The following is a 63,256-nucleotide window of genomic DNA, read 5'->3' on the forward strand; positions in this document are numbered from 1 at the left end:
AGGAGCCTCGTTGCATGTTTTTCAGAGATACTTAGTGCCCATGGCTCCCATTGCTCTCAGAACTGGATACGCTTAGGCCCTCTGAAAATTATAGTAGTACATAATGGAGAGGTGAAATGCTTGCTCTGAGGTACCTCTTCAGCACCTCCTATTGACCAGAGGCTGGTGCAGCAGGCACCAGCACCTGCATACAGATTGCACAGCAGTACGGTAGAAAATCCAGCACAGTAAGTTGGCAAACTAAGTCCACTTTCCCTGTGTGTCACCTGCCCAGCAAGCAAGGGCAAGCAGAGCTAGGAGATGTCAGCTCCAGAGACCGGAGATAATGGTAGGTTTCATTTGCTGAGGGTGGGCCAGTCTACATAGCCTCTTAGAGGGGCCACATGGGTTAGCCTGGAGTGATCACAAGTGCTCAGGTTATTATTCTGTAGGGCTTGGGAAGCCATTTGATGACGTACCCCCTTGAGGGAGATCTACAGGATGGGTTTGTTACCCTTTAAACAAAAATCATCCTGGCAAGCAGCTGTGCTCATTTCTAAACGTGGCTTAAACACCTCAGAGCTCAGCCCCATTTTAAAGCTGGATTTGTTGCTATAATAAGTAGCATAATCCTGCTCTGGTTAAACCCACACCAGCAACCATCCCACATGGGGTAGTTGGATGCAACAAAAACCCCTCAGCCCTGTACAGAATGTCAGTGGTAAGATCCAAAAGGATTTCCCCCCTCTATAAAGAGTGGACTACATGTACTTGGGTAGGGTTAGAGGTGGTGGTTGTCAGCTGCCTCACTCCAAAAAACACAAGTAGATTTATTGCACTCTTTTATTCATCATGGAGAACTAGTGTTTGGCCCAGCAATGAAATTTTGGACTGCGATGCAGTGAATGCAATTAACTGCAATTACAAGAGTGGTGCACAAGTTTTCACACTAGCCTACAGCAAATCAAAGCCATCATCTCAGGCCAAGGGGTATGACTGAGCTCTGCTGTAGAAGAAGTAGGTTGCACTCGAAGAGTAACTGTGACATGTATGAAAAATGAAAGACTGTTTAAATAAGAAACAGCTCACTTGACTGAGGTTTTGCATTGACCCCGCCCGCTGCTGGAGAAAAATCCCTAACACCGAGCAAAATAAAAAACAGCTGCTTATTTTTGGATGGCTAATTTTCACTGTTACATTCAAGCCAACTTCTGTCTCTCTGTCCTTCTTGGTGAGCAATTAACACATTAGCAGCACCACACCAGAAGAGGGATGTGGATCCAGCAGTGCTACGCCATTTGCAGCATGTTAAAAACAGCACTGGCTGGACCCTGCTGAACGGTGGACTGTGATTCAAGCCAGGGAAAATAAATACAGTGTCCCCTGGTCAGAATCCACCTTATTTCATAACAAACTGGCCTTTGATTGGCTGAAACACACACTAGGCCAAATACAGCTCTAGCATAACCTCACTGATTGCGATGGAGTTGTGCATGCTTGCTTGAGTGTGGAATTTAACCCCATCAGCTTATTGCCTGAATCAAGTTCATAATAGGGCAGCAACTACCTCACTTTGCACCACCAATGTCCCCCAGACCCCATGAGAGTAACAAAAGCCACCCTCTTGCAGTCCAAAACAGCAGAGTTGTTATAGTCCAACACTGAGGGACCTGATCTTCAACTGATGTATGTGGGCAAATATGGCCCATTCATGGCAGCTGAGGAGCTAGCCCTGTAACAGGCTCAATGATTCTTGATTTGAAACTGTCATGGCTCTTCCTTGACATTTATGGTCCAGCTGTACCTCAGCATTTGCAGCATCAGAGGCGACATACACTACAACATGATGGGCATAATCTAATCTCTTCTGAAAAGACTCCTTTGAATGTGTGTGTGTGTGAGGTGGGGTGGGGGGTGTAAAATGGAAGCTAGAAGGAAATATGAGTGGATATTTATCAAGCAGGCACCAGATACTAGGTGATCTATGTCTATGGCCTAATTTATCAGAAGTGACTAATCAGTTAGGGTGCCCAATCTGAGATGGTACAAGGCACAGGGGCCTGATTGTGAGAAAATGGCAAAACCCTCTGACAGGTCCCTTTAAGATGTGTCAAATTAAGCACCCAGTCACTTTGAGGCCATGTGCAGCCAAGGCTAGAGCCAGAGTTTGTCACATACCATCTTGTCAAGGTTAATTTAAATAATTTATGAGAAAGATACTTGATCCCTGCTGAGTCTTAGTTATTGCTCAAAGCCTGGCATATTTTAGTGGAGAATTTAAACTCTTCCTGGACCTTTAATTCAGATTAATTGGATTTGTAGAAGTTAGCATGTTCTTTCCTCCACTCAACATTTACAGCATCTCCTGTGAATATACTGAACAAAGAATGAGGAGATATAATGCAAGGACAACTCCAAAAAAAAGGTAGAGTGTTTTCATGAAGTGTAACCCTGTGCCTGTGGAGAGTCATGCAGGGAACTCCAGGATTTTGCAACGTCAGCTAGTGTTCTAAATTCCTCCTCTTTCCAGTTAAAAAAATATCAGCCATGTGGGCTACAATCCAAGGACCAGTACTGGGAATGGTTTCACTGGCAGTTGTGTATAGTCTAAATGCCACACCAATGTAATTTATTCTCTCCAGTATAATGATTGGCATCAGGACGCATAAGTGTATTGCTCAGTCTCAATGGTCAAAGCTCCACTTCTGGTTACTGAATGTTTCATCAGATGTTCTTCTAATCTACCTTTTAACGTGGAGCATCTCTCTTTCTCCAGACTAATTTTCCTTACTATTCAAAAGACAAGTTAAATGCTGTGAATTATGTAGCCTTCACACTACTAGTATTTTCTGGACTACTCGCCCAATTAATGCTTAGGAGGACACTATGGCTCCAGAGAATTGAAAATATAATAGCGCTAGGCCAAATTAAAAATACCTATACAAATGGGTCAGTGGTTGGTCTATGTAAAGGAGAAGACAATGAAAGTAAAGAGCTAAGAGTCTGACAAGAATAGCCTTCCTCAACTCATAGTCTTCCTCCCTTCCCAAACAACCCCAAACCCTTCTACTGAAATCAATCGGAGCATTCTTTCATGGGATCCCACTGGACAGGGAGATGGAGAGAGAGTTGACAGCCCTGTATACCACATGAGCAGGAGACGACGTGATTGTAAGTGGTAAGGTGATAGCATTAAGGGTCAGCTTCCGAAAAGCATGTGCAGCACTTAACATGCTGAGCTCTGTGGGAAAATCTGGCCCCATCGCTGGGTTCAGAGCACATGAAAATCTGGCCTTGCAGCTGTAGCTCAGTTACATTCAGGTGTTGCTTGGCACGGATTACACACTGTGGTATTTGAACCTTAAGATACATCCATTACAAGGTTTAAAAAGGCATCTGAAGTCATGTTAGCCATGAGGCACAAGGTGGCACTCTATGGCCAGTGAGATGTTTGCTCACCCTGAGAAAAGTAGCTAGTCTTGTTCTCCTACACATTGATTAACACTTCCACCTTAACAGAAGGCTTCAAGAAGAGTGATCACAGTTCCTTCCCTTGGGGACCTTCAAGTCCCAGCATTCTCCTCTTCTACCCTCCCCTCTCAAAATCACTCTGGCATTGGATTGTTGTAAAGCTACAGCATGTGTGCCTGTCCAAGGCTATTAAAAGCCCTGGAGAGTGAATCCGCTCAAGTTTATTCTACTTCTTCCTCGTCCAATAATCCCAAGGCATGTTCCTGCAACAGAAGAAAAGAGAAGGACTTGGTAAAATAGGAAGTGTGACCATACCCCTTTTCAAATGCTGTCAATGTGTGCATCACAACAATGGATTTCTCCACTGCTGACCTGTGAGGCCATCAGCCACACAGCCCTGCATACCAGCGATCTGAATTGATGTAGAGCAGTGGTGGGCAACCCGCAGCTCCCATTGATTGGGAACGGCAAACCGTAGCCACTGGGAGCTGCGGGTGGACATGCTTGCAGACGGTCAATGTAAACACACTATCTTGCGGCCTGCCAGCGGATTACCTTGATGGGCCATGTATGGGCTGCAGGTTGCCTACCACTGACGTAGAGTCTAGAGCTGCAACATATTTATACAGCATCACAGCTGACCACACTACTTTGCAGAACACAGAACAACAAGGTCTTTTGCCTGAGGAGCTTGCAATCAAATTCAGGCAAATGAGGTGTGGGTCAGCAGATTGGGGGCGCAAAAAGGCTAGGGTTACAGTACATCCATATTTTCCCGAACATGTCGGGCTTTTTGGTTCTTAAATTGCCATCTGCCAGGAATTTTTAAATATCTAAAAATGTCTGGGATTTTGCCATTATCATTTTTCCCCAAAGAAGAGTTGATCATTCAAAAAAGAGTGAACGTTGATCACTCTTTCCTCCCTAGCTCCCAGCGCGTGCACCACGAAACAGCTGTTTCGCGCAGCTGGGATGGAGGGGAAACATGGTGCACTCAGGGGAGGAGGCGGGACCGGGTCCAATGGGGCAGGGAGGAGGCAGAGTTGGCACGAGCAAACTTCCCCCCCCCGGGAGTGTCCTCTTTTTTGAATGTTCAAATATGGTAACCTTAACAGAGGCATTGCTGGGAAGGGAATCGGCCTGGGAGGACTTTTCAAAGGTGAGCTCTAAGGAGACAGCTGAAAGAGGAGAGATGCTGTTGGGGGCACGGAAGTGGGAATGCATTCCATAAGGGACAGCATGGAAGAGGGCATAAACTTGAGACCTAAAACAGACTAAGGAAGCTTTCAGGACAGAAGAAGATGTAGAGAACTGGGACTCTGCATGGTCAAAAGAGGGCCATGCTAGTGGGTTACATTACAGGATTAAAGGACTATGGCCCAGATCCTCAAAAGGTATATAGGCTCCTAACTCCCACAGATTTTAATGGGAGTTAGGAGCCTATATACTTGTGAGGATCTGGGCCTCTATGTGCAAAGACTGAGATGTCTTGTGTCAGGGGATCACAAGATAGCACCTCAGGAGCCTAATTGCATGTTTTTCAGAGATACTTAGTGCCCATGGCTCTCATTGCTCTCAGAACTGGATACGTTTAGGCCCTCTATATGTTGTTGAATGTACAGTCATGTAATATAGTCCCTGACCACTCTCATCCTCTAAAAGAGATATTTAAGCTGTACAATTTTCTAATATCTGTTTTCAATCCAAAAGGATGTTCATTGCATAGAGGTGTGCTAGCCTATCATTCTAAAGAAACAAGTCTCATACCCATCCACCATGGTTCTGAATCCAAGGGCTAAAATTTTCTTTGAGGTATTTTACTCCAAACCCAAGGACCATGTTCATAGGATGGTTGTCCACGGCTGTAAGTCTGGTTGTAACTTCCATCACAAAGGCAGCTTTGGTGCACTGTATTTTGCCTTCTGTCTCCCTGGTAGAATCTCCTGGGACTTCCTCCAGGTACTGATCAGTGAGTTTCTTGAAGAAGGCATAGGAGAGCATCTTTGTGACGCAGTGATAGAAAGTGCTGTCCCTTTTTATCTGAAAAAGGAGCATAACTATTAATCCATTAAAGCCATGGTCATAAATACAGAGTTTTACTGAGGGGGAATCTAGTGCTTGGAAAAGTGAAATCCACCCTAGCGTCTCCATGGAGTCTGCATTCAACAACATATTCGTTATTAGATCTAGAGATGTGCTCTCATGTATGAAGTCTGCATTTTCAGGCTTAGGGCCTGATCCTGCAAACTTACCCATGAGAGTTATCAAACGTACACACAGGAGTTACTTTACTCACACAGTCCTACTGACTTCAGTGGGGATTACTTGCATGAGTAAAGTGTGTGTAGGATTGTACTCTCAGTGACGTGTCTGTGTATGTGAAATCTATTGGTTCAGGGTTTAACATGTCCTCCCTCTAGTGGTTGGTCTATGTAGAGACCAAGAATCTACTATCACTACCAGCTCCAGGAGTTAAGTACAGTAATAGAGACCTATGCTTTCAGTGCTGAAAATCCCAGCCTCAGCTCCAACTAATGAATTCATGCAGGGGGCAATTTATATAAGCTCAGGGTAGAATTTTCAAACATTAACTCTTAATTCAAAAGATTTCCCCTTCAAAGTTACAGAGAGAGTTTAACCTCCCTGGGCAGGGCCACATTTAGGGGCAGGCGATCACTTGGGGTGCCAGGCTCCAGGTGCTGCTTTTGTTGTTAGCGACAAAAGGGAAAATAGAATGTTTGAAGTAAAGTGTTTCAGGTTTTTATAGTACATTTCAGTTATTCTTAAAATTAAAAAGTTTCTACAAGCTTAGAGGAAACAAGTTTTTATTTGCTTTTGTACGGCATGAATAGATACAGATTTACAGATCTAGCGTGAAAGTGTATTGTTTTATATGACGGGGATAAATCATGCATGCACATGATGCACCAAAGTCATGAAATGGGATACAAATGCAATAAAAAATAAGGTATTCAAAAGTTTAACAATTGGAAGGGGGGGCGGCACTGAAGATGCTCCTCACCTGGGGCACCTTTTGGTTTAGGGCGGTCCCTGAAAACTACTCATGGGCCAAGCTTAATGCTGAAAGGGGGAGATTTTCAGAAGCCCAAAAGGCAGTTAGGTGTCCAACTCCCATTGAAACTGAATAGCGGCCAGGCAACTACTTTCTTTTGTGCCTTTGAAAATCTTAAAGCCCAAATCTTAAGATGCGAGGCCTAGCACAGAAAAATCTCAGCCCAAATAATGAAAGTTTCAGAAAGTTCTAAATGTGTGAAAAAGGATCAGAATAGAAACGGTTTTGCAATCTTAATCATAGCATTCACTGCTGGCAAACGTATAATGAAACGTACACAGAGCAGACTGTTCATTTAAAAAATAAAGTGTATATTACCGTTTCTTCCAGTTTATCCCCAGATTGTCTTAACAATGCAACTATCGTTTCTATTATCCTCTCTTCTTCATCTGGAGTTGGGGGGGGAAAGAAACAATTACTTTCTTCTAGCAGGATCCAGGTAGCAGACTTAAAGGAACTAGCTCATTGTCTACACCACAGAGAATGATCAGCTTTGTAAGAAAGCAACTCCCATTTTGTGGCTTGAACCAGGTAAAATATACGACAGACCTGCATGTAGGTTTTAGGCAGACGTTTGTAGCACACTCTGGAATACGAGATGTTCTTTGTCCATTACGAGTGCCAGTCATTTATTATGCCCTTATAGAGTTTTGCTCTAGTCAGGGAGTGGGACTGGGGTTTAATCCCTGTTATTCTTGCTTTCTTCAAGGAGTATCTGATATTGGAGGCAAGACCCTGAAGTGGCTAGTGGGAGTACAAGGCTCCACCCCGCCACTCAGGAGCAACATCTGCTAGTGGCAGCTCTGGCAAGCTATGAGGCGTCCGCTTGCCAAACAACCAGAGCAAGGAACATGCTACCATGTCTGGTGGCCCTCCTCTGAATGAAAAGAGTCCTGAAAACCTCACACCAAAAGAGAAAGAAATCCCCACTGAGCCTGTGAAAAACAAAATGATCCAGATATATAGTGTAGCCAGTGGATCATGCAGTCAGTGCAGTCACCTTGCAGAAGGAGAAAGCAAGTCACAAAGGCAGCATAGTCCAGTGAATAAGGCACTGGGCTTGGCATCAGAAGACTACGGATTTATTCCTGGCTCTGCCTTCAGCATGACCCTTGGCAAGTCATTTCATCTACCTGTGCCTCTGCTTCCCCACCCAGGCTCTCTGTCACATTCAATTCAGACTTCAAGATTCTCATGAGCTTTATTAATTATTTGTACCACAGTAGCACCCAGAGGCCCCAACTGAGAGCAGGGCTCTACTGTGCTAGCCTCTGTGTGCCACTAAGTGTTTGTGCAGGAGCTAGCACAGTGCGGTCCTGATTTCAGCTGGTGCCGCTAAGTGCTACTGCAATACAAATTAACAACAGTAGTAGGAGGGGTACCTGGAACCTGAATAACCAGAAAATGAGCTAGTTTCTTCAGCACAAGCCTACCCCAATTACAGTTGTATAGCTCTAAGCATAGTATCATACACTGAGTAGTTGATGCATCTGACGAAGTGGGTTTTTTTACCCCACAAAAGCTTATGCCGAAATAAACCTGTTAGTCTTTAAGGTGCCACCGGACTCCTTGTTGTTTTTGAGTAGTTTTACTGCGCTCTCTCAGTCAGTCAATCTTACCTTTTTCACCTCCCTCTTGCTGAGGGAATTTGAGCTGTCCACCATCTGCCTCTAGACTTGGAGTGCGCTCTAGTGCTCTGAAACCCACTCCCTGGGGAGCTGAGTGCGACTTGGCATTAACTATCTTAGCAAGTCTGTCTGCAACGTGGAGGAAACCCTCTGCCTCACCTGGAAAAAAGAAATCCTGCTGGTTAGTCCCTCAAGCAGGCTCAACACATTAGCATTCACAGAACCCTGAGGAGGAAGAACAGGACAAGATCAAGAGGCACATTTCCCGATCACAGAGCCTTGCTGCTCTTTGGGCTCAGGTGGCTGTAATTAGGAATGGAAGGGAATGCTACACACCCATGATGCACCACAAACTTTTCTCATTATCTGAGCAGTAGCTCTCCAGTGGAAGATAGTATGTAATGTTCACTGGTTACTGCATGCCTTTGTACCTCTGGAGACGATTGCACATTAGAAGATGAGATTGCTTTGCTCTTTAGGTAGGGTGACCAGACAGCAAGTGTGAAAAATCAGGACGGGGGTGGGGAGTGATAGGCGCCTATATAAGACAAAGCCCTGAAAATCAGGATATCTGGTCACCCTATCCTCAGGATTGCAGCTTTCAGAGCTGGTTGTATTGGGATATTGTAAATGGTTGGTTCATCTATGCCCAATTGTATAAAACACCGTGGTGATACGTTTTAATAAAAGACAATCTCTCCCAGGCTGGGAGTTCTCTGTGTTCCTCTTGTATGGCAAGAGGCTGGAGCGGACATGACCATGAACAGAGCCCTTTAATCCAGTGGCCGAGCTTGCTGTATGCCATACACACACACACACACCCCCCCTCCTCCCCTGCAGCTAAGACTCTATCCAGGACCTTTGTGATCTACAAACTGATGGTCAGTCAGCCAAAACGGAGGATCTCTCATACCAACCAAGTGAGCGGGAGATTGCTGCCGAGCTTGTCCGAGCTGGAAGTTGCTCTTTCCTGCACTAAGTCCCTGGGAGCTTGGGACCTGAACTCTGATCCCGCAAGGGACAACTCCTGTGTTGACCAGCAGACAGCCAGACCAGCTCCTGGATGACCCAGCTCTGAAGGGAGCTCCCTTTATATCATTTTGCAGATCTTGTCTGAGAGCTGCTGTCTGCTCAGCCTTTGGCGGTGGAGTTTGCAGGGTGGAAATCAGGTCATTTATTCCAGTGCCTAAACATGAATCTAGAAGCCTAACATTAGGCATCCAGGTTTGGAAATGCGGGCCCCAGAGTTCATAGCTGAGCTAATGTCTGATCTAGGAAGACTATCTGTGGCTGACATACAAATGATCACAGCAAGCACCCCCCTTTCCTGAAGGATGCCTGCATCCCACACTGACACAAGTAGCAGGTTCCCCTGCAAATGTGAGTTCACTGTTTTAGGGCTTGGGAGGGTGATCTGCTACCGTATTGCTAAAGCCTGGTTTTAGGACCAAACCCTACCTCTAACAGTACTGATGGGGGAAACAGCATTCGTAGTTGAGCTCAGACTGCCACCTGCTGGTTGGTTTATGGTACATTGAAAGGAATGTCAGATTACTAAAACAAGCCAGTGTCACCTTCCTTAATAATGTCTGGGCAGGAAATTAAAAAGTATGTGGTCGGAATGGCATCTGGAGGTGGGCAAATGATTTTTGCCAATGGAAGAGTCTGGTTAGGCCCACTTATCCACAAGGGTGGGAGGAGTAGGCAGAGATCTTGTATCGATAGATGTAACCAGCTTTGACAGCTGGGAGGATGACTGCTTGGGTGGCTTGTCCTAGATGCTTGGGAGGGTTTAGAAGCTGGTGGGGTGACTGGATTGGAGATGTGAGTTATGGGTTGTTTTAGGAGGCCCTGTGAATATAGCAAAGGGGGAGAAGGCAATGACTACCACCACAGGATGTAATTCGGCCAATAATACTGAAGATGGGACAAGTGTCTTATTCTGAGTAGAACACTGGGGCCACCTTGCAAGCAGTGGATACACCTGGTAAACCAGGCCATTCTATCACCTATCTTGACCCTTGTGCTCTAGGGCAGGAGCTAGTTGCCTGTGGAGACCTGGTGGAGTCTCAGCCATGACACAGCACCTTATCTAAGAGATAGCCTTTGGATACTGGGTGTATGATAAATCACTGATAATGGGCCAGAGAGTGGCCCGCTAAATCTGAGCATGGAGATAAGCACCCTCCACATGCAGCTTTCCTGCCTACTGGTCAGAGGAGGGTAGGCTCCGCCACTTCCGTGGCACTGTTCCCTCTTCTCAAGACTCCATGGAGAGCTCTCTGTAGGGTTGGGATCCCTGGGCCAGGTGGTAGGCCTGCACTGGATGGGGGTGGGGCTGGGAACGTGACCCATATCTTTCTGGGGTCCCATGGAGATTCCTCAGGAGAAGGCACCCAGCTGGGGGCTGTGTTACCTTGCCCTCCCTCTTCAGTAGGGAACCCCTTTTAAGAGGGATCCTGTAGTAATGGTGGCTGTTGTGGGAGAAGTTAGAAACACTGTACCAAGGCTTTTCTATTTCAACTATGATGCCAGGGAGTAGAGGACACTGGGGGTGCAGAGCCAGCAAAATTACCTTTGCAAATGAACTTAGATAGAGCTACAACAAGATGGGTGCATAAGTGGTTGGAAAATCGTTCCCAGAGAGTAGTTATCAGTGGTTCACAGTCATGCTGGAAGGGCATACCAAGTGAGGTCCTACAGGGATTGGTTCTGGGTCTGGTTCTGTTCAATATCTTCATCAGTGATTTAGATAATGGCAGAGAGTCCTTTTATAAAGTTTGCGGAGGATACCAAGCTGGGAGGGGTTGCAAGTGGTCTGGAGGATAGGATTAAAATTCAAAATGATCTGAACAAACTGGAGAAATGGTCTGAAGAAAATAGGATGACATTCAATAAAGGACAAATGCAAAGTACTCCGCTTAGGAAGGAACAATCAATTGCACACAGAAAATGGGAAATGACGGCCTAGGATAGATGCTGCAGAAGATGATCTGGGGGTCACAGTGGATCACAAACTAAATGAGTTAACAATATAACGCTGCAAAAACAAACCAAAAAAACCACCCAAAAACAAAAACACACCACACGCAAATATCATTCTGGGATGTATTAGCAGGAGTGTTGCAAGCAAGACACAAGTAATAATTCTTCTGCTCTACTCTGTGCTGATTAGGCCTCAACTGGACTAGTGTGTCCAGTTCCGGGCGCTACATTTCAGGAAAGATGTGGACAAATTGGAGAGTTCAAAGAAGAACAAAAATTATTAAAAGGTCTAGAAAACATGACCTATGAGGAAAGACTGAAAATATTGGGTTTGTTTAGTCTGGAGAAGAGAAGACAGAGGGGACATGATAACAGTTTTCAAGTACATAAAAGGTTGTTACAAGAAGGAGGGAGAAAAATTGTTCTCCTGAACCTCTGAGGATAGGACAAGGAGCAATGGGCTTAAATTGCAGCAAGAGAGATTTAGATTGGACATTCGGAAAAACTTCCGAACTGTCAGGGTGGTTAAGCATTGGAATAAATTGCCCAGTGAGGTTGTGGACTCTCCTTCGTCGGAGATTTTTAAGAGCAGGTTAGACAAACACCTGCCACAGATGGCCAAATACTTAGTCCTGCCATGAGTGTAGGCGACTAGACTAGATGACCCCTTCCAATCCTATGATTCTATGAGGAAAACTGCTTGAGTAGACCCCTTGGATGAGTCCCTCTCAGCCCTCTCTTTGCTGATTTTACCATAGGAGACTGTAGTCTGGCCCACATCTATTGTTTTTCTTAAACTACTCTTCATTACATTCTTTAGCCAAGTTCAGGGAACAATAAACTAGTGCTTGGAAAAGCAAATCTGTGCAATTGTACAATTATGGCAGGATATTCATGGCCAGTGTATAGGTTCAGTGTGGAGACTAAAAGGTATATTACAAGCATGAATCTACTCTTTTTTATTTAGGGACCAGGACTGGCAATTTTATTCCCACAGCTGGCATGAAAGAATATATTAACAAGTAAAGGAGAAAGGCAGCATTATCAGCCATCAATAAGCTATTTAGGAGAGAAACAGAAACCAGAATGAAAAAGGTACTGGAGACAGAAAGAGAAACTATTCAGGCACCCACCTTCTGACTCTGGAGAAGAGGTCTGGAGTGCCATCTGCAACTTTAAGCCATACCCATTCACAGTGTCTTGGTTTGTGGCTAGCTCCTGTGGGCCCTTCTCCTTCTCTCCTCTGGCACAGGAGAAAAGCAGCAGGCATCTCTGCATGAACTTTTTCTTCCTTTGCTTTTTATGTTGGGCAGCGGGCCCTTTGTCCTGGACTGACAATTCTTGGTGTGTCTCACCCTTATTGGCTTGAGGGATCCCTTCCCTTTCCCCTCTCTCTGTAGATGATCCTTTCAAGGTCTTCGCCTCCCTTTCCAGAAGTTGCCCGTATTTACTCACAGAGAGACGCCGCTGGGCATAGGCCATAAGAACTTTGTATTCCACGGTGTCTCTGTCCTCATCCTCCAGAGAGATCTCTTCCATGTTGGCGTCACTGGTTGACTTCATCTTGCCCCTAAAAGGACATATTCCTTGTTAGTCTTAATGGCTTAGGGAGCACACCAATTTTGTTAATTCTGAATAATACTAGAGAGCCTTTCACCAAAGCACTTACAAACTTCAATGACTTAAGCCTCACAGCACCTGTGAGCCAGGGGAGTATTATTTTACAGAGTGGTTGAGTGGCTTGTCCAAGCAACTTCCTAGAGCTGGAAGAACGGATCCCAGGGGGCAAGGAGCCACTACAGCATGCTCCCTCTCTCTCATTTTTTTATGTTGGCTTGAATTGGATTTGGCTACCCTAACATGGTCCCTGGAATATCATTCAGGCAAGGGGATGTTTTTGCCAGAAACTTTCTGCATGTTATTTTTCTAAGTTGATGCAAATGTACATGGTGCTTTACAGGAGGTAACATTTGCCACATTTCTGGGATAGCATTCCAATGGGAGCAAACAACCTCACTAGTTTTGACATAGAGCTTGATAAGTTTATTTAATGGGCTTAAAAAGATAGAGTTGTCTGTGTTAGCACAGGATTGGACTTAATGACCTAGGAAGCCCCTTCTAATCCTATGCAATATAGGAATATTTCTATGCTAGGTAGGGTCCCTGATGCAAAGATCTTACCGTCTAAAGGCACAAATAAATAGTTACAGTATAGTGAACAAGCAAAGTGGCACATGGTCATTGTTGAGAGGATGCTCCTTGGAACAGCTGAATTTTCAGAACTATTGTGGAGGAGGAGGAGAAAGGAACTTTGTGTATGTCAAACTGGGTGGCAATTCCTAGCATGGGTGGCTTGGAGATGGGTGCGAGAGATACCAGATGCAATTGGGAAGCTGTTAACTTTGGGTAGAATGCAGGAAACAGGAAAGGTTGTTATATTAATACTGATTCTCACAAGGATGTGATGGAAGAAAAGATTTCAGTTAACTAAAGCACATCCTATGTGCAAATTTCACTAAATTCACATTACCTCCACTCTCTGCTGGGTTCCATCAGCCCCTCCTCAACTATAAAACTTTGCAGTGTTGCCAACTCTTATGATGTTAATGCGAGCCTCATGGTATTTGGAGTTCCCGAGCTCCTGGATTCATCAAGTGATACAAGAATCTCAGTTTTTTTTTTTTAAATGGAAGCTTCTAGCTGCCATGTTTGTAATAAGGCTGTTGATTAATCAGAGTTAACTCATGCTATTAACTCAAAAAAATTAATCGTGATTAATCGCACTGTTAAATAGAATACCAATTAAAAATTAAATATTGTAGATGTTTTTCTACATTTTCGTGTATATTGTATTGTGTTGTAATTGAAATCAAAGCGTATATTAATTACAAATATTTGCACTGTGAAAGTGATAAAATAGTATTTTTCAATTCATCTCATACAAGTACTGCAATCTTTGTTGTGAAAGTGCAGCTTACAAATGTAGATTTGTGTGTGTAACATAACTGCACTCAAAAACAATATAAAACGTCATAGTCTACAAGTTCACTCAGTCCTACTTCTTGTTCAGCCAATCGCTAAGTTTGTTTACATTTACAGGATATAATACTGCCCGCGTCTTATTTACAATGTCACCAGAAAGTGAGAAGAGGCATTTGCATGGCACTTTTGTAGCTGGCATTGCAAGGTATTTATGTGCCAGATATGCTAAACATTCTTATGGCCCTTCATGCTTTGGCCACAATTCCAGAGAACATGCTTCCATGCTGATGACTCTCGTTAAAAAAAAAAAAAAGCGTTAATTTGTGACTGAACTACTTGGGGGAGAATTGTATGGCCCCTGCACTGTTTTACCCGTATTCTGCCATGTATTTCATGTTATAGCAGTCTCGGACAATGACCCAGCACATTTTGTTCATTTTAAGAACACTTTGCGTTTTGTGAAATCTACAGTGAAAGAAGGTACCAATGTGAGATTTCTAAAGATAGCTACAACACTCGACCCAAGGTTTAAGAATCTGAAGTGCATTCCAAAATCTGAGAGGGACGAGGTGTGGAGCATGCTTTCAGAAGTCTGAAAAGAGCAACACTCCGATGCGGAAACTACAGAACCTGAAACAAAAAAGAAAAATCTACCTTCTGCTGGTGGCATCTGACTCAGATGATGAAAATGAACATGTGTTGGTCTGCACTACTTTGGACTGTTATCAAGCAGAACCTGTCATCAGCATGGACGCATGTCCTCTGGAATTGTGGTTGAAGCATCAAGGGACATATGAATCTTTAGCACTTCTGCCATGTAAATATCTTGTGACACTGGCTACAACAGTGCCCTGAGAATACCTGTTCTCACTTTCAAAGGACATTGAAAACAAGAAGCGGGCAGCATTATCTCCTGCAAATATAAACAAACTTGTTTGTCTGAGTGATTGGCTGAACAAGAAGTAGGACTGAGTGGACTTGCAGGCTCTAAAATTTTACATTAAAAATAAAAGTTTTTTTGAAATAATTTTACATTTGTAAGTTCAACTTTAATGATAAAAAGAGATTCCATCACAGTACTCGTATTAGGTGAACTGAAAAAAACCTCTTGATTTTTTACAGTGCAAAATACTTGTAATAAAAAATATAAAATGAGCACTGTATACTTTGTATTCTGTGTTGTAATTGAAATCAATATATTTGAAAGAGTAGAAAACACCAAAATATTTAAATAAATGGTATTCTATTATTGTTTAACAGTGCAATTAATCACAATTATTTTTTTTTAATCACTTGACAGCCCTAGTTTGTAGAGAAAGGTCTGAAAATGTAAACTCTAAAGGCTCCAGCCAGGAAGGCAAATAAAATATGAACCCCATATTTGTTAGTTTTTAAAATCATGATTTTTGAATGGCTGATACAGTGGTGCCTAGTTATTGTATCCTCTCCTCTGTTGGGGAACTGGTGCAGCTAGACACACACACTGCCGGCGGTCTTTCAGCTGCTCTATCCATTGTTGTTTATCATTCTATCATCCCTTTCAGCATGAAACACTCCATTACTTGTGCTTGTCACTGGGCTCGTTTCCCTCCTGACCTCTATAAACCCAGAGCAACAACAGGAACGAATGGAAGCAAGTGACTGAACAGCTGCCCCGCAGAAAGCCATATGAAAATTTCTATCATCCCCCCAATTACTTGGCTAGGGTGTTCAGCTGGAACACTGGAGGGGAAGTTCTATGAAGTGAGCCTCTCGCTTGCATAGGCACTATTATGGCTGGGTCACACAATGGCACTGTTACACAGAGTCTTGCAAGATTTTAGCGTACAAGCAAGTTTTCAGATTTGGAAAAATGCCGCATTGTTGTTGGTTTACTGTTGTGGTTTCCATGTGGCTGCTGTAGAGAAGCAGCAAAGAAGTTTGCTTCCTGTTTTAATCTCTCTAACTAAAGTCAAATCCTGAGAAAAAGATGTTCCTTGGGAGGTGGGCATTGGTTCCTGGGATGATTTCTCTGGAAAAAGGGGGCTAGCCTCATGCTGGTTGTGACCACCTCTGTCCAAGGACTGCTATATATAGCATTAATTATGCAAAGTTATACATACTCTATACCCTGGCCTCACATCACAGATTTCCTCTCCCCTGGGAAGCTGATCTGCAAAGGCCTTGGACATCTGCTACTTCTGCAGGGGAGTGATGTGTCCATATTCAGATAACAATATGGAACTTAAATTCAAGTTAGTCCTTTCCAACTGCCAGGCCTTTCATGTTGGCATCTAACTATTCCCTCCTTTTTATTCAATATTAGTGCTACTGTGTTCCCACTACGATATCTAACTCCAACATTGGATGTTCATTAGGGCACCATTGGCAAAAGCCACACAAAGTGCTAACTGCCAGGGAGAGTCAACGGGAGTGAGGCAGCTAACTCCCTTAGGCTCTTTTGAAACTCCTACCCTTTGGGCACAAGCCAGTCTATTATGTGCCTCTCCATTTAGCAGTGAAGTGTGTGATTAGGATGTCCTGTTTTGGTACTACCATGTGTAATCAAATGGACATTCGTTTTTCAGTCAGTTGTGATCTTTGGAAAACTTTTTGACCTCAGGTCAATACAGCCTGAGATTTAAATAATAATAGTAAATAATAATAAATTGATGCTATAATGTGTACTGAAGGCCAGATCTCCACTGGTGTAAACCAGCATAGCTCCACTGAAGACAGTGGAGCTGTGCTGATTTACATCAGCTGAATTTGTAAATCTTCAACACCTCCATTGGTAACAGGTACAGCAACCTCGCTGTGTGTGCGGGAGGGACTCAGTGGCTGGATTGCAGGCCAGAATGCTGTGCTACAAACAGAGGCCACAGTAGACCTGCTTCCAAACCCAGTTCAGGCAGACTCCAATCCTTTCTCCTTAGTGTATGGGAAAAGACCACCAGCCTCTGCATCTTTCCACTCAGTAATGGCAGATGGGTGCAGGTGCTGCCTGGGACACATGCTTAGAAAAGATCCTGAAAGCATTTGTATTAGTCTGTCGATTGTGCTTCTCTGCCCTGGTAAGTCAGAGAACATGAGGTATAATAGCAAACTTATCACCTAATGTACTGCATTATTTCCACCGCCTCCTCCCCCCCCCCCCGCCATACTTTTATCATCAACCTTTAACTAACTAAAAACGTAGCAAAGAAAGTTAGCAGATTAACTTTAATATCTTGTCTGTGATGCCTCTCCCAGGAAAAATGTCTGATACACTGTTTGAATTCCACGCTACTGCTGATATGCTAATAATTTCCTATTCAAGAGGTCCTACAATTGCCCACTGAAGTTAAACAAGCTTCCTTCATACAACTTCGGTGGTTGACTCCTCATTGGCATGTGAAGTGTCCTTGGAAATCCACGAGTCTCAGCTTTCCAATGACCTATAACAGCCACCTCTGCACCTAGTGGCTTGCAAACTATTAGACCTTGAAACAGTCACTGGGCCTTCAGCCCAGGCAAAAATGTAGGCTATTTATCATGCAGGGCAGGATATTGCCAGAGTCCCAAGGAACTCGAAGCATTTCACTGCTGCCCACTGTTGCCTTGGAGTTTTGTCTATGCAAGAGAAGTGCAGAGTCCTCACAGTGAAATGACTGCATTGGAATAAGAAACACAGGCAACCGACCTCCACGTATTGCTCTGTTTTAGCTTTATGCACTTGCCAATGTCTTGAGCAAGGATGTCAGGTTACGGACTTGTCCAGGGGTGGGCAAACTTTTTGGCCCGAGGGCCACATTACGGTGTGAAACTGAATGGAGAGCTGGGTAGGGAAGGCTGTGCCTCCCCAAACAGCCTGGCCCCTGCCCACTACCTGCCCCCCCCACCACTTCCTGCCCCCTGCCTGCCCCCCTCAAAACCTCCCAACCCATCCCACCCCCCCTGGTCCTTGTCCCCTGACCGCCCCCTCCCGGGATCCCCACCCCTAACCCTCCCCAGGACCCCACCCCCTATCCAACCCTCCCTGTCCCCTGACTGCCCCCCCGAACCTCTGCCCTATCCTACCGCCCCCTGAGGGGGGACAGCGGGGGAGGGGCTGGGGACTAGCCTCCCGGGCGAGGAGCTCAGGGGCCGGGTAGGACGGTCCCATGGGCTGTAGTTTGCCCACCTCTGGACTAGTCAGATTTGAAAGAGGAGCAGCTTAGAAAGTACTCTGATGTTGCACTGGATTTTAAGGGTTTTTGTTGAGGCAAAACAACCTCCCCAACTACCTCTGAAGACTGGAAATATTAACAACAGAGATTGGCCTAAACCAAAACCACATATCCAAATAACCAGGAATTTCAGAGAAATGTGGGTATAGACTTTGTAACTCGGGTCCAGTTCTAGCTTACAAACCTACAGCCCCCATTACCTGTGTGTATATTGCAGCTCAAAATCATATTTCATTTTAGACCTTATGCTTTTCATCAGAGGGGAAAGACCCAATTCAGCCACTACTTCAGGAAATCACTAGAGTCTTTAAAGCTATGGAAAGAGAGGTCAGTGCTGGGCCCGAAAACATTTAAATAATAATGCAAGCCACGGAGAGAAAGAATCACAACAGTTGGGGAGGTGGGGGGTGAGGGAAGAGGGATCAGATTAAAAAAAAAAAAAAAAAAGTGTTTCCAGCCATAGTGTCTTTTATGTGTGCACATGCATGATTTCCCAGACTTCTGTGAACTAGTAAGTCATTTATATCCTACCTTCCCTAATTCTTCATGAACACCAAACACAAGAGAGACTCTGAACTATTTACTGGGCAGAGATGAGGCAGCTGGGATATAGGAAAAAGAGAGGACACTAGTCCCTATCTGCACCAAGTAGCTACTGCCCGCAGTAAATACAATGCCTACAAATGCTGCACCATAGACTCTAGGGCACTGGCTGAGCTGTTTAGAAATGGGCTCTAAAGGCTGCTCTTAAGGACATGAGCCACTGAGTTTACAATAGAAACCAATCTAAAACGCCATCAGGATAGAGGCAGAAAGACATCAGATAAGGAGCAATTAAACCAGATGGAGAGAAGGTAAGAATTGCAAACACATGTAAGAAACAGAAATGAAGGAAGGAATTCTAACTGTTGTGAGAGAGACTGAAGATGGGAAAGGAATTGGGTAGACACAAGGGCCTGGTTCTCAGTTATCCCATCCATTGCATGTGGGGCAGGGATGCAGACATGGCTTCCTCAACTGGAAGGATGCATCCTGGCTTCTGAGAATGACTGGAGCAATAAGATACGGTTAAAATGGGAGACAAGATTGCTCCCCAAGATTTGACAAGATGGGGGAAGTTTTCTCCAGGCAAAAAACTAGTTACAAAATATATTATAAATAACCCTCCTGTCAGCGGAGACAGTGAAGTTGCCATGTGTTCCTCTTAACATGAGATGGCCAGGACCTTTGTTTTACATCTCAAAGTTGGAGGATATATAATAGGCTATTTCTCCCCCCTACAGAAGGAGGGTCTAGAGAGGACCTCACTCTTTCAGATTCCTGCAAACAAGCTCGTATGCACCTAACAACTTTCATCCTGGAAGAACCCAACATGTAAAAGAATCAGCCCATTCATCAGTTCTGGGCCTGATGCAGCAGCTTTGCTTATGAGAGTAGCCCCTCTGAAGTCAACAGGACTATTTATGACGGGCCCTTTTGGCATAAAGTTGTATCAGTTTGGGGACTCTTCAGGATTATCACCATCTCACAAGGTCAGTAACAGGAGAGATCTAAGGGTCATGGAAAGGATTTCAAGAGAAGCAGCATCTTGCATTAGATGTGACCTAACACTAGGTTTCAGCACTTGGTCTCCTGAAGACAGACTCACAGACTTTAAGGCCAGAAGGGACCATCGTGATCTGGTCTCACTTCCTGCACATCGCATGTCACCAGAGCCTCACGCACCCCTGTAATAGTATCTCAGCCAGAAGTTATTTGCCTGAAGTCCTCAAATCTTGATTTAAAGATGTCGAGTTACAGTGAATACACCATTTACTCTAGCTGAAACCAGCAAGTGACTCATTCCCCATGCCGCAGAGGAAGGCGAAAAATCCTCAGGGCCTCTGCCAATCTGACCTGGGAATTTATTCCTTCCTGACATGTCCTAGCACCTAGGACAGGTCTTCACTGCAGCATTAATCTGAGTTATCTACGTTTGAGTCAGCCTTGCTTGAGTCAGACCAGACACGCTTCCAGATAACACATGAGGCGAGTCTATGCTGGTGCTGTACTCACTCGTATGTGTTGCTAGGACTTCTGGGAGGTGCATTCCATGGATCTTTGTACTGCACTAAGCTGTACTGCTCCATGAATTCTCTCTCAGTGAATTGTAGGAAAACTTGTCTGTCCTTTCTGGACATGTAGGGGGAAATATGGAAAAGTACTGGAGGACTAGCAGTGTTCACCTGTGTCCACCCTACAGAGTAGCTGTGTAAGCTGCCAACTAGTAGTGCTCACTTATGTAGTAGCTTATCTCCCCACAATTGGCCAGCCTACCTGAGTTAAAAACACCATGTCACCCAAGCATTTTGTGTGTGGATGGGACTGGAGCTGGGGTAACTCGAGTTATAACTCAGCTTAAAACAGTGAAGCCAAGCCCCGAAAGTGAGAAGCCACATTCCCTAAATTGCTTTACGCATCAAAAAAGTCACTACTGCAAGTGGCAGGGAGAGCACCTAAAGCCAGGTCTTGGCAGGTTTAAAAAAAAAAAAAAAAAAAAAAAAGGAAATAATCTATAATTAGTTTATTACACTGTTTAGCTGAAAGTGTCAAGTCAATTTGTGGTTTAGAGTTGTTGTTTACAGAATACTTCCCTCTTCATTACCATGTCACTTCTTGACCATCACAGGTGGGCTCTGAACAGAGAGCTCATCAGCCCTGTTGCATGAGAGAGCTCATTTCCTTAGGAACTGCTTTTAGATGAGAGTTTCTGAAAAGACGGCTTTTTAATGGGTGTATTTGTCTTTACTCATGCTCAGGAATCCCTGAAAGAAGCTGAAACCAGAACCGGTACATTATTCTCTAGGCTTTGCTGGAATTTAAGTATCTTGGAGGAAACAGGAAGTGTTTTTATGGAGGATGGTTTGAAGAGACCTGGTATTGGCTCATTCTCAGTCAGTCTGGCCTTGTTTTTCAAAGTTTCTGGAGTTCACAGGCATCTGAGCGGACACAATGTTTACTTCCCTCTCCTTTATTTTCCTGTAGCCCCCCCTCCTTTTTTTTTTTTTTTAATTCTGCTGAAAAAAATGTCATGTCATGTACTTTCCATGAACTGGCTGACATGTTGCCTACTCTCATGATATGAATCACAAGTCTTGTGATATCAGGTAGGTATTGTTTTAAACCCCATATGAACCTCCGCTCTTTTTTGTTTTGTTTTTTTTTAAATGTAAAAGAAGTTTCTAGCCATCACAATTACAGAGAAAAGCTTGGAAGTGTGAAGTAACTGCACACTAGAGTCTGAAAGACAAAGGAAGATGACAAAGGAAAAAAACAACCCCCCCCCACCCATCAAAAGACTCCCCACCCCCTACCCCCACTAAAATGTGTGTTATTTATAATTATTTTGGTAAGCTTGAGTTTGGCAACACTATGAATGAAATTAATGGATTCTAAGGCCAGAAGGCACCATTAAATCATGTGTTGACCACCTGCATAACCCTGGCCATAGATTTCAACTAGTTCCCCCTGTATTGAGCTCGATAACTTGTGTTTGGCTAACAGGTTTTCCAGAAAAGCATCCAGTCTTAATCTGAAGACACCAAGGGATGGAAGATCCACCACTTCCATTGGTGTTTTGTTCCAATGGTTAATCACCCTTACGGTTAAAAATTTGTGCTTTTTTAAAATTTGAGTTGTTTTGGTTTTACCTTCCCGCCATTGGTTCTTGTTAGATCGTTCTCTGCAAGATTAAAGAGCTCTTTCTTACCCAGTATTTTCTCCGCATAAAGATATTTGTGCACTTTAAACAAGTCACCTCTTGATTCTCTTTTAGATCAAGTGTAGCAAATGAAGCTCTTTAAATCTCTTGCTCCAACATATTTTTTGTAGCCCTCAAATCATGTGTGTGTCTGTCTCTGTATCCTTTCCAGTTTCTCAATATAGCTTTTAAAATGTGGACACCAGAACTGGACACAATATTCCAGTTTCAGTCTCTCCAATGCGGTAGTCAGAAGTTTAGAAAAAACAAAGCCACCACACACCTTTCTTTTCCTTCTCACTACTCCCCTCTAGGTCATGTTCCTCTGTACCAGACATGGACCAGCCACAGAGCTTGCTTATAGCCACACCAGATGTGTTCATCACAAGATCCTTTAATGCTGTGCCAGCTATGGCTGAGTTAGTTTAAATAAGGTATTTTACACATTTCCATCTAATAGCTGAACAGTATAATCGACTCTAGCATCCATTACACAATCCGTTTTGTTTGAATGGACCCAGTTCCAAAATGATCTGCACTGCTCTGTAGGACTACCTTCTCCTCATTGTTATTGATGTGGAAATGATATGTGGGCTTTGAGTCTTGCGCTGTTACTGCACTGAAGTGTCAGAATAGGATAACAAATATTTTAATTTGCCTTTCCTTTTAGTATGGTGCTGTTCTGCCTTTCCTTTATTAAAGAACAGTTCCATTTGGGAATGAAGGGTTTGTTTATTTTTCCAGAGAAAGATCCTCTATTTCTTGCATTTGTTATTTTTCCCGTATGTATCTGAATTACAGTAGCACTTTGGGGCCCCATTGTGCTAGGCGCTGTACACAGAGTTATAGACAGTCCCTAACCCAGACATAAGGTAAAAAGATAGACTAAGAAGTCCAGTTCTGATTTCTAATCTATATCTTATTGCTTCACTTCTCAGGTTATACAAGAAGCTTGGATGATTTACTGTGAAACCTGTTTTGAAAAACAAAACTTAAATAAAAGGCAGCGCAGGAAAAACTGACTAGATAACAATTTCTCTCACTGAATCATCACACGCTCACACATGCTTTTTTCTTTCATTCAGTTCCGCCGCTGTTTACATGCGGATTCACAGTCTAACGTAACTGAAAGCAGAATTGGGCATCAGAGTTTTTGTTTTGTTTTTAAAGGGGTGGGCAGTTCTTAGACTTCTTTCAGAACACTATCCCTTATAAGCCCTCCGCCCTGCCATCTTAAAAGCCCCCATAACATGCCAACATTGCTCCTGCCAGTAAAGGAGGACTGGAAGCAATGCCATTTTGTATTTCTAGAGCGCCCATCGCTGAGGTATCGAAGCACTGCTTATACAGTACCCTTCATCCAAGAATTTCAACCCACTTTACAAACATTAAGTCAGCTATAACATCCCTATGAGGTAGGCAAGCATCAGCTTCCCCTAATATGGGCACACAGTTGGTTCTGGATAGAACGCAGCAGCTTTTTAGGCCAGGAAGTTAAGGACATCTTATCTAACCCCCAACTGAAGGGGTTATTTAGAATTAACAAAAGTTGAATTTCACCAGGACACTAAAGTTAAACACTCCCATTTTTATGCAAACCTCCACTGGCTCTTTAATGAGTCAGGAGAAAAACAGACATACAACAAATCTAGGCTACAGGAACATGCTTTCAGGTATATTCCTCACAGAAGAGGAGAAATTCCCTGCCTACTTTATGGCTGTTCAGGAGACACTTCCCGTACTCAGAGCTGAAGGGAAGGTCACAGGCTATAAAGGAGACAGACAGCTTAAACGGGACATACAAATTTACTTTCAATACACTCATAACTGGTTAAGAGTTCATATTTATGCCACAGCCAATAAATCAAATCTTCAACTTCACAGTGATCGTTAATTCCATTCTGGGGCCTGGTTTAGTGATTATTACTCAGAGAGAAGAATGAATCACCACCACTACTAAGTTGCAGGATTTAAAAGATCATTTTGGTTAGAGATGGAGAAATCCCACATGCAATTATTGACCCAGCTGGAACCTGTGTAGCCTTTGAGATCTGAGCTGGTCTCACAAAACAAGGAGGTAAAGATGCACATTCTGCATGAATTCACTGGGTGAATCTTCCATTGACATGAATTAAAGTTCTACATGCAACAGGTATACACAGCATGGATTGTAGAGGAGAACTTTGCCCTCTTTAGCTAGACAAGCAGAACTAACTTTTAAAGCACACTGAGTAACGTTGTCACAAGTTTTGTAAGCCAGTTGTGTAAGAGCTCTGAATATTTTGGTTCTAATGATCCCACGGGACCTCCAGCTTTTTCCATTTCTAGCCCAATCATTTTTTTTTTAAATGACAAAGTACTGAGTTAAAAAGAACAAAATGGAACAGTTGTTTCACTAATATATTATACACAGTTACATCTCTATATGAATGAAGTTCACATTTACAACACTTGATGGTTCAGATAGTCAGAAATGGCCCAGCATAGTCTAACAGAAAACCAAGTGGAGGGGGGAAAAAAGATTAGCATAAATTATTATTTTAGCTTTGTTTTTACCTTCCGCCGAAGTTGCACCAACAGGCTTAAAGTCTCTTGAGCTGAGCACTTCCTTATGTTTTTCCGGTCACTATTTCTTTTCTGTTAAAACCAGTTGAGTCTTGTAATCTTCCTGGCTTTCCTTCAAAGAAAAGGGGGTAATGTTTTTATTTTAAAATTTCTGCCTTTTGTTAAAACATTTGCTTACATGCTTCAAATAAGGGCAGAGCTGCACTTGAGAGAGTGTCTTTCACTTCCTTATAATCAGAGGTACTCTAGAAATCTTCCAGTTTACATTAAGAGCAGCTAGGGGGTGGGGCTGATGGTGCCCATGTGACTTTCCTGAAAAAGATACAATTTACAATAGGGAAGCAAAAAGTCTATGGCAGCTACCGTTCCCTGGGGCAAACATTTGCACCCTTATCTGATTCAAGGCCATTTCTCATCAATTTAGGTCAGATTGCACCACCATGTTGATATAGTACTTTTCTTTTCATAATAATTCGGGGGATACTCCTACAAATTAAGAAAGATATGAAATAAATAATTTTTTTCTTTTTCACTTGTATTTACTCAAACGCCACAGAAGATACTGATCACTCACTCACATGATGCTCTTAACAGTGACACCATATTTCTTTACAGGCCTGGTGGTCTACACTGCTGCTATAGCTCTGAGCCCAAAGTTCTAACCCAGTTTTCAGATGTGGTTAGGTCCCCTGGACACAGAACTGTTTAACTGTGGTTATCATCAGGTCAGGGGTCTGTTGTGTTGTAACTGGGCCCCTTTACTGAAGGGTAAATGTGGGCCTAGTGCTTGTGAAAGGTGCTAGCTTGACAGCCAAGGAGAGTGAAGTCCTGCATTTATCCACAGGACAGGTACAGTGGCATTATAAGCTTTTCCTGCAGCTTTTGTGCCTCAGTTGAGATGGGTGGGGGGAGCTTTTAGGACGAAGAGTGATTGCAGACTGAATTGCTCAGCGGAGACTGTAGAATTTCAAACCCTCCAGGATTGGCCTGGAGTTTCCCGGAATTGACATCAATTTCCCAGTGACTATTGAAAGCAATCTGGGAAATTTTAATAGGATATTTTAAGAAAGTGACATCATATGTTGGGGGAAAAGATCTCCCAGAATAACTTTAGGTAGAGTTGGCAACCCTATGAGACTGTCATAAGGAAGCCAGTTCTGAGGGTAGATTTTTGTGTAGTGGTGTCTTGGGTAATATAGACTGGACTATAAACCCCACCAACTCATTTCACGTGTTTCAAGGGAATAAAACAGCTGTTGGGAGATAAACGGGAATACAGTTTAAAATGCTGCTTTGCATTTATACTGAATAGCAACTTCCAATCACAGATCTCAAAGCCCTTTACAAACATTCATTAAGTAGGTTACACAATGTGCGTTGCAGATATTTTACATATAGGGAAACTAAGGCACGGAGGATAGGTGATTTGACTAAGGTCACAAAGTAAGTCAGAGCTTGTCTATGCTTCAAACACCACAGCTGCAGCAGTGGCTCCGTAGGGCCTCAGTGTAGACACTACCTACACTGATGGGAGGAGTTCTTCCATTGGCATGGGTAATCCACTTCCCTCAGAGGTGGTAGCAGTAGTGCTGTGCACACAGGGATTTAGGTTGACTTAACACTGCTCAAGGGTGTGGATTTTTCACACCCCAACTGAGGTAGTTAAACTGACCTAATTTTTTAAGTACAGGCCTGGCCTCAGCGACAGATCTGAGAATAGAACCTACTTAACCTGACTTCTGCTCCTCTAATGACTTCATTAACCTGCTTCCCTAAGAAATGAAACTCACCATTTTTTAACCCTGCAATCTGTTTTAATCAGACTTTATACCACTGCAAGACAAGAACATTCATGTGCCAACATGTTTAGTAAGCTGTGCTAGCAAAACATTGCATATGCTGTGGCTATTATAACCTGTTGACTGCATCTGTCTCAGGGCCAGCCTTTGCTTTTTGGATCATATGTTGCCATAATTACATGGGATTTATTTAAAATACTTAAAATGCCCCTCATCACCATCTTTTGAGCACCTCATAGTGGGGTGTTTTTTCCTTCAATCTAAGAATTTGGCCTTTTCCACATTGCTCTTAACAATAAAACTGAATCTCTCCCTCAACAGACACTTACAACAGACTCACTTTGAACTTCTTGTCCACATTCTCTCTCCCTCCGTTCTTATTCCTCAGACTGAAATCAGACTAAGTTCTCTGTAGACTTTCCATCTTGCTTCTCTTGTGCCAGGTAGCTACCCACCCTCCTGCTCTTTACCTTGGTGTATGCCTGTTGGGTTTCTTGCATTTTCCGTTTGCCTTCTACCTGAGCTGACTGCTTTGCTCCAGCTGGCACTGCCCCATTCTTAAATGTATCCTGTATCTTCAGCTCAGCCAGCCAAAGAACTCCTGAGGCTGCCTCACCCACAAATCTTTAAAAGGGAGCAGCTGGTATAAATCAGGGTAGCTCTGTTCAGTTCTTGTGTTTCTCTTGGTGCTTAACTTGATTTGCTAGGACTGCAAGGGAATGTTTACTTGTATAAAAACAGGTTTCTGTGGCCATTAAAAAAAAAAAAGGCCTGAAAATATTCTGTTGATGTGTTTTTATTTATACATTTCATACACAAGGAGGGTTTTTTGTGGTAGCTTGGGGGAGTTTGAGTGCGGGAGCCTCTTCTATAACTAAGGGTATTAGATAAGTGTCCTCCTTTATCAAAGGCGAGGTTTGGGAGCACTGGCTGGGCTGTAGCCCATGGAGGTTGTTAGGTGAGAGGGGGGTTTCTCCTTGGTCAGGGGTTATTCAGATGCTTGGGCAGCTTAAGGTGGGGATGAAATCTGGCTAGTGTCCTAAGCTGGGGTGGTGTCAAGATGGCTTTTCCAGCAGCTAGCAGAAGATCAAAGTCTGTATAATTCCTTCACCTAAGTGAAATGTTTGCCTAAGAAAAATTCAGTTAAAGCCACACCTGGTGAACTCATAACAAAACTCAGTTGACAGTGAGCTCATAAAACAGTGCCAGGTTGTTTCAAATTGTTGCAATACACAAGATGCTAGTTCAGTTATAGTGAAGTCCTGCTTAGCTTGAAACGAAATCACGCCATGAAAATAATTTTACTTTAAAAATGGTCCATTCTATACAATTAAAGACACGAAAACCTTTGTCTGAGGACAATAGAAAAGTTGTACAGGTAGAACAATTCTGGTTAGGGCGGTGATATCTTCACTGAAATAGTTATATGAGCATAAAATCCTAGTGTGGATGAAGTTATAAAGGTGACTTATAGCAGTATAACTGTATCCACACTAGCTTTGTTTGGTTAGTTTTTTGGTTTGTTTTGTTGTTTTAACTATACCACTCTACCTGCGTAGTTAATGTAGCAAAAAACAAAACACCCATCAAACAAACCAAAACCCAAAATCACATATCAACTATACAACCGTGGCACAAAACAAAACACCCTAAGTGTAAGGGGACTGTTGCCCCCTTACTAACAGTCAGTGGGGGTGTTTTGGTTGGCTAGCTCCCAGTACTAAAAAGGGGAAGGGTCTATAGGAAACCAGGACCCTGAGACTGACAGCCCCCAGGAACAATGGGGAGAGGCCAATGCTCCAGGTCAGCCTGAATGACAGGGCGAGCAGGCTAATCAGGGAGTCAGGAGGCCAGGGAGGTCCCGTCCTCCGTGTGAGCAGGAATTGCCTGGGTCAGACAGAGTGGGGCCAAACTAAGGAGAAAGCAGGGGCTTGAGCTGAGCTGGGGAGCAGAGCTGTGCCAGATCCAGAGGGACCAGAAAAGCAGCCCAGAGAGAGCAGACCCGGTCCTGGGAGCAGAGCTGCAGCCCCAAAGCCAGAGGCACAGCCCAGAGAGAGCAGACTTGCCCTGGGAGCAGAGCTGCAGCAACCAGAGCCAGAGGGGCCAAGGAAGCGGCCCAGGGAGCTGGAGGCAGAGCAGCAGCGGTGCAGCGACAGAGTGGTGGAGCTGGGGCTGGAGCAATGCGGAGCTGGGTGCGGTGAACAGCTGGTGAGAGCGAGGGGGACCCTGGGAGCCCAGCGCAGGGAGACACCTCAGCCAAGAGGCTCTGCAGGCCAGGCTTGGATCGTAACCCCGACAGGGCGGGGGCGACGCTGGGAAGAAGGGTCCTACCAATTAGAGTCTGAGAGCGTGTGGCCACCACCAGAGCACGTGTCCAACCCACAGCATCCCCGCAGCACAGCCAGGGCCTGAGAAGAAGGCCTGGGACATACAAGGAACAGCCTGTGAACTGTCCTGACATTCCAGAGACCCTGTTTGTGAGGTTCCCTGCCACAGAGCGGGGTGATGTGTTTCCTTTAACCTTTCCCATTTTTCCTTCTTCTTCTTAAAATTAATTGTTGATTAAATAACTTGCATTTGCTTTAAATTGTATGTAATGGTCAGTGGGTCAGAGACGTGCCCAATGCAGAGAGAGTACCCTGGAGTGGGGACACCCTAGCCCCTGTCCTAGGTGACCACAGCAGGGTTGGGGGTCGAGCCCCCCCCCCGGAATCCTGGGCCCAGCCTTGTTGGGGTTACAAGGACTCTGCCAGACAGGAGAGTGGAAGGGGAGTCCTCAAGGGCAGGGAGGCCACTGGGTAAAGGAAGTTGGAGCGAGGACTCAGATCCTTTCGCTAGCCCACTTCACCGGGGTAGTGCAGAAGCCAGGAAAGTTCCCCACAAGAGCGGGACTATTCCCCCGCTTACATAAGGTGGACGAGGCCTCAGTTTTACAGTCTGATAGAAACAGATCAGCAATAGATTTGGATCAGCTGTGACACCTGTTGGGCAGATGGTTCTAATCCCAGTGTCCCGCAGACCCTGCTTCCCAGGGTATTGGTTACGTAATTGCTGCTACTTCATCACTTCCTACTCACGTTTTCTGGCTCCAAGGCCGACGAGCAGACAGACGGACAACCAAAAGTTTCGTATTAAAAATAAAAGCCTCCCTTCATAAATAGCTAACATAAATTAACCAATAGCCATATCCCCCGACAACCAAACTCATAAGACAAGAATGAGATTCAGTCAGCCATTGGGAAAGAATGAAACTGATCAGACATTCAGTAGAGCATCAAGAAATATTGCAATTTTATAGATGTGAGTAACACGGAGGAGGGAGAATATTTTATACCCGTGATCACAATGACTCTACTTGGCTTTTCTTAGATGTGTGGAGTGGGGGCAGGGCAGGGTCGGGGCATCAGCTTTGGAAGGACAGAAAAATAACAGACATGTTTAGTTAAAGTTTAACTGACACAGCCTGATTACAAATACACATTCCTGCACAAGTCACGAAGACGTGATGTGTAAGTGGGTAGGAGCATGGATGAGACCAAGTTTAGGTTCTGTTCCTAACTTTTGCCTCATTTTTCATTTAGGTTTTCAAAAACCGCAGTTTTTTCACAAATTCAAGTTTTTGTCATCCCTTTCTCCCTCCCCCTTCTCCCATTTTTGGCCATTGAATGATATCTGGCGTTAGGGAGAGGCTCTACTTTTTTGTCTTCTCTCTTTTCCTTTTTCCACTCTGTAACTTTTCAAAACTTCTCCACTCTGAAAAAATTACAGAGGGACATATGGCAAAATTAAGCTCTAACTTTGCCACTCTAACTTTTCAAAATTCCCTCAACTTTTCAAAAGTTACAGAGTGGGAGAAGGGGGAAGAAAGCAAGAGAAAAAGAGCGGAAAACCCATCCTGGGCATTATTCATTTTACTGCACGTCCGGGGAGGCGGGGGGGAGAAGATCCCTCAAAAAAACCCCAAAAGCTTAATTTTTTGGGGTGGGGGGAGTGTGGGAGGGGTGTCAGCTCTGTACATCATTATCTTTGGACCAGGTCCTGGGCAGCAGCACAGCTTAGAGGGGCGAGGCAAAAGTGGCTTTAAGATACCTTTGTGCTCCCCCTGTTCCTCAGACAGTCTGTATCAGGATGGACTTCTGACCCCAGCTGCCGTTTGTCCCAAGGGGGTCATTCTATTAGTTGAGAATCGCTGACACACTTCCCTTTTCCCTTGTGTCAGCTGCTGGGGGTGGAGGGCAGGGTGTGGAGTGGTATGGGAACCACAGAGGTCTCTCCCCCATCCCAGGGTCCCTCTAGGTGGGACGATTCTCCAGAGGCCTAGTGAGATGGCTTTTATTTTTAAGAAATTGAAGAAGTGTATTTTCTTTAAAAAAAACTGTTGAAGACCCCAGGTCACTAACGAAATACAGGCATGAGCTTCAGAGCACAAATAACTGTCTTTTGAAAGTCATTTCCTGCTTTACCCTGGGGCCACCAGAGCCAGTGACAAAGCTGCAGTGGCACAGGAGAAAGCCCTACATCTGCCAAAACCTGATGTCAACACCCTTGGAGTTAGCCCTGATTTTAGCCACTGGCGTAGCTGCACCAGTGCAATGCCCTAGTGGAGTTAGGGGAAACAGGGGTGAACACCAGTTAGGGTGGCCAGGTGTCCGGTTTTCAACCGGAATGCCTGGTTGAAAAGGGACTCTGGCAGCTCCGGTCAGTACCACTGACCGGGCCACTAAAAGTCCAGTAGCTGGTGCAGTGGGTCTAAGGGAACCGTGGGCAATGGGAGCTGCGGGGGTAGTGCCTGCGGGAAGGTGCAGCACGCAGAGCCCCCTGGCCCCTCCGCCTTAGAAGACGGACATGCCGGTCACTTCCAGGGGTCGCCTTAGGTAAGCGCCGCCCAGCCGGAGCCTGCACCCCTCACCCCCTCCTGCACCCCAACCCCAGCCCTGACCTCCTCCTGCACCCAAACTGCCTCCTGGAGCCCACACCCCCTCCCATACCCCAACCCCCTGCCCCAGCCCTGAGCCCCCTCCTGCACCCCAAACCCCTCATTCATGGCCCCACTTCGAGTCCACACCCCCAGCTGGAGTCCTCACCCCCTCCTATACCTCAACTCCCTGCCCCAGCCTGGAGCCCCCTGCCACACCCTGAACCCCTCATTTGTGGCCCCACCCCAGAGCCTGCAACCCCAACCGGAGCCCTCACCCCTTCCCACACCCCAACCTCCTGCCCCAGCCTGGTGAAAGTGAATGAGGGTGGGGGAGAGCGAGAGAAGGAGGGAGGGGGGAATGGAGTAAGTGGGGGGGGTGAGGCTTCAGGTCAGGGGCGGGGCATTGGGGCAGGGCATGGGGCAAGGGTGTTCAGTTTTGTGTGATTAGAAAGTTGGCAACCCTAGCACCAGTGGAGCTGATCCCAATTTCATGCAGGGATAAGCAACATCCAGGCAAATCCCAGCTTTCCTTGTCTATTCTAGGGGTTTCCTTTGGTGCAGCTACACTGAGGGCTGAAATTCCATCATGTAGAGGGAAAGCATGAGGTGGGTGCAAGAAAGTTTAGCACCAAGGGCTTACTTGATGTATAGGACTTGTGCTGGTCCCTCTGCCCACAGAGGCTTTTCATTTTGCTGAGCAACACCGATCTACACTGAGTTTGAGTCCTACCCTTGCCAGTTTTCAGACAGCATGTGTTGTGCACGTTATTTGCTCTCTGCCTAAATACATGATAAATCTCTCACCCACAGCAAAGCTTTTTCCTATGCTCCCTGCATTGCTTTAAGGCTCATGGCATCAGCAACCCTGTTTTGCTTTTGTGTACTCTCATTTTGTGCATAATAGTTTACTTCCTCCTGTTAGAACAATGGCAAAAACCGAGATACCTGTTTTTTTTTAAAATGGAACATTTTGTACAAACATTGAATAGGAGAGAGGAGTAATAATAAAAAGACATTCTTATGCACTTGACTCATTGTAGTTGATGGCTGTAAAGGCAAAAGGTTATAAAATGGGATTATAGAATTGGAGACCACAAGCTGAATGAAACCATATGAATCAAGGGGATCAGAGATTGATGCAGTACAGTTCCAGTCTGTGATGATTATTGTATACGCATGGGTCGGCGACAATAATGACTTTGGTTTGGATTTCTGCAGACTGGCTCTATTGTAGCATATTCCTAGTAAGTGAGAAATACTAATTTTCAGACCAGAGATGCTGCTCCAAGAATGAGCTGAACTGTTGCTCTTTGTGCAGGAATAGAGGGTGGAAGCCTAAATGCATGCCACAGATGGCAGACTGATAAGCCTACATCATTAATATATTCAAACTTTGTCAATTCGTATTAAATGAGGGCAATGATACCCAAAGAAATGCATGGAATAAAATCCTCAACTTCGAGGAAGGCACACAGCTGTGAAACTTTGGGATTTCTTTCTCTGCATTCCTTTGGGCATTATTGCTATAGGGTGGTTGTTGTTTTTTAAGCGTACAATAAAAGTTGCTTTTTTCATTTAAGCTAAGGCCTAACATCTGTGTGCACCAGGGCTTTTTTCTGAGATGGGAATACTGGATTTCCAATCTTCCTGGTTCTTTCAATTTATTATTCCATTAATCATAAGACTTAGCACTTACATAGAACCTTAAATCTTCAAAGCAGCATGAAGGCCTCAGTCCTGCAAGTTATTCCAAGTTACTCTTGTGCTCCTGTAGAGAGCCCTACTGAAGTCAGTGGAGCCCCTTGCAGACGTAGGGGGCCACCCGTGCAGAGTACCTTGCACGAGAGAAGGCTAATTTACTATTCTTCACAACAGAAACTTTATTATCCACATTTTAGAGCTGGGAAAACTGAGGCACAGAAGTCGTTAGTGGTAGAGCAAGGATCAGAAACTAGGGATTCATTTTGTCACAACAGATGTAAAGAGCTGTACAAGGGAAGTCATTTGCAGTGCACAACAATAGGCTTTATGGGTCTGTGACCGGGAAAGGCCACATGGCTATAGATATATTAGCTCCAGGCTGAACAAATCCCTGGTACCAGGATAAGTTAAATGGCAGCTGCTCCAGGTCAATTAAGACACCTGGGGCCAATTAAGAAAGAAGGCAGGGAGAACGCTAGGTTGATTGGGACACCTGAAGCCAGTCAGGGACTGGCTGAAACTAGTTAAAAGCCTCCCAGTTAATAAGGTGGGTGTGGATGTCAGGAGCTGTGGGAGGAAGTTGTGCTGTTGGAGAGACTGAGCAGTATACACCATATCAGGCACAAGGAAGGAGGCCCTGAGTAAGGGTGAAGGGAAGCTTGAGGAAGTGGGGGCTGCTGTCGGGAAGTAGCCCAGGGAATTGTATGTGTCATGTTTCTAAAAGGTCAGCTACCATAGCTGATACTATTAGGGTCCCTGGGCTGGAGCCCGGAGTAGAGGGTGGGCCTGGGCTTCTCCCCCCGATTAGTTACTGAGACTGGGAGACAACAGAGACTGTGCAAGGGAGGATAGCTTCTCCTCACCTCCCTCGCTGGCTTATGATGAAAATGGCGCAGTAAGCTATGACCCTTGTCTCTAGAGAGAGAAGGGTTATGTGGAGGGTCACAGTGAGCCTCTGAGGCTAGTGTAATCTGCCAGGAAATGCAGGACCCATGGAGACAAGGACAGAGCTTTGTCACAGGGCCTTATAAAAGCCAGGAGCAGTGCTAACTATTCTGGAGTGCCATCTACTGACACTGTACATAGATAAACATAACAGAGAGCACAGTTGTCATGTCTTGCTCACTGAGAGCTGGTTGGGAAAACCATTTGAATGCAAAGTGTAATTGCCACATAATGATAGTTTTCAGTGAGAAAATTTCAATTTTGCTGGAAAATTTTCTATTTTCCATTAGGAAAACCAAAATGGAATATTTTGTTTTGTTGAACTGACCTGAAGTGTTTTGTTTCAAGTCATCTCAGCATTAAACTGCATTACCCTATTATATGTTTTCAGTGTTGTTGTAGCCAGTCTTGGTCCTGGGATATGAAAGAGACAAGGTCTTCTTCAGCTCAAAAGCTTGTCGCTTTCAACTAAAGAAGCTGGTCCAATAAAAGCTATTACCTCACCCATCTTGATTTCCTATTGTAGCACATTGCCTCATGGGAGTTGTAGTTCTGCCCCTCATTCTTTCTTCATGGGAGATGTAGTCAGAACAGGGAGACTGGCCTGTAGGGGAGAATAGGGACAGCAGGCTCCCGAACTACAACTCCCATGAGGCAATGTGTCCCAATGGGGAAATGCAATTGAAGGAAACATTTCTGTTTCAGGAATGTTGAAATGTTTCATTTTGATCCAATTTTTTTTCCATGACAAATTTCAATATTTCAACTTTTCTTCCTGATTGGGGATAAAAACAAATGTTGAAATATCAGAATTCCCCATGGGACAGAGAGTCTGATTTTTGCCCAGCTCTGCTCCCAGTCCTGTGCACTATGTACTAAAACATGCAGTGCCTCATTACTTTATACACTATTCTTTTATTTAAAAAAATAATAATAATTTACATTTGTATTACCTAGCCAAGAGCTGTGTATGGGTAAGTGCACAGTCTCACCAGAGACTCCCTTCTTTGGCAAAAACTCTGGTAAATGACAACCTTTTGCTAGCTCAGTGACTTAGGGGAAAATTTTCACAAATGCCTAAGTAACTTGGGAGCCTAAGTCCCATTTTCAAAAAGGACCTAAACTCTTAAGTCACTTTTGAAAATGGAACTTGTCTCATAAGTCAGTTAGGTACTTTTGAAAGCGTTACCCCTAGTGTTTCCCTCAAAATTACTTATGTGGTGTTTCAACAGGTGTAAGGCAGTGCAGAATTCAGACCTTATCTCTATTCACAGAGGTGATCAAAGCTATTTGAGTTTCCCCCAATGAATTTCAAAACTGTTTACAAAGGTAAATTCCATTATTTTTTAAAAAGTGCGTCCACTGCTTTCTGACGGGGCCTGAATTTTTCCAGTCAAATTCAAGCGACCCTGGGCTTCTTGGTGTCATTAAAATGGCAGCCAAGTGAGACACACAATAACCCCCTTTGCTGGATGCAGATATTGAAACATTGGAAGGCATTTCGGAAAGCTGCCGTGAAAATGCCTTTTTACAGAGAGAGTATATTTTCTTATTTAGTAAATATCTATCTAGTTAAGGTCTAACTAGTCACTGCTATTTTCCTTTAAAAACAACTTCTCTTGTTTCATACATCCACTGCATTCCAGTCTGATCTGGATTTAAAAAAACATGAACAATTCAAAGCACTGTTGTTAAATGCATAGAAACAATTTATTTCCTGGGACCTGCAGTGTCCTGAATTTGATGTTGAGGCAATCTGTCGGCAGCCCTCGGGCTACAGCGAGCTTGAATATAAATATGTATTCCAGTAACACCTACCATGTACTTGGCACTACCCACACACAGTCCCTGCCTGTAAGAGCTTGCAATCTCAAAAGAAGAGTGATTCATTGAGGCAAGGGGAGAGAGAGATAAAACATACAACTTTCTGGTTTAAAAATATGTGCCCCCTCCCCTTTAATCACATCACTCAGCCATTCATTATCACCAGCTCTCATTTTAAATCTACCTCCTTTTCTCTTTAGCTAACCATTGACTTGTTTTTGTACTTTTCCCTTTCTCTAGCCCAGCAGAAAAAACAGGAGGTTGTGAATGGCTCACATTGGACCACAGCTGCATATATCCCGAAAGGGATCTTCCATTGCATTTCTTCAGCTGTGAATGAGATGGAATGCCTGGCTGTGCACTTCCAAGCTCAGTTCCAGGTGCTGGGTTCCTACTCTATCAATTTTTGTGCCAAAAGGACAGATAAGCAATGACTTGCTCATGAAAACATTTCTCCTAGTGCCTGATACGTTCTGCCTAGCAAACGGTTTGGAGATAAAGGATTTTTAAGTAATAAGATACACGTTGCCTGGGCCCCATGCAGAGTAACATAGCTGGAAATGCATTTGACAAAAAAGCCCACTGTAAACATCAGTTTCATTTAGATGCTGCTGACAATCCCCCTTGTGGTGTTATCCTGCCATTATTATTTATTTGTATTGCAATTGTGCCCAGACATCCCAACCAAGATCAAAGCCCTATGGTGATACCCAAACACATAGTAACAGGCAGTCTCTGCCCCCAGAATTTTACAGTCTAAATAGACAAGACAGACAAAGAGCAGGAGGGGGGAACAGAGAGTGAGGTGAAGTACCTTATTCAAGGTCATACAGCAGGAGAAATTTCTGCTCCTGGCATCCATCCCAGAGCCCTACCCACGAGACATACTGCTCTCACTCTGGCGCTCCCAGCCTAAGCAGGGTTGAGCAATAGTTGAATGCAGAATGTCCAGGAAATATACCAGGGTGCTGCAGGAAGGTAACTCAGTAGGATACTCTTTTTCCCTCTCAGTCAGCACTGAATCAGAGCCTTAGGCTGGCGCTAGGAAGCCTGGTCCTGCTGCAAGTCTGATGATCACCATCCCTTCTTCCACACAGCCAGTGGGCTGCTCTTCAAATAGTATTCGCAACTAGCTGTTTTCCTCCCTCCCCATTGGGCCAGTTCTTCAGATGGTTGAACCAGAGTCAACAAAGCGACTCACAATTTTTTTTCCCTGCCAGAGAATTTGTGAAGAATTTTTCCCACTGTTTAACCAGCTCTAACTCTGCCCATTTGCAGTCATTGAAGCTTCCCATGGCACTTGTCATAAGGACAAGGTTGGTCAAATTCCAGCTTAGGTAATTATCTTCCCCTTACCTTAGCCTTTCCAGCTGTTTCAATGGGTATGCTACTCATCTTCGCTTTGTCCTAAACCTGTTGTATGGAGTTTATTGGTGCTGTTAGCCGCTGTGTTTCCATGCGGAGATGGCTGCATTTGCTGGGGGTGAAATGATCTCCTGTCTGGTGGCAAGTAACCAGTGTTTTTAAAGGACTTTGAGAACCTCGGATGAAAACTTAGAGAGAGTGACCCAGCAACCAGAGAATTCCACCCAGCAACTCCCTGCAGACTGACTCAGAGGGCACCAGGGCTTTGACTCCTGGGCAGGCCTGGAGTCTGGAAGCCCTTGGTCCCAGGGCAGTATGCATGGTGGGGCTGCCTCAGACCTGCAGACCCTGGGAGCCCCCAAGAGCTCCAGACTCCTTTGTCCATGGCAGTGAGCCTGAAAGCCCCAGCTCAGGTCAGGATTCTCAGAGCTTCCAGGCTCCCTCATACAGATCCAGAAACCAAGCTCCAGTTAGAGTTGGGGCTCTCAGGCTCCCGACCCATAACAGGGAGCCTGGAAACTCTGGAAGTCCTGGCATGTCAGACTGCCCCTGAGCCGCAGACACTAGAATCACTGGGTTCCCCGGTCCTTGGGCAATCTCCTGGTAGGTCTCTGCCCTTGAGCTGTGGACCTTAGAAAAAACTGGGGTGCCCAGCAGTTCATCAGGAATCCAAGATGGGCTCTGTGGGATACCTGCTTTGGATTCGCTGAATGTTCATCCAACCCCGATGTTTTGGGCCAAAAATTTTTGGGCTCAACAAATAGGCATTTTCATTGGAAAATTTCTGACCAGTCCTAGTCTGAATGTCTTCAAGGTGAGTGGTGTCTCATTTTGGCATCTCAGGCAGGTGGAGTTTTGCCTGTGGGCAGACCCTGGGAGACCCAACACAAACTTTCTTCACAATACCTGCGGGTATTTCACAGCCCTTTGAAAAGCCATGTGTTAGATACTATCAGGGCAGTCATTGTAAGGACTGCTGAGTTCACAGCAACCTTGGGGAGTAGGAATCTTGGCAGGGCCGGCCTTATGGGTGGGCAACCACCCGGACACCATGGTGAGGGGGGTGCCATGGTCAACAGGCAATGAGCAGGGTGGGCCTGGGTGTGAGGCCATGTAATGGAGCTCATGGAATGGGGGGAGGCAATGGGGGCCAGGAGTTACGGGTGGGGAGGCAGCGGGAGCCAGGGGCAATGGGGGATGGGTGGGGGAGGTCAAGGGAGGCAGCAGGGGCCAGGGGTGATGCAGGGTGTGGGTGGGGATCCAGGGGAGGCAGCAGGGGCACCAAAATACAAGTTCACCCAGAGTGTGCCACTTTCCCTAAGGCTGGCCCTGAATCTTGGCCAAGAATTTTGTGGTTTGCTGCCTCAGATCTCTGGGAGCCTTCACTGATATACTAATGAAAATTTTTGGACAAATTTGGGTGGGAGCTATAAGTGTCCAGCCCCTCAAACTCAGGTCACTTATTTAAATGCCTAATATTAGATAACAAGTTTGAAAAATGTGACCTAAAACTCAGAACTGAGTAATACTTAGGTCTGGTCTTGGGTTGGTTTAACTATGTTGGTCAGGGGTGTGAAAAATCCACATCCCCAAGCAACGTAGTTAAGCCAACCTAAATCTCTGTAGAAGAATTCTGTTGACCTAGCTACCGTCTCTTGGGGAGGTGGATTACCTACGCTGATGGGAAACCCACTCCTGTCAGTGTAGGTAGTGTCTACACTGAAGCACTAGAGTGCAGCTGTGCTTGACATAGATAGACATTATTTATCCTTTCCATGCCCTTACCATCATGGATGGGAATAATAAAACTTGCTTATTTTACAGATGGAAAAAACTCAAGCAGAGAGGTCACACTCAGTGTGACGGGATCCCCAGGGTATGACCTAGAACTGGGGTACCACATGAGGATACCCTTTCTCACAGTCCAGAGATGCACAGTTCTAAGGAATGCTGCAATTGCTTATGCACACAACAGAACAAGGAATGTGGTTTCTGAAGCCAGAGACCTCATACTGTACTATGGGGAGCCTATTGCTTTTCCTGTGTCTTTTGTTGCCAGCTCGAATGAGTGGATAAATGAAGCCACTGGAGGGCAATGGGTGAGAAGATGTGCAATTATCTTCCATATACAGGATAATCTGCTCATCCTCTACCCCAGGTTCAGAAGCACACCCCTGAATAGCAGCTTCCATATACTGTACAGAGCATCTTTCACCTGGGAGCACCCCAAAGCTCTCTATAAACCTAGCCAATTGGTACACAAACTATGGCTTGTATGTTCCTCTCCTGCACCTGGAGAAGAACTAATGCTGATGCATCATTTCTGTTGTGGAATGGCTTGGAGGCCAGCAGTCTGGATTCAGGCCAGGACATAGAACCAAAACCCCTTTTGTAGCACTGATGGATGATCTCCTCCTGTCAATGAAGAGAGGACAGACATCCATTCTCATCCTGCTGGACCCTTCCACAGCATTTGACACCGTTGACCATGAGATTCTGCTGTCTCACCTGAGAGAGGTGGCAGGAATCTAGAGTAATGCACTAAAATGGTTTTAATCCTTCCTGGAAGGATGCTTCCAACAAGTTGTGATGGGAAATTGCACTTATACCCCTTTCTGGTGGGGTTGCACAAGGATCAATTCTCTCTCTGGTCCTTTTCAATATCTAGATGAAGCCACTAGGTGAACGGAACAGATGACATGGACTCAAGTGCCAGCTATATGCAGATGATATACAGCTCTACCTATCCTTCATCACATATGACTGCACGACTGCTACCAGGATGGTACAGTGCTTGGATGAGATCAGCTTTTAGATAAAGCTCAACCCAAGCAAGACAGAGGTGATGCTGGTGGTCAGAGGAAAGTATTTTGCAGAGCTTGCAGCCAGTGTGCAGTTGCTGTTGGTTGAAGATACATACCACAATTGGTCAATTCAGTCCACAGTCTAGGAGTACTCTTAGATTTCTGGCTGATACTGAGCTCTCACATAGCGGCATCTGTGAGTAAGGCTTTTCACCAGCTCCAGTTGGCTAAGAAACTCTTCCTCGATGACAAAGCCTTGGCATCAATTTTGCATGTCTATCACCTCTTGGCTGGATTAAAACAATGTGATATACCTGGGTATGAAGTCTTGACATTTAAAAAATGCCAGCTAGTACAGAACACCCCAGTGCATCTCCTCAGCAACATAGGCTACTGGGAACCTAAGTTCCCTCTAAGCTGTGCGGCCACGCAGAAGGCTATTAAGTGCCGCGCAGGTGCTCAGGGCTGCAGTGGTAAGAGATGCCTCTCCTCCAGCCCCAGACCTGCCGCAGATGGGGGAGAGGCACCCCTCCTCCAGTCCCAGCCCAGCCCCAGACCTGCCGTGACTGGGGGAGAGGCGCCCCTCCCCTGGCCCCAACCCAGACCTGGCCTGTGCCTGCCACAGCTGCGGGAGAGGCACCTATCCCGCATCCCCAGCCCCAGCCCCAGTGCTGCCGTGGCAGGGAGAGGCACCTCTCCCCCCAGGTCCAGGTGCTGCTGTGAGGAGAGAGAGCTGGGGGGAGTCCTCTCTCCCCACTGTAGCCCCGGGGAAGCCTGCACCCTAAACTCCACATCCCCAGCCCCACCCCTGAGCCTGCACCCCCAGCCGGAGTCCTCACCCCAACCCTCTGCACCAGCCCTGAGCCCCCTCCTACACTCCGAACCGCTCAGCCACACCCCTGCCACATGAATTTTGTTATGTGCACCAATATGGAGGTGATGTGCCACACATCACCTCCATATTGGTGCACATAACAAAATTAATTCCGCACATGGTTGGGAAAAATTAGAGGGAACACTTCTGGGAACATATCAAACCTGTGCTCAGCTCCCTACGCTGGCTTCCCATACAATATCCAGTCACATTCAAGGTCTCAGTCCTTATCTTCAAAGCACTCTGTGGTCTGGGCCCAGGGTATCTAAAAGATCATCTAAAGCTCTGGGACAAATACTATGGTTGACAACTATGCTCTTCTGGCACAATAGAACTCTCAGCAATAAAGGTGAAGTTCATCTGTGCAGGAGACAGCCCTTCCTTCAGGGGCCAGTATGAGACTGTGGAATGAAATTCCCCTGGAACTAAGGACCATCACAAACCTCAGCACTTTCCACTCCAAGTACAAGGTGTGTTTCTTCAACCTTGCCTTCTCTAGTATAAATGCACAGCAACAGGTACATTTATAGAACAAACAACCAAACAGAAGACAAACAAGACACTCCATTGCGCATGCTTCTCCCTCTGGGGAGAGGATGAGAGAACAGCCAATATGTGAAAGATATGAAGTCACGTAGCTTAATGCACTACTGGAAGGTGCTCAGATATGACAGTATAAAAATCATAGACTAGAATAGAAGCAAAACTCAGGGATTTGTAAGTGGCCAGGGCCCCAACCCTGCAAACCCCCAGCAGACCACAGGAAGCAGTGTGTTTTCTTCTCCCTACCATAGCCATGGCATCAAGTCATGCTTCCAGCCCATGACTGTATACCATGTTGTCACTGAGTGTGTGAGGAGGGTGGGGTAGGGGAAGGCATCAAAGAACATGCAGTCCAGGCCACTTTCCATTTTACTGAGATTCTTCCATCATTTTTGGGAGGGGAACGTACACCATTAACTGTGACTCCACCCCTTGTCTGCACACCTGCCTCCCCCTTTTCCCTGCCACTCACATCCCCACCAACCTGGGTTAACTGGGACCTAAGCAGAGGATCAATTGACAAGTAGGGCCACAGCTGAAGGGCTAATTAGAGAGAGAAGCAAACCCAGCAGCTGGGAGCAGATAAATAGAGAGGAGGCAAGCCCTGGAAAGGAAGGGGGTGTGGAGTTGGAAGGAAAGCAGAGCTGGCTACTGCTAATACTACTCCCCCCACCTCCCCTCCCCGAAGTAAGAGGGAGCTGACAGGGACTTGTCTGTATGTAAATAGTCCTCCAGGCAGTAGCCTGATAGAACACTATAATAAAGCACCATGGTGGTAAAGGTGGCCTGGAGTGAGTGTGGTCTGTACCTGAGGTAAGAGACTCACAGGACACCACCCCATGACACTTGCCCAGCTGCCTTTTCCCTTTCCACAGTCCCACTGCTTTTTTTTCCGTAATCTTACTCCCCTTCTTCACCGCACAGCAAGAGGGCAAGGAACACAGAGGTCTCTATAGAGCGTGATCACTTCTCCCTCTCCTGAAAGACAGCTGCTTCTGGGGTGGAAGGTAGCAGCTATTTAACAGCACACAGCAAAACAATGCAACAGGATGTAGAAACGAATCCCAGAGCCAGTGAAAATGCAGGGAGAATGTAAGTAGACAAAAATACTTAAGTTGGAATTTTGCCAGAACACCACTATGCTTCTCAAAACTGCCAGAAGCACTTTACGGCCCATAAAACACTCGGGACCTTTGATTCTACATCTCATCTGAAACACAGCTCCTCCAGCAGCAATTCCTTACAAACCTGCTGGGGTATCAGCCCAATATTCCTTCAGAGGGTACAATCACACCAGCCTCCCCTCCTAAGGTACGGGAACACGCCTTACACTTCTCCCACCCTGTTATTGTGCCAGCCAAGCCTTGCAGAGCTGACAGGCTGGCCTGGCTGCACATTTCTAATTCTTTTAGGTTCTGGGTGATATTTTCAAGAACACCTAAGTTACTTAGGAGCCTAGCTCCCATTTTCAAATGGAATTTAGGCATTTCGGAGCCTAATTCTTATGGACAGCAATAGGATATGGGTTGCTAAAGCACTCGGGCACTTTTGAAAATGTTACCCTATGTCTAAAACGTTACACAACTTTGCGTCAATGGAAACAGACTTAACTATGCAAATTACTCGTGTGACTTAGATTAAAAAAATATATAGTGCTAAGTGGCTAAGCTGCACTGAGGCAGGATAGAGATGGATGATACAGATGGGAAAATAATCTGTTATCTTTACATTAGAAAAATGATATTGCCACAAGTTTGATTCAGGGCCAATAATTTGATCATGCTCAAGGATAGTGACATATTTTACCCTCTGGACAAAATTAGGATCCCAAGTGATAACTGACCATTTGCACAGGGAAACATCATAATTTTTTTGGTGGGTGGGGGAACAAATCTGCAATGTGTGCCAGTCAGATCTGAGCTAGAATTGGGGTGAGATGGGGTGGAGGGAGATTTCTGAGATCACCAGGGGACTCAAGTTGTTATAGATCCAGAGCTCACAGGCAGTGCACAAAGCATCCCATCCCTTTCCTACTCTCTGATTATTTTTCCAAGGGGGTCTAGTTATAACTTCACTTTGTAACTTTGATTCCAAAAAGTTTCAGAGTAGCAGCCGTGTTAGTCTATAACCGTAAAAAGAAAAGGAGTACTTGTGGCACCTTAGAGACTAACAAATTTATTCGAGCATAAGCTTTCATGAGCTACAGCTCACTGCAGTGAGCTGTAGCTCATGAAAGCTTATGCTCGAATAAATTTGTTAGTCTCTAAGGTGCCACAAGTACTCCTTTTCTGATTCCAAAAAGGCTTTCTTTTCAGCCAAACTTTGGAAAAGAGGCTGGAGCTTCATTGTGGTACAATGGGAGCTTTAACAAGGATTCCTTGAGGTCCTGCTTTGGCAAACTCTCAGCACCAGATGGCGCCACATTTGCATGAGCAATCTCATCAGCTTTCAGCAGACCTTGGGTTTGCCCTCTTTGGGGACCTATTCAGAAAAGGAATAGCTCTGCTCACTCATCCTGAAAAAATGTACCATTTAATTGTGTGGCAGACAGCCACTGGATTTTCTTCTGATTCACCAAGGAAGCTTGAAGCTGACTGATGCACCAGATGAGCCGAGTTCCAGGATGTGGCTGGGCCCTGGAGGGCCAGCAGATATACAATTTTCTTCTCAAGACCCACAGTCCTGGCAGTTATCATGCTTATGCCAGCAGCTGTGTTTCAAGGAGTTATTAGACAATTAAAGGCCATGCCCAGAAAATAATCTTTCTCTCTCCCACCTTTCTGCCACGCCAGCAACCTCTTTTCAGCATAGATTCACAAGTTTCCTGAAAGTTACATTCCTCCTTCGCACCCCAAATTCCAGACATTACTCTCAAGCCATTCACCCCCGCTCCCATACCACTGTTATTACTTGGCAATATGGCAGAAAAGGAGGGGAAGTAGATAACTTTCATACTCATGTTAACTTGTGAGCTGCGGGGCTGACACGTAACAAAGGTGTGGTAGCTGCTGTCCTCTAAAATGTTATTAGCTAGAAAGGGTAGAATTATCAATAATGCAGAAAAGGCAGAAGTTTTTAATAAATATTTTGTTCTGCATTTGGGAAAAAACAGATGATTTAGTCATATCATATGATAGCACTCTTTCCATTTGACTAGTATCTCAGGAGGCTCTTAAACTGTAGCTGCTAAAGTTAGTCATTTTAAAATCAGCATCCAAGAGTTTCTAAAGAGCTGTCTGAGAATATTGCAAGACCATCAATGTTGATTTTTAATAAGTCTTGAAGCACTGGGGAAGTTCCAAAGGACTAGAAGAAAGGTAATATGCAATATTTTAAAAGGGTAAATGGATGATGCAGGTAAATATAAGCCTGTCACTCTGACATCAATCCTGACTAGCAAAATGGAGAGGCTGACAAGGGACTTGATTAATAAACAATTAAAGGAGGGTAATATAATTAATGTCAATCAACACAGGTTTATGAAAAAAACAGATCCTGTCAAACTAACTTGATATCTTTTTTTATGATATTACAAGCTTGGTTGGTAAAGTAACAGTATTGATGTAATATACATAGACTTCTATAAGGCATTTGTCTTGATACCACATGACATTTTTATTTAAAAAAACTAGAAAGGCACACTTTAAATGGATTAAAACTGGCTAATGAATAGGTCTCAAATGTAATTGTAAACAGGGAAATCATAACTGAACGGGTGTGTTTCTAGTGGGGTTCTGCAGGGATCAATTCTTGGCCCTACACTATTTAACATTTTTATCAATAACTTGGAAGAAAACATAAAATCACCACTTTTGCAGATGACACAAAAATCAGGGGGTAGTGTTAAATAATGAAGACAGGTCACTTGATACAGACCAATCTGGTTCACTTGGTAAACCAGGTGGCAAGCAAACAATATATGTTTTAATATGGCCAAATGGAAATGTATACATCTAGGAACAAAGAATGTAGGCCATAATTACAGGATGTAGGACTATCCTGGGAAGCAGTGATTATGAAAAAGATTTGGGAGTCACGGTGGATAATCAGGTCCCAATATGACACTGTTGCCAAAAGGGCTAATGCTATGCTTGGCTGCATAAACAGGGGAATCTTGTATAGGAGTAGAATGGTTATTTTGCCTCTGTATTTGGCACTGGTGCAACAACTTCCGGAACACTGCATTCAGTTCTGGTTCTCCACAATTCAAGGAGGTTGATAAATGGGAGAGGGTTCAGAAAAGAGCCATGGGCATGATTAAAGGATTAGAAAACATGCCTTCAAGTGATAGACCCAAGGAGCTCAGTCTATTAACAAACAGAAGGTTAAGGGGTGACTTGATTACAGTCTACGTGGAAAACAAATATGTAATAACAGGCTTTTCTGTCTAGCAGAGAACCGATCCAAAGGCTGGAAGCTGAAGCTAGACAAATGCAGACTGGAAATAAGGTGCACATTTTTAACAGAGAGAAGCCATGTTGCTATGGAGAAGTTTGCTTTTCCATAATCCTGTATGTAGCCATCGGAATGCCAAACCACTTGGACAGTCCATTAGCAGCAGCAATTTTTTCCTTTGCTTCCTACCCACCCTCCTTTCACTTGTCCTTAAGGAGACTTTCCACCCCCTCAGGACCCACAATGTCTTGTTCACCTACAGGGACAGAGTGATTTTGGCTTATTTTTGCAAGCAGAAATCCAAAGCTCAGGGAAGAGGAGATGGGCCTGGGCATCCCTTTGCCTTCTAAAGCAGGAAATCATCATAAAACAGGCTCTTAGCGTAAGGTGTTCTTTTACATAGGGCCTGAGCTAAGTCACATCAGGCTCGAGGATTCTGGGTCTAGAAGAAGGAGCTACGGCGGTGGTGGCTCTCTGAGGCCTCTGCCCAGGGGAGCAAACTTCTCTTCTGCTCCCTAGCCCAGCTGACAGCCTTTCGTTCGGCAACAGGGTAGGGATGTGGAGGTATCTGCTGAGGGGTGGGTGGCATTGTAGGTGGCAGCAACAGCTGAAGGCACGAAGACTGCCACCCAGCACCTCACCTGAATGACTGGAGAAGAGGACCAGTGAAGCTCTAGCTTGCAAAGGGCCGCACCCACAAAGCTCCTGATTGGAGGAGGTGTCCCGCCCCACTGGTTGGCTGGAAAGCTCTACCTAAATCAGAAAGAGGCACTGGAACAGGAAGTTGTCCGAGCATCTAGAGGAATCCCTGGGTGGCTGCTGCTATGGACCTTGCCTACTTACTTGCCTGACTTCTGAGCTTCATGTCTGAGCCTGTACCTCTCCTCCTTCTCCCAGACCCTCTCCCCCCTGACGGTTCCCAGTTCCTGCTTTTCTGCCTTGCTCCTGTTCCCAGCTCTTATGCCCTACCCCTTACGCTGACTTTGGCTCTTGACTGCGTGTTTTGTTGCGCTGTCATTGATTTTTGTTTTAAAGCCTGACTCCCCAAACCTCGAGGTTAAATTCTACTCTCACAGGCATGCACACTAGCCCAAAGTCAGTGGGATCCCCAGGGCAGAGATTGGCCAGCCGAGCCCTATGATTTCTGTACTTCAAAATCCTTAAAAATAGAAGACTTTGTTTCTCCACTCTGCTAGACCAGCATAATAATGGTGTACTAAAGTGGAAAAGAAGTCCAATGGGATTTGGGCACCTAACTCCTTAAGCTTCTCTGTAAAGCCTAACCAAAATTACAACACACATAATGTGCAGAGACAATCACTTTGTATGTCCCAGTTTTTCATAGAAGTTCCTGGGACATCATTTTGGGACTCTTGAAATTCAGTGTGTCATTCAATCAGCCAAAGCATTTGGATTTTTTTTTTTTAAATAACTACAAAATGTTTGTTCAGGATGACTTGCTACGCCAAAATTTGCTCTGTGTATGTGTGTGCCAGGAACAAGCAGTCCCGGGGAACAAGAGTTCAGCGTGACAAACAGTGCGTGGAGTGAAGAGAAAACTCAAATGATAGGAGTTGCTATCTAAGCTGCCCTTTTGCTCAGCGTGCATGTGAATGACACTTCTTCATTGCTCGCTCAGGAGATAAAGTTACTGGAAAAAAAATCATCCACTTTTGGAAATATGCATGTGTCACTGCTGAGTTAGAAGCTAGCAGTAGTGACACCAGAACATGTGAAAAAAACAACTACACTTCTGTCTTTCATATGCTGACGTTTGAACCTAAAATAGTGTCACCATGAAATTGTCCCAGTTATTTTTTCTTTTGAAAATAACCACCTTATTTGTGGCTTCTTTCTTGTACTGCACCGTTAGAAGGAGACACATTTCCCCTTCCTGCTGCAGATCTGTGACACACTTGCTACAGCTGGTAGACAGCAGTCACGTACTGTGCTATCTCACGGAGACTTTACTTCTGTTCTCTCTCCTTGGTTGTTCTGCTTACCTAAAATAAGCCACCGAGGTCAAAAGTAGATGTTTTGCCCTTTGCGTATAGAATCATGGTGTAAGATCTTTCAAAAGCACAAAGAAAGAAACGTTTCTGCAGACAATACTGAATCTGTGTTGAGCTGCACACCGGTCTTCATTGTGAGGTGGCTGCATTTCACGAGACAGTTTAAAAAGTCAATTGTAGTATAGAGCCATGTTAGCACTGCTTATAGATAAGTCAGCTTCTGTTTCCATTATAACTCTCTAAATTCTGAGGTTCATAATCTGGTCATAAAATCTTCACTCCTGAGTGAAACTTGGGCATGAATGGGTCTCTCTGAGCATGCTAAATGCAGAGGCTCAAACTAAATGTATGACTCAAAAAAACCAAAACAAAGCAAAACACCACAGTAAGAAGACCAAAAAAAAAAAAAAAAGCCAGCATAGCAAAACAGAGTCAAAGAGACAGTTAGATTCCAAAAGACATCCTTTAAAAATTGGAAGCCAAATCCTACCGAGGAAAATAGAAAGAAGGATAAGCTCTGGCAAGTCAAGTGTAAAAGCATAATCAGGCAGGACAAAAAAGAATTTGAAGAACAACTGGCAAAATACACAAGAACTAATGGTAAAAAATAAAATAAAAATTATGTACATGAGAAACAGGAAGCCTGCCAAACAATCAATGGGGCCACCAGATGATCAAGGTGCTAAAGGAGCACTCGAGGAAGACAAGGCTGTTGTGAAGAAGCTAAATGAATTCTTTGCATTGGTCTTCACTGAAAAGCATGTGAAGGAGATTCCCACACCTAAGCCATTCTTTTTAGGTGATAAATCTGAGGAACTGTCCCAGTCTGAGATGTCAATAGAGGAGGTTTTAGAACAAATTGATAAATTAAACAGTAATAAGTCACCAGGACAAGATGGGATTCACCCAAGAGTTCTGGTGAAGGAACTCAAATAGGAAATTGCAGAACTACTATCTCTGGTATGTAACCTATCACTTAAATCAGCCTCTGTACCAGCGGATAGCTAATGTAACTCAAATTTTAAAAAAACACTCCGGAGGTGATCCTGGCAATTACAGGCCATCAAGCCTAACTTCCGTACCAGGCAAATTGGTTGAAACTATAGTGAAGGGCAGAATTATCAGGCACATAGATGGACACGCTATGTTGGGGAAGAGTCAACACTGCTTTTTTAAAAGGGATATCATGCTTCACCAATCTATTAGAATTCTTTGAGGGAGTCAACAAGCACGTGGACAAGGGTGAGCCAGTTGCTACAGTGTATTTGGACTTTCAAAAAGCCTTTGTCAAGGTACCACAGCAAAGGCTCTTAAGCAAAGTAAGCAGTCATAGGATCAAAGGAAAGGTCCTTTCATCGATCCATAACTGGTTAAAAAATAGGAAGCAAGGTTAAGGAATAAAGGGTCAGTTTTCACAGTGGAGAGAGGGAAATAGCAGGATCCCTAAAGAGGTGTACTGGGACCTGTGATGTTCAACCTATTAATAAATGATCTGGAAAAAGGGGGTAAATACTGAGGTGGCCAAGTTTGCAGATAACTATCTTGAGTGATTTTGTAAATCCAAAACTGACTGTGAAGAATTACAAAAGGATCTCAAAACTGGGTGACTGGACAGCAAAATGGCAGGTGAAATTCAATGTTGATAAGTTCAAAGTAATGTACGCTGGAAAACAAACCCAGCTATACATACAGAACGATGGGGTCAAACTTAGCTGTTACTGCTCAAGAAAGAGATCCTGGAGTCACTGTGGATAGTTCTCTGAAAACACCTGCTCAATGTGCATTGGCAGTCAAAAATACTGGAATATTAGAAGCCATTAGGAAAGAGAGAGATAATAAGACAGAAAATACCATAATGCTACTACATAAACCCAAGGTACACCCACACCTTGACCACTGCATGTAGTTCTGGTCACCCCATCTCAAAAAAAGGTATATTAGAACTGAAAAAGGTACAGAGAAGGGTAACAGTGCTTCTCTTTCCAGCAGTGCTGTCACTCGTACCACGCAAGCAGCTTCTAATGGTTTGAGGGGTATGGAACAGTTTTAATCTGAGGTTAGATTTAAAAGACTGGGACTGTTCATCTTAGAAAAGAGATGACTAAGGGGGGATATGATAGAGGTCTATAAAATCTTGAATGGTGTGGAGAAAGTGAATAAGGAAGTTTTATTTACTCCTTCACATAACATAAGAACCAGGGGTCACCCAATGAATAGGCAGATGGTTTAAAACAAACATAAAGAAGTACTTCTTCACACTATGCACAGTCAACCTGTGGAACTCATTGCCAGGGGATGTTGTGCAGGCCAAAAGTATAGCTGGGTTAAAAAAAAAATAGATAAGTTCACGGAGGATAGGTTCATCAATGGCTATTAGCCAAGATGCTCAGGGATGCAACCCCATATTCTGGGTGTCCCATAGCCTCTCACTGCCAGAAGCTGTGAATGAATAACAGGGAATGGGTCACTCAATCACTGCTCCATTCTGTTCATTCCTTCTAAAGCATCTAGCATTGGCCATTGTCAGAAGATGGGATAGTGGTCTAGATGGATCATTGGTCTGACCACGAACATTCTTATGTTCTTAGAGTCACAGGCGCAGGCTTCCTCTGGGCCCCAGGGGTGCTCAATCCCCCACTCTCCCCCAGGCCCCACCCCCACCCAACCCCTTCCCCCACCTTCCCACCCCTGCCCACCCAGGTCCACCCCCTCCCCTGAGCGCGCCCTGTCTCTGCTCCTCCCCCCAGCACCTCCTGCACGCTGCAGAAGAGCTGATTGCAGTGGGCGGGAGGCACTGGGAGGGAGGGGGAAGACTTGATTGGTGGGGCTGCTGGTGGATGGGAGGCTCTAGTGGGGAGAGAAAGCTGGATGCTGAGCACCCACTTTTTTTTTCTCCCGTGGGTGCTCCAGCCCTGGAACACACATGGGAGTTGGTGCCTATGTTCAGAGTGACAAAACAAACAAATCATCCTCCGCTCCCACCCAACCCAACCCAACCCTCTCCTCCCCCCTAAACTTCTGCCTGCATCTCTAACACGCTTGTTTTTAGAGGGATGATTTGGCACTTGTTTGTCTATAATAACGAATAACACTTTGCACTGAGGAAGCACTTTTTGCTTATAACATGAGATAAGATTAGTTTCTAAATGGTGAAAACAGAAAAGGAGACTCTACTTTAAAAGGCACGTGCTACTTACTGGGCAAGTCATTTGTGATCCTCAGTGTAACAATGCATCTGGCAGTTAAATCTACAGCATGAGGTAGAAAAGAGATTTGCACTGGCAGATAGAAAGCCCTGAATGGGCATTGATAGGCGTACATTATGAACAGAGGTGTTTGGGATGCATGGATGTCAGCAGATGGAAGCTGTTTGTAGGCATAGACAGGCTGGGAATGTGTATGCATATTTAGAAAAAATACAGTTAAAATGGTGATGTAGGAAGTTAGGTTTTTAGTGCGCTAAGGATCTGTCCTGTTTCAACATGCTGACCAGTTGTGTTTCTCCAGGGGCCATTCCTGCTGAAAAGTTCAAAGGGCAACAGCTGTAGTTTTTATTTGGGGTCCCTTTTATTCAAGTAAATCTTTATGCTTTTCTCTCTTCTGCACAATGCTGGGAAGTCTTGACTCCTAGGCACCAGATGGGTTAATGCTGTAATGTCATAATGTTTCTTAATGAAATGGCTGATGCTGGCCAGGTGCTAGCTAACTAGGAGCTCAATGCCAGTGCCTCCCCCTCCAGCTCCTCATTTTTGGATGGCAATCATGCAGCCCCAAACGCCAGACTGTGGAAGCTAATTTACCATCCAAGGCATCTGCTTCTTGGCAGATTCTGTGGGCATCTGCAGAAGTGGTTTTGAATAGCCTTTCCCTGTGTCACATGGTTAGACACTTGGGGGAGCTAAGCAGGAGACCTGCATTGCTTTCCTTGGCTCAGACAGCTCACTGATATCTCCTGAAAAGTGGTAAAAAGCATTTTCTTTGTAGATGATTGGCTGCACATCCCTATCTATCCCCCTGGACTGTTACTGCTGGGGAATCTGCGTAGAAACAGGCTGTTTCCCACACCCCATTCCCCAGACACAGGCTGAAGTTAGAACCCCTTATTGGGGATGCCAAGACTGAGTGGTGTAGAAATGATTGTGGGTTACTGGCAGATGTTTATGGTTTCAGGTTGGTGGGGGAAATGAGCAACGTAACCTTAGAAGAAACAAAGCTGCTTGTGAGACTAGTCTGTATTCACTGGTACAAGGGAAGAAAAACATAACAAGTACATACCCACTAGAAGACAGGGAAACACAGCAAGGAGCAGGTAGTTGCAAAATTGCCACTATAGGCATGGAGCTATTTGGCCTCACCAAATTTAAAGGGCCAGACTGAGAAAGGCATGCTGGAACTGTGTTCCTATTAAAGAGTGCAGCCCTGCAGCGCTCAGAGTGAATAAAATAGGGACCAGATAGCAAGTGTGAAAAATTGGGACAGGGAATGGGGGGTAGAGACCAGGAAGCAGTACTGCAATTCACATAATAGTTGGTGGGGTTTTTCCCCTTAAAGCCCCCGCTCCTGGAGTCATCTGATTATAGGGAACTCTCAGTTTTTATTAAAAAAGCATAAGTTTCTAGCCCTCAGGCTTGTAGACAAAAGCTTGAAAATGTGATTTCTAAAGACTCAAATCACAGAAGGCAAATAATAAGAATCTTGTAGATTCTTTTAAATCTCATGATATTTGGGCACTTTGGGCTGACAATACTGAGGAAATCACCAAGGAAGGGGCTGCTTCTCTGCTATACATCCCTAACACAATGCGGCTTTCATGCAAAATAAGTTAGTTAACATTTTCCATAGCACTTTTTCTTCCCCCTAGACTCCAAAGTGCTTTACTTACCACTGGTACAATAGATGCACAGAGCCACAGGAATGCAACTAGTGCTGGGGTGGAGAACTACAGTCAACAGGTACATTGCATGCTGAAAGGCTACAGTAAACTAGTACTTGGCATGCTGAACAACAGCGAAGGAGGGGAAATTCTGGTTAAAAACACTGTGACCGACCTTTTATATGAACTGCTACCGGAGAGGTATGGGCTTTGGGCTTCTGAGAAATTAGTCCACTAAAGGTCTGTCTACTCTGTGGGCATTTTGCTTTCACTAAAGCAAGAGAGCTAAGAAACTGATGGTCTATATGTAGAACCATTTCAATAGAGGGTATAACATTTTTTTTTCAAGGAATAACCATGGCTCTGCCAACTTAATATCCCTGCTGAGCTGACCTCACAGTTGTTCCTCATTCTGAGGGATTTAGAGTAGCAGCCGTGTTAGTCTGTATCCGCAAAAAGAACAGGAGTACTTGTGGCACCTTAGAGACTAACAAATTTATTAGAGCATAAGCTTTTGTGGGCTAAAGCCCACTTCATCGGCTGCATAGAATGGAACATATAGTAAGAAGATATATACATACATACAGAGAAAGTGGAAGTTGCCATACAAACTGTAAGAGGCTAATTAATTAAGATGAGCTATTATCAGCGGGAGAAAAAAACTTTTGTAGTGATAATCAAGATGGCCCGTTTAGACAGTTGACAAGAAGGTGTGAGGATACTTAACGTGGAGAAATAGATTCAATATGTGTAATGACCCAGCCACTTCAGATGTCACTCAGTTTAGTCCCAAAGTTAACAATGCTCCACATAGGTTTTGGGTCCCCTTTTATTGCTGAAAATTGATTACCTCAGAAATAATTATGAAACTGAAGTTAAAGAGAGAATAATTTCCACTAAAGGAATGAATCGCAGAGCATTTTAAGATTCCTGCATGGATAACGTATGTCCCTTCTTTTGGGCCGTTTTGTGCTGCAGCCCACATTTACACCTTGGCAGGCCAAGAAGCACACTCCTAAGGTTTACAAGCTGGGCCAGTTTAAAAATCAGGGAAGGCACTCAAGGCTGTTTACCATTTCTGGTGTCAAATGTGAGGCAAAGGGGTTTTTTTTTAGTTCCACTCAGGGCAGCACAGGCTGACATCACGATGAAGAGAAGTCTGCAGGGCTGGCCCTAGGCGTTAGCTGCACATTCCCTGCTCTCACTAAGGTGACTCCTGTGTCTCTACTTCAAAGTAGCACCACTGGTGAGACAAAATGTAGGCTCTTACACCCCGTCATTTAAAAACAAATGCTTCACCTGGAGCACCAAAGGATTCCCAGGCCGTCACTTGGCCCTCCTTTGTAGGTTGTCTGGTAGGTTTCTTGTAACTTGGCCTCCCATTATGGCAAGAAACATTGTGATCCCTTGCTGAAGAAGGGACCAAAGGTATGGAAGGGAAATTGGGTTAGTTAGTGGCTAAAACAATATAAGCCAGTTTTAAATCAGTTTCAGTGCATCCACACAGGGAGTGGCACCCATTTAAGTCAATTTCAAGACTGATTTGACTGATGCAATTTTGAGGTATAAACAAGGCCTAATTGTGGAAAAAATCACAAGTGATTCTATTTTGCACTACGCTACAGTTATGTGGGAGGCTACACCTTAACCCAAGATTAGCTGACTCTGTCCTGTGAACAGGACCTATTAAAGATCCACATATAAATAGAAACTCTTTGACTTATTGTATTATCGCTCTGCCAAGGATCTGATCGTGCTTTTCAAATATTATAAACTATGGGATGGGGGAATCAGTATCACCACCATTTCATACTCTGCTAAATGGGCAGCTAAAGCAGTGTTGCCAGCTCTTGTGATACTTAGGGCTTGGCTACACTTGTGAGTTACAGCGCAATAAAAGAACCCCGGGCGCCCTAGCTCACTACCCGTCCACACTGGCAAGGCACGTAGAGCGCTCTGACTCCGTGGCTACAGAGCTGCTGGTACTCCACCTCGGCGAGTGGAATAACATCTGCTGAGCCTTCGCTGGAGCGCCGCGGCACCAGTGTGGACGAGGTGTTGCTTTACTGCGCTCTGATCAGCCTCCAGAAACGTCCCATAATCCCCTTAAGCCAAGTGGCCGTTCTTGTCATTGTTTGGAATCGGCTGTAGGAATGCGGATATGCCCTTTGAAAGCTCCGTTTCTGACAGCCGGCTGCTTATCTGCTCCGAGGCAAAGCAACCGTTAGTGTGGAATGCGGTGTGAGAGAGAGAAAGGCAGGGGGAGCAAGGGGGGTCTGCTAGTGTCTGAACTTACAAGACAGCATGGTGACATGCTCTCAGCCCCCCAAAAAATCCACTCTCTCTCCACCCATATATACACAACAAACTCCCTGTCACACTCCACCCCCCCCCCATTTGAAAAGCACGTTGCAGCCACTTGCATGCTGGGATAGCTGCTCATAATGCACCACTCCCAATGCTGCTGCAAGTGCTGCAAATGTGGCCATGCCAGTGCGCTTGAAGCTGTCAGTGTGGACAGACTGTGGTGCTTTTCCTACTGCGCTCTCCGAAGGCTGGTCTAACTCAAAGCGCTCTACATCTGCAAGTGTAGCCATGCCGTTAGTGTTTTTTTCTTAAAGCTCCAGCTCCTGGAGTCATGTGCATATGTGAGACTCTCAGCTTTCATTTAAAAAAACCTAAGTAATTTCAATCCTCATGTCTGCATGGAAAAACACCTTGAAAATGTGACTCACGTACATCCCAAAGGGCTTGGAAATCAGAAGGCAAATCAAAAGAACCCAAATGTATTGATTCCCCCCTGCCCCAGTCTCCTGGTTTTAAGTCAAATATATGATTTGAGGGGAGGAGGGGGCTGACTCATGACTTTTGAATGCTTGGGGTTTGCAATGCAGCCAAAAGTTTAACGCTCAGAGCACTAAAGGCAACTGTGCTCTTCTGAGGTGTTTTGTAATGAAGAATGGTGTGCTTGTTCAACCTAGCAGGAGTCTCTTGTCTCTCCCAGAGACTGCACTTTCGTGGGAGAAAAAACGATCAAACTCCCACTCTGCCAGCCCTGCCATAACACTTCAAGCAGGCTAGCTACTTCACACTCCACTCACCCACTCTGTCTCCAGACACTCCACCCTGCTATGACACACTGATACCACCTCCTCATCCTCGGCCCCAGCTGCATACCTCCACCTTACTGGGTCCCACGCTGGTGGTGACAGGAATTGGGTAACAGGAGGAAAGAGAGGTGTGTTGAGTCAAGAGTACAAGTCAGGTTACCTGACTTTCAATTCATCCTTGCACTAACTGCTAGGTGACACTAGAGAACCCGGCTGCATTACACGTTCTCCCAGTCAGCCAGAAAGAAGGTCATTCTCATCTCCAGAGAGGTTGTACCATGTCAGTCTTTTATCCGTCAGTCCCCTGGCTGACCAGGAAGCAGCTCCTTAGTGTGCACTTTTAAAAAAGGAAAGCGAGTCTAGGGCAGCAAATGAAGAGCTATTTCTGAGGGGTTCCACTTATTTTGATAAATGGGAGAGGTGAGCCAGAGTGTGTTCCTGTGACCTCCTGCAGTATAAAAGCTTGGGCTGGGTGACAGGACTTCTGGCTGCTGAGTGGCTCTGAGTCACAGCCTTTACTGCTCAGATTTGATGTGGATTTTTACATCAGATGCTGGGGAAGCGAGGCGGCCTCTCAAATATTTGCATTGTTTGGAAAGCGAGGGTAGATGGGGGTGGATTCAGGAAGTTCTGGCAAGGGCAAGCACAGCTGGCTTGAACGGCTTTGCAGGGCTCCTTTGTGGAGGGGAAAGTAGTGAGGCCTTTTGATTTTTCCAAGCAGGATTCCTGGGAAGGGATGAGTGTCTTGGAGGTTTCCTGTGTGAGTTTTGCAGTCAGGGGGCTCACTGGCTTTTTGAGGGCATCCTCTTGGATCCGTTGTTCTTTTCCACTACCTGCTTTCGAAGGCAGAGCAGTTCTTCATGCTGAACAAAGCTGGAGGGATCTGCTTCTGGAGCCTGTCAGTGACGCCGTGGGCGCTACTGGAGAGCAACAAGAGATGTGCTGCCTATGTGCCTAGGAAATTTTGGATCTGAATTCCAGTGGTCTCCCTGTGTGTGTGTGATAGGGAGGTAGGGGCTGGAGGAGGCTGGCACTGCCGGTCAAGTTGTGCATGACACTTGTGGCTGCAAAGGCAGGCGGTGTTTCATATCATATCAGAGGTGCACAAGCTCTTTGGCACAGACACTGTGTTTTTGTTCTATGTTTGTACAGCATCGAGCACACTGGGATCCAGGCTCGTGATGGGGCTCCTGGGCACTACAACAATATAAAATAATAACGATAATTGTCAGAGATGGGGGTGTTGTCTCTCGGCTGGGCAAGAAAGGGGCACTTCATTTAAAGTCTGAGACTATGACTATTGTAGTAGTGCCTAGAGGCTACAGTCAGGGATCAGGGCCCCATTGTGCTAGGCAAAGACCGGCCCGGCCCCAGAACATTTACATTCTAAGCGTGAGCTGCATTGTCAGAGCTCTTTGGCCCAGATCCTCTCACTGAAATCGATGGGAGTTAGGTGCCTAAATGCTTTTGAAAATCTGGGTCTTTTGGTATAGGGTGCTGAAGGGGATGCAGGGAGCTGAGGGCTGAGGAGGCGGGAGTTATTGCAATTCAAAGTTGTGTATGGGGCCGCGTGGGCATCAGTTGCCTGCTCAGTGTAGCTGGCTATGGTCAGTATTATTGGATTCTCACTGTCCTGGGTATTATATATACCAACAAAGTTTAAAAGCAACTGTTATTTCTGTACTCTAGTCACAACTATTTGGCCATTGTTTTCAAATCTTGAAGCATGTCTACTGGAATAATAGCACCTTTTATGTTCTGAGTGTTATACAAATATTACGTAATTAGGAAAACAACTCTCTCTAGCTGGGCAGGCAGTTGCACAAACAATTATACCCAAATACAAATTTATAATGCATTCTTTGAAAATGTAGCCCTGGTTGGCTCTTCTTTATCTGCTCATAACTCTGAGGTCCCCCAAATGATTTTTGATCACAGGAAACCCCCCTCACTTCCTTCCCCACACAAGTGACAATGACAATAACAATAATAATAAAACTGATATAGCCTGGAGAGATTAATTGCCCTGGCTCTTCAGTGGAAAATAAATCAGAAGTAAAGGCTGATAGGGAATATAAGCCTGGTCTCCGGATTCCAGTGTCACTCTGTTTTCTAAATATCATAGCTTTTAATGCAGGGAAACGGATACAAAAGAAACAGCCCTGACTCCCACTGTCTGATTTCCAAGTGTTGATAAAGCAGAGGGCTAACAAATAACCTGTATAGTTATTTACTATACTACCCCACTTCCCTCCCTGCATTGTAACAAAAAGGGAACAGGGGAGGAATTATCCTTGCGGCTTCCTGTACAAGGTGTGAGCGTTTGGCACAAATCCTGTGACTCACTTCCCTATCCAAATCCAGACTTTTAATTTTATTTTGCAAAGGTTAAATGGTTCCCACAAGGTGCAAGAAAGGGTTATTGAAAGCAGCAGGTCCTCTTTTGAGTACTGCACTTCTGGTAAATCTCTGATCCAGCATCCAGTGGTTAACCACTGATACAGGAAATGACATTTAACATTTTATCTCTAAGCCAGAAGTGGAAGAACAAGTCGAGTCGCTATGTAGAGAGGATGGATCGTTGCCTCTTAAAGGTGTATCACTCCATTTTAAACAAGTTTTTCTCTCCTTGTGTACTTTTCTGCTTAAAACTGAGAAAAAAAATAAGACATGAAAAACTCATGTCCTTTGGAAGAGTATCCCTTATCCCTGATGGAACCGGTCCTGGAAAATCAGGGTGTCAGTAGGTGTCACTCCTCACTGTGAATCACTGCTAAACCAGTGCCCTGGCATGAAGCACTGAGCTGCTGGAGGTTCCTTCTTTTGAATCAGAGTCAAAGTTGAAAGATAACCACAGAACTTCCCAGAATCCATGGAGAGAGATTATATATTAAATGTGTGTGTGTGGGGGGGGAGAACAAATTAAAATTGGCATCAAAATACAGGGCCAAATCATTGGCTGGTGTAAATTGGCCTGGCTTATTGATTTACATCAACTGAGCATCTGGCCCACAGAAATTACACAATAACCACAATAAAAATACTTGGCTTGATCCACTAAAAACTCTTATGCTGATAACAAAGAACTTATTCAAAGAGAATGCAAGTGAGACTCAAAATCAAATTATATATCAAAGGCCAGGTTAAGTCTGCAAAGACCACCCGATCAGCCTATCTAAATCCTAACAATTTCAGATGTTTTCAGCATATGTACTGAAAAATATGAGACCAAAGGGACAGGGCAGTTTTCTTCTGCTAATAGGTTACATAGGCAAATGGATTTCTTTTTTTAAATGGTTTTCAGGCAAACGACACATACAAGGCATGTTTCCAAAGAATTTTGGAGACATCCAAAATTTTAAGAAGAATAAGAGCATGAATAAGTAGGGAAGCAATACATGGTCTGAACTGGAGGTGAAGGTGGGGAGATGAAACTGACCTTTAGTTAAAAGGGACTTTAGACTGGTGCTTAGACAGCAGGGTGATTTGGACCTTAGAGAGTTGGGGTGAACTGGAAGTTGGATAACCAGGGTCCTGTGATAATATAAAGTGAGGCACTAAGAGAGGGGCATGGAGAAAATGAAGTGTTACAGTTTAGGGAGTTCCGCTTGCCAGCTCAGCTCAAAGCTAGTACAATTGTTGGTTCTTTTGCCTGCTACCAATTTTCCTTTTTGGCTTTGGAGATTTGTTTGAATGTAGATGGCAAAAAAAAAAAGAACGAAAAAACCCATTAGAAGCTGCTTGTGTGGTGAGAGCACTGCTGGAAAGGGAAGCACATACGTTAATGCACGAAGGGGCAGGGATGAGTGTGCATTTGTGAACCAAAAACCTTTGGCCCTACCTTATTATTGTGATAACCTGATGACATATTTTTCATGTGCAAATGACCACCTATGTAAGTCACACAGATGGACATATACAGTCCTGGATATTCAGTCTCCCTGAACACTTAGGGCCAGGGAGGTAGGTGCCTAAACACTTTAAAAAAATCTGGACCTTTCCCAGCAGTCCAGATTTTGGCAAGCTGCTCTGCACAGGCAGACCCCTGCATGCGTGTGTGGGCCACCACTGACTTAGCCAGGGCCTCACACCCTGTCTCAGGTTTTGCCTGTGAAGAGTAGCTGGCATGATCAGGTGTTAGACTTCACATAGGAAAACAATACTATGTATCCATGCACTTGATTGCACCCAATCACGTGCTTGAAACATATTCTTTGAAAATGTAGCTCCAACCAGATCTTCTTTCTTTTGTTGTGACTCTGCCACCAGCTGTCCTCCAAACTATTTTTAATCAGAATAGCTTCCCCTATCCCTGCCAACAAACCCCACAATTACAAGTATAATAAAATAAAGGTAGCCTAGATAAATGAATTGTGAATCAGCAGCAAAGGTTGCTAGGGAGTATCAGTCCTGCACTGTTAGCATGCTCGCTGACTTACATTATCCATAGCCTTGGTATCCTGGTTACTGAGTTTGTGCCTTCACTTGGTCGCATTGAGTGTCTCTGCCTCCTGTCACAGGTAGAGTGGCAGATGGGCACGAGTATCTCAGCGCAGCATGCTGCTTTGATCCAGCTCTTTGTGGATGTGATGTGGGTATGAATTATCATGCCTATGTGCCCTCGCCCGTCACTGCTACGTTCATTAATTCAGGGAACTGTAGATTAAAAGAAATTTCACCCAAACTAGCTGCGGGTGCAGTATTAGGCTAGTTCTCAGCATTCTCAGGTGGGAGGCTCTGGTGTGATTATTTGCCTATAGGCCTGTGCTGAGATCCTGTACGAAGCTAAGCGGTGTTGGGGTGGATGAATGCTTGGATTGGAGTCCTGCAAGGAAAATCTGCAAAAGACCCTACAGTGAGTGGGCTTGTTGATCCATTTGGTGGCACTTTTCACTGAGCCAGTGAATGGTGTTGGGGACACTGTGCTGTTGTTTTCAGGCTTGTCTACACTGGATGTTACTGTGCGGCAAGCCAGGATGTGAATCTACCGGGGCCGGCTCTAGGTTTTTTGCCGCCCCAAGCAAAAAAATGTGGGGCTGCCCCCCACCCCAGCCCCGGGCTCCCCCCTTCTCCCCTGTTGCCCCAGCCCCGGGCTCTTCCCCTCCCTTGCACCCCCTGCCGCCCCAGCTCTGGGTTCCTCCCCTTCCCCCCCACCAGTGCCCTCCCTCCCACAGCACCCCCCTAACGCCCCAGCCCTGGGCTCTCCCCCCCCCCACAGCCCCCTGCTACCCCAGCCCTGGGCTCTCACCCCACCCCCCCGCACTCCCTGCCACCCCAGCCCTGGGTCACTGGTAACGCGCTCCCAGGGCGGGTCATCAGCATCCCACTCATGACACTAGCAGGGGTGGAGGCTGCATCCACCCGACTCCTTTCTGGTGCCCGGGGGGCCCTGATTCTGCCCGCTCCCTCCTCGCCTCCAGCAAGTCCAGCGCTGGCAGGGTGGGGGTAAGCAGCGGGACTCCCGGGGCACACCTCAGCCCAGGGTCCCTCCAGCCAGGGCTCCCGCCTCCAGGACTGGCCAGGAATCGGGAGGGCAGAACTGGGGAGACTGCCCCGGCAGGGCGCTGAGGAGCTGGGGCAGGGCAGCCCCGGAGGGAGTGGCCGGCGGGGAGCGGAGCCCCGGAGAGTGGGACGCGGGCCCCGCACGGCAATGCCCCGGGCACTGGTCCCCTCTATGGCTCTACCGCTGCTGCTGCTCCTGGCCACCCTGCCGCAGCCCCTGGGCAGCTCGGGCCACTTCGCCCAGCACCGGCTGCAGCGCAGGGGGGGCGGCTGCCCTGTGACACTTGCAGGTGGCTCCTCTGTGCGCCCCACGGGGTGGCCCCCAGCCCGAGTGTCCTGCGCCCCACATGTCGGAGCCCACCGGCGGCGTGAACCACAGCGGCCCCAGGGCGTCCCCCCTCCCCCCCGTGCTGCTGCTGTTGGACTCCAGGCCCGGGGGCAGCTTTGGCCACCCACTGCGGCTCTTCCACCTGGACTTCGGCGGCAGCTTGGGGGCCGGGACAGTGTCTACTTGGGTGAGCGCCCGCAGGGCCGGCCCCCAAGCAAAAAAAAAAAAAAGGGGGGGGGGCGCCCGAACGCCGCCCCTACAGATGTGCTGCCCCAAACCCCTGCTTGCTTTGCTGGGGCCTAGAGCCGGCCCTGGGATCTACAGTGCACCAGTGTAGCAAGTCAAAGCGCACGACCCCCCGAACTATCAGGGCACTGTCCACATGGGAAGTTACTGGTGTGCTGTAGTTTCACCCCTTGGCTTGCTGCACAGTGACAAGCCCATGTGGACAAGCCCTTTGTCATTTGGGTGAGACCTGTTATCAAGGTTCATCTGACCACACGTGGTAAAACTAAAGATTTCATGGGAATTTTAATAAAAATAAAGGTGTGTCCTGGGTTACTGTCCTGGCCGAATTCCAGGATGGGTAATTACATTCTGCTTACCTAAGCTACCTCCTGGGCTTTCCAATGGGTGCCATGTTCCTCTTCTCATCTGGTCCTAAACTGATAGATAGTGACTGTTAGACTGTAGCTATGCTTCACCCCAGAGCTGGGTGCATTTCAGTGGTGCTGTATATGCATCATTTTAAAGGATTTGGGAGGAAAGATACAGTGTATGTCAAATATTGAGTATCATTGTCATAGGGTAAAATCTTAACCCTGATGTGAAGTCATCAGTGTTTGCTAGGATTTCACCCCTAGTCTCTAGCTTCTGGGAATGGCAGTGTCTGTAAACAGCACACTCAAGTCCAGAGCAGAGAATGACCCAAGTTACTCAGACTAAGTCTCCATGAGCCCCACTAATGAGAAGATCAGGGGGAAATCATCCTGGGCTCCCTGGCTGGAAGGACAGTGGTGCTGATGCAGGGAAGTGAATGGGGAGGGTATAAAGCAGGATGAGTATGGAAGAATATGGAGAGCTCTGGCAATCCCAAGGGAAGCAGTGGAAAGAGACAGTTGGCTCCTATTTTACTCAGCCCCATGTTCTGAAATTTCACATGCTCAGAATCGCCTTCTCACTCTGGATACGATTTGTGAAATCAATCTGAAAGTGATGTTATTTCTGAATTTTCTGCTTGCTGAGAAAATCTGTTACCCTGGCAGTAAGAAAGCATAATGTGAGATTCTAAATCCCAGCCAGCCTCCTCCAGGCTCTAATACCTGTGCAGATCGAGTCCATTTTGTTTGGATTGTCATTTTATATTTAAATGCTGGCCCAGAGGTGTGGAACACCCTCCCCACAAAAAAAAATCCATAAAGCCAATACTTTGAGACCCCTCCTTCAGACTAATCTCTAAGGTGATGCTTACAAAACCCTGCCAGCTGATCAAGTCAAGCTGAGAGTAATGCTACTGGTTGGCTTTCATGCCTCCATTAAACAAGCAAGCAAAACCCTCTCAGTTTCTACAAATTAGGGACAACAGCTCGTCTATGAAAATGTGTGCTCCTATTACTGTTGATGTCTGTCTTCCTTTCCTTCCCACCTAGTCTGT

General features: G+C 45.3%; 1 protein-coding gene across 2 annotated transcripts; it reads right to left on the minus strand.

The window, feature by feature from the left end:
• Nucleotides 1-820: 820 nt before the first annotated feature.
• On the minus strand, nt 821-36,629 carry BCL2L14 (BCL2 like 14). 2 transcript variants are annotated; one of them, XM_074936335.1, is made up of 7 exons: nt 36,611-36,629; nt 24,601-24,721; nt 12,270-12,706; nt 8,143-8,310; nt 6,842-6,912; nt 5,218-5,490; nt 821-3,713 (listed from the first exon to the last, which is right to left on the minus strand). In XM_074936335.1, the coding sequence occupies exons 3-7, from the start codon at nt 12,697-12,699 to the stop codon at nt 3,672-3,674; spliced, it is 984 nt and encodes a 327-aa protein (XP_074792436.1). In that variant the 5' UTR covers nt 12,700-12,706; nt 24,601-24,721; nt 36,611-36,629; the 3' UTR covers nt 821-3,671. The 2 variants fall into 2 exon arrangements, with proteins under 2 accessions (XP_074792436.1, XP_074792427.1); XM_074936326.1 differs by lacking the exon at nt 36,611-36,629 and having other exon boundaries at nt 24,601-24,847.
• Between the last annotated feature and the right edge of the window lie 26,627 nt (nt 36,630-63,256).

Source organism: Natator depressus, chromosome 1 (genome assembly GCF_965152275.1).
Source record: "Natator depressus isolate rNatDep1 chromosome 1, rNatDep2.hap1, whole genome shotgun sequence".
NCBI lineage: Eukaryota > Metazoa > Chordata > Testudines > Cheloniidae > Natator > Natator depressus.

Excerpts from the sequence above, each read along its gene's own strand:
- BCL2L14 (XM_074936335.1), bottom strand. The coding sequence starts at position 12,699 with ATGAAGTCAACCAGTGACGCCAACATGGAAGAGATCTCTCTGGAGGAT. Across the intron at positions 5,491-6,841 it reads GGGATAAACTGGAAGAAACG|ATAAAAAGGGACAGCACTTT; the intron begins GTAATATACACT and ends CTCCTTTTTCAG. Across the intron at positions 3,714-5,217 it reads TTCAGAACCATGGTGGATGG|GAACATGCCTTGGGATTATT; the intron begins GTATGAGACTTG and ends CTTCTGTTGCAG.